The sequence below is a fragment of the Notechis scutatus genome, chromosome 1 (assembly GCF_049901735.1).
Source record: "Notechis scutatus isolate UNSWTSFEM ecotype Mainland chromosome 1, rNotScu1.2, whole genome shotgun sequence".
Taxonomy (NCBI): Eukaryota; Metazoa; Chordata; class Lepidosauria; order Squamata; family Elapidae; genus Notechis; species Notechis scutatus.
The window spans coordinates 333,129,289-333,198,381 of record NC_142009.1 but is presented as its reverse complement, the minus strand read 5'-3'; the positions used below and the strand labels follow the sequence as shown (position 1 = coordinate 333,198,381).

At 46.8% G+C, this 69,093-nt stretch overlaps 1 protein-coding gene across 4 annotated transcripts; it reads left to right on the top strand.

Annotated features, from left to right (window-relative positions):
* Positions 1-31,892: 31,892 nt before the first annotated feature.
* TLE5 (TLE family member 5, transcriptional modulator) lies at positions 31,893-53,498 on the top strand. Of its 4 annotated transcripts, none has more exons than XM_087952766.1 (7): positions 31,893-32,430; positions 36,585-36,682; positions 37,580-37,643; positions 42,740-42,784; positions 45,241-45,303; positions 46,869-46,943; positions 49,799-53,498. In XM_087952766.1, exons 1-7 carry the CDS (start codon positions 32,404-32,406, stop codon positions 50,015-50,017), a joined length of 591 nt encoding a protein of 196 aa, XP_087808892.1. In that variant the 5' UTR covers positions 31,893-32,403; the 3' UTR covers positions 50,018-53,498. The 4 variants fall into 4 exon arrangements, with proteins under 4 accessions (XP_087808892.1, XP_087808894.1, XP_087808893.1 ...); XM_087952768.1 differs by having other exon boundaries at positions 31,895-32,430; positions 36,609-36,682; positions 49,796-53,498; XM_087952767.1 differs by having other exon boundaries at positions 31,895-32,430; positions 36,606-36,682; positions 49,796-53,498.
* Positions 53,499-69,093: the final 15,595 nt, after the last annotated feature.

Sequence of the window (69,093 nt, the reverse complement as noted above, 5' to 3'; positions counted from 1 at the left end):
CCCTGCTCAAGCAATGGCTGTCCAATCTCTTCTTTAAAAAGTCATGTGTTGGAGCACCCACAACTTCTGGTGGCAAGTCGTTCCACTGGTTAATTAATTAACTGACAGGAAATTCCTCCTTAGTTCTAGGTTGCTTCTCTCCTGGATTAGTTTCCATCCTTATTGCTTCTTGCCCTGCCTTCAGGTGCTTTGGAGAATAGCTTGACCTCCTCTTCCTTGTGGCAGCTCCTTAAATATTGGAACACTGCTAACATAGCAGCTCAGGGTTCTACCCCACATACTGAAGGATAATGGATAAACTAATCTCCACGGGCTGGAATTGTGTAACACAAGGGATGATATTTGAAATGAAAATCTGATGTTGTAGTGGACAGTGAAGAAAAGAAACTGATCAGCCCAAAGTTTTCATTTGAGGCACCAATGTCCAGCCTCAAATGAGCCTACTTTTGACTTTGAAGAAGCAGGAGGCTATTGATATCTCTGAACTTAAGACTCCTGAGAAGACAATGGACAGCCAAGAAAACAGACAAATGGATCATCAAACAAGTCAACCCAAAGTTCTTGTTCAAGGCTTAGGTGACCAAGCTCAAATTATCCTACTTTTAATACGTGATGTAAATACTCAGACCTCTTGAGAGGCCTTTGGTGCTGGGAATGGTGGAAGGAAGGAGAAGAAGAGGGAGGACCGACAACAAGGAGGGTGGACTCTGTTACTGTTCTGACCTAGGCTTCCCCAACAACACGAAGCCAACTCCTCATCCCGATAAAACCCCTTTTATTTAGTTTACAGTGAATTCCTCTCCAGCAGAGTCCCAGGCAACAGTTTTTCAGGATATTTCACAATTACAGACCTTTATCAGGCTTGGAGAGTGGCCAGGCCAATATCTTTCAAACGCCACACTATAGCAGACAATGCTTGACAAGAAAGCAGGAACAGATCTTCACCCAAATGAACTAATTCCCTCCTGCAAAACCCCATTCTCCTTTCGCTCCTCTTTTATTCCCTATGGGAAGGGGCATTCACCATCCACCTGTGGCTTTCCTTCCAAGTTGACCCTTGTTCCTTAGCTTTCCCTTCTTCCGGCAGCTCTGTGCATGCGCACACTGGGAACAGGCTCCAGCTGTTCTTCTGCCTCACTGATGTCTGACTCCGAAGGCAGCTGATAACTGTCAGATGGCCTTGGCCCCATCTCTGCCTCCAACACAGAGCACTCGTCAGAGCCTTCCCCAGACTCCAGGACTGGCCCAGGTTCCTCCCCAACCTCCTCACTGTCCAAATCTGCTGCCAGCTCCACTGGCTGCTGGAGGGCCACAACAGTTACCACTGTAATGAAGGGCCAGGTTGGAGATAAATTGCCGTAGAGAAAATCTATCTATGTGGTCTCTAAGGGTTGACAGTGGCGGTTGGCATGTAATCAATCAATGCAAAAACCCAGCTCTCCTGAGAAATCCATAATGCTGAGGAAGGAAGAGAGAAAGAGGATCACCTGGATCAAGATGGATTGAGTCACTTAGAGCAAGACCTGAAGGCATGTTGGAACAGATCATCCTGAAGAAGTTCTATCTAGGTGGCCCCTAGAAGCATTGTCAACTGAATAGCGCATTACCAATCAATAATATCTCACACTGTTGAGAAGTTTGTAATGCTGGGAAACATGGAAAGAAAGACAAGAGGACGATCAGTGGCAAGGGAAATGGATTCCATTACAGCAGTGATGGGTGCCAGATCAGTTTGGGAATTGGTCACCTCTGTCGCTAAGATTCACCACCAACGTGATGCTACAGAATCAGTTAATACCATGTTTAAGCACCATGCTAAACTATCATTATGATTCATGGTGGCACAGTGGTTAGAATGCAGTACTGCAGGCTACTTCTGCTGACAGCCAGCTGACTGCAGTTTGGCAGTTCAAATCCCACCAGGCTCAAGGTTAACTCAGACTTCTGTCCTTCCGAGGTGGGTAAAATGAGGACCCAGATTGCTGGGGACAATATGCTGACACTGTAAACTGCTTAGAGAAGGCTGTAACGCACTGTAAAGTGGTATATAAGACTAAGGGCTATTGCTATTTGCGAGCCACCCTTTATAGCTGGGGCTGACTTTGCACATCAGATTTGCTATGGCATTCTTGAATGAAGAAGCTCCAGTTTGTTGGGTTCACCCAAAGCTAACCATGGCTTAGTGCAGCAGCCCCCAACCTTTTGGGAACCAGGGACCGGTTCCGTGGAGAAAGGTTTTTCCATGGACCGGAGGCAGAGGTGGTTGGTATTCAGCAGGTTCTGACCAGTTCTGGAGAACCGGTAGCGGAAATTCTGAGTAGTTCAGAGAACCGGCAAATAACACCTCTAACTGGAGATTTTACAGTCTCCTTCCCCTGCCATGCCCACCAAGCCATGCCCACAGAACTGGTAGTAAAAAAAATTGAATCCCACCACTGACTGGAGGGGGTTTGACATGTTGCCTGCCTGCCATGGATGGGGCTTGGCTTGTTTGCATGGCCCGGTTTCTGGCATGCAACCCAGGTACCAGTCCACAGACTGAGAGTTGGGGACCTCGGCTTAATGAGAAACCTCATACTTTGCTCAATGTCTTTCTAGACCAGGGGTCTTCAAACTTGACAGTTTTAAGACTTGTGGACTACAACTCCCAGAATTCCTCAATTATTCATGTTAGCTCAGGAATTCTGGGAGTTGAAGTCCACAAGTCTTAAACTTGCCAAGTTTGAAGACCCTTGTTCTAGACCATCTCCCTTCAAATAAGCTATGTAGCAGAAGAACCTCCAATGCAATCCTTATTTTTATTTTTATTTTTTTGTTTTTACCTTGCCTTTATTGTTTTTATAAATAACTGACAAACATACTTAATACTCCTTCCTCCTTTTATTTTCCCTACAGCCACAGCCCTGTCAGGTGGGTTGGGCTAAGAGAGAGTAACTATTCAAAAGTCACTCAGCTGGATTTCATGTCTAAGACAGGACTAAAATGTAAGGTGGGACTAGTACTCACAATTTCCTGATGAATGGCTCAAAGTCACCCAGCTGGTTTTCGTGCCTAAAATGGGACTAGAACTCAACATCTCCTGGTGATTAGTCCAAGATCACCCAGTCGGAGTTCCTGCCTAGGGTAGGACTAGAAGGCTGAAATTAACTTGGAGCAGTTTCTCATCCTCGGATATATTTGGCTCAGATTCGTGCAAATCACCCTGAAATGTAATAAATGCACCCAAATTGGGATTTTTGAGACTCTAGAAAAAGTACAGAGAAGAGCAACCAGGATGATTAGGGAACAGATGAAGAACGGTTACAGGAACTGGGCTTGGCTAGTCTAGTGAAGAGAAGGACCAGGGGAGACAGGATAGCAGCCTGCCGATATTTGAGGGGCTGCCACAGAGAGGAGGAAGGGGGTCAAGCTATTCTCCAAAGCACCTGAAGGCCAGACAAGGAATAATGGATGGAAACTGAACAAGGAGAGATTTAACCTGGAAATAAGGAGAAACTTTCTGACAGAACAATCAACCCATAGAACAGAAGTTGCCCTGAGACTTTCAAGAAGAGATTGGACTGCCATTTGTCAGAAATGGTGAAGGGTCTCCCGCTTGGGCGGGGGGTTGGACTAGATGACCTATAAGGTCCCTTCCAACTCTGATTATCTGTTATCTGTTATTTAAAATTGGCTGCTTGTTTAAATAAATTAAAAAGTCTGTTTCTTTATACTTTGAACGAACTCCAAATTCTCAGACTGAAAGACCGATTGACTGAAAACACTGAAAGTTGCTAAACTCCTTTTCTGCACCCTAGAGACAACCGGATGGAACCACGAACCTAATGGATACGCAGGAAGTGAGAAAGATAATCTTGCAAGCCAATTTCAGCAGAAGAGTCTTGGTGAGCTCTGTGTGCCCCCAACATGGACTTAAATGTCCTGAGGGTTGCCTACCACAACATAACAGCGTTCAAGCCATCAGTGAGCTAGAAGTCAATGCATTGGTAAAGCAATTGTACAGACGCTATTCTGCCATTCGAGGGCTTGGTTCAACTTGTGTCTGAAATGCAGGCACTACAAAGGGGGAAATTATTAATCGAAATTTAAAAAGCTTAAATTCCAGGAACTAGCAAGAGTAGTAGTGATGCTATTCTGGGAACAGGTAATTATTGACTTAACAACCACAATTGAGCCCCAAACTTCTGTTTCTAAGCAAGACAGTTAAAAGACTTTGGCCCCATTTGACAACCTTTTTGTCACAGTTGCTAAGCGAATCACTGTGGTCATTAAGTGAGTCACGGGGTCATTAAACGAATCTATCTTTCCCTGTTGAATTTGCTTGTTGGAAGCCAGCTGGGAAGTTTCTAAATGGGGGATCACACGGTAAATACATGCCAGCTGCCCAACATCTGAAAGCTGGTCAGAAGTCACCCTTTTCAGGGCTGTTATAACATCGAACAGTCACTAAACAAGTGATTGCGCATCGAAGGCTATTTGTATTTGAGGCATCGATGCCTGAACAGGAATGGATCAAGATGATTTGGCTACAATATAAAGAAAAGGGATGGGTCTTTCCAAGAAGTTGCTCCCCCTCCCTTTCCAAAGAACACCCCCCCCCCATTTTTCCAGCAATCCCACCCACCATTCTCAACCCCCCATCTCCTGGCTTTTTCCAGGTTTGCCTTTTCTTCTCAGCAGAGGGCACTGTGGCTCTTTATAAACCAGGGTTTGTTTCAAGGAATTCACCCCTTGGAGCATTTCCTTATATGCTGCTCTGGGGCAGAGCGGTTTTTGAAGAAATCCAGGCTCTGGTTGAATAAATATCCCAGAAGAAGAAGGGAACCCCTCTTGAGTCATTGGTCCTTTGGTCCTCCTCGGCGTTTCTCCAATGTGGCCTTTTTCAGAATCAGAATAGTGCTGGAAGGGACCTTGGAGGTCTTCTAGTCCAGCCCCCTGCTCAAGCACGAGACCAGTGGTGGTATTCTACCAGTTCGGCCCGGTTCAAGAGAACCGGTGATGGTAAAAAAAAAATGTTACCGTTCCGTCGAACTGGTAGTAAAAAAAAAACCAGCTATTTGTTATGATTTCTTTTTTTTCCTCCCAACGATCAGCTGTTCCGATGATCAGCTGTGCCGGGATCCCACTCATTGTCTTACTACTTCGACCAGAAGAAGCCACGCCCACTTAGTCACAGGTCCAAGCCCACCTAGCCAGGCCCACCTAGCCACGCACACAGAACCGGCAGTAAAAATACTTGCATTCCACCCCCTGCAGGAGACCCCATACCATTTCAGACAAATGACTCAGAGGTGGCATTCAGCCGGTTCTGACCAGTTCTGGAGCACCAGTAGCAGAAATGAGTAGTTCAGAGAACCGGCAAATCCCACCTCTGACTGGCCCCGCCAACCCCATCTCTTCTCCGCCTCCCATTGAGTCCCAGCTGATCCTTTGGATGCCCTGCACAGGAGAACGGAGCTGGAAAGCAGGTTAGTGGGGTGGGGAGGGAAGGGAAGGGGGATTTTGCAGTATCCTTCCCCTGCCACGCCCAGCAAGCCACGCCCACAGAACCGTTAGTAAAAAAAAAAATTTGAATCCCACCACTAAAACGACTGTTCAGTTTTAAAAACCTCCAGTGATGGAGCACCCACGTCTGAAGGCAAACCGTTCCACTGATTATTTTTTTATTTTATTTCTATCCCACTTTTTATTGTCTTTAATGAATAACTCAAGGTAGTGAACATATCCACCATACCCTCCTCCTCCTATTTCCCCCCCCCCACAACAACAAAAGCAATCCTGTGAGGTGAGAAAGAGTCACGGGCTCAAAATAACCCCGGTTGGCTTTCATGCCTAAGAATAACAAAATATCAGAGTTGGAAGGGACCTTGGAGGTCTTCTAGTCCAACCCCCTGCTCAGGCAGACAAATGGTTGTCCAGTGTTGAAGCATTCACAACTTCTGGAGCCAAGTTGTTCCACTGGTTAATTGTTCTCTCAGTCAGGAAATTTCTCCTTAGTTTTAAGTTGCTTCTCTCCTTGATTAGTTTCCATCCATTGTTTCTTGTCCTGCCTTCAGGTGCTTTGGAGAATAGCTTGACCCCCTCTTCTTTGCGGCAGCCCCTGAGATACTAGAAGACTGCTCTCATGTCTCCCCTAGTCCTTCTTTTCATCAAACTAGACATACCCAGTTCCTGTAACCGTTCTTCGTATGTTTTAACCTCCAGTCCCCTAATTCTCTTTGGTGCTGTTTTCCGCAGTCTTTCTAGAGTCTCAACTGTTTTTTTATATCGTGGCAACCAAAACTGGATGCCGTATTCCAAGGGCCATTGTAACTTCAAACGTTCAGCATATGAATGGTCGTAAGTCAAGGACTTCCTTGTACTGACGTCTGTATTTTTACCCTATTTTTGTTATGCTGTGCATTGCCTTGTCAGGCATTGCTTTTTAGGCACAGTAAATAAGAGTGGTGGGATTATTATTATTTTGAGATGACTCAGCGGCTGTAGGTGGCAAAAGTCTCCTTGGTTCCCCCCTCTCCCCAATTTCAAAGTCAGAAAATGCTCTCCACCAAAGGTTTCCTGAGCTCCAAGGCCCCTTCCCATTTTTCTATTCTATTCTATTCTATTCTATTCTATTCTATTCTATTCTATTCTTTCCTCTTTCCTCTTTCCTCTTTCCTTATTCTGTTCTGTTCTCTCCTTTCCTTATTCTGTTCTATTCTATTCTGTTCTGTTCTTTCTTTATTCTGTTCTATTCTATTCTGTTCTATTCTATTCTATTCTATTCTATTCTATTCTATTCTATTCTATTCTATTCTATTCTTTCCTCATTCCTTATTCTGTTCTGTTCTTTCCTTTCCTTATTCTCTCCTTATTCATTCCTCATTCCTTATTCTGTTCTATTCTATTCTGTTCTTTCTTTATTCTGTTCTATTCTATTCTGTTCTGTTCTTTCTTTATTCTGTTCTATTCTATTCTATTCTATTCTAATCTATTCTATTCTATTCTATTCTATTCTTTCCTCATTCCTTATTCTGTTCTGTTCTTTCCTTTCCTTATTCTCTCCTTTCCTTATTCATTCCTCATTCCTTATTCTGTTCTATTCTATTCTGTTCTTTCTTTATTCTATTCTATTCTATTCTATTCTATTCTATTCTATTCTATTCTATTCTATTCTATTCTATTCTATTCTATTCTATTCTTTCCTCATTCCTCATTCCTTATTCTGTTCTGTTCTCTCCTTTCCTTATTCCTTATTCTCTCCTTTCCTTATTCATTCCTCATTCCTTATCCTGTTCTATTCTATTCTGTTCTGTTCTTTCTTTATTCTGTTCTATCCTATTCTATTCTCTCCTTGTTCCTTATTCTATTCCATCCTATTCATATTCCATGTTCCAATTCCATATTCTATGTTCTCTTCTATTCTGTAATCCTATCCCATTCTATTAATTCACGAGAGGAATAAGAGAGTGGCAAAAGAGGGCCCATGCAGACATGCTGGTAACCATCCTTGTCCCATCAAAAGCGGAGCCAGTCCACCTTCTGGGGGGATGAACAAGCTTCAAAAAGCGCTTATCGAAATCCCTCCGGGAAGCTGCCTTCTCGATCCCGAACGTTGACGCTTGAGAAGCAAAGGAAAGGTTTTATTTTATTTTATTTTTTCCCCTTGATAAGACACGATTCTCATAAAAAACCAAAGAGGAAGCCGAGAATCTGCCTGGAGCATCACTCTGGGATTTGGTCTCTTCCCTGCCGGGAGGGAAGCAAGTCACTCAAAGAATATTTCAATTTTTCCTCCTCCCACCCCACTTCTGGTCCATGAGCCTTACAAGCGGTCCAGAGGAAAGGAGAAGCTGCTTGCAAGGATCTGGATTCTTCCACCGATCTGCATCCCAAAGAGACTGCATTGCAGTAGAGGTAGTCCTTGACTTACGACCATTTGCTTAGTGACCAAACAGCACTGGGGGGGAAAAAAAGACTTATATACCCTTTTTTTCATACGAACGGTTGTTGCTGCATTCCCCCGCGATCACAGGTTCAAAATTCAGACGCTCGGCAACTGACTCATATTTATGACGACCGCAGGGTCTCGGGGGTGTGTGTGTCACGGTTCTAACAAGCAAAGTCGGTGGGGGAATCCAGATCCACTTAACGACCATGTTACTGACTTCACAACTGTGATGATTCACGTAACAACTGTGGCAAGGAAGGTCATAAAATGGGGCAAAACTCACTTAACAACAGTCTCGCTTGGCAACATGTTGTAATGACGAGGCAGTCGAGTTGCTTGATCATGATCAACTGAATCATGATGATCCTTATTGGAGTCTAGTCTTGCATTTATACACATTTTTAGTAATCCTCCAACATTGGTTAACTTTGGTTTACTGCTTAACTTTCGTTACTGTTTAGCATAATAGTAATTAACACAATTAATTATCTCTAGTTAAAGTCTAACCTATGTTTACTTCCTCTCTCTAATCCTCCTTTAGATTAGTGACTTTGTTTGCCTGAGTTGTATTTGCTTGTAAACATTCTTTATCTGAGGTTTGCCATCCAAGATAGGAACATCCCTGCAATTACAACTCTACAGCAACAGAAATTTGGGGCTCAGATGTGGTCGTAAGTTGAGAAGTACCTGTATATGTAGTGAGAGCAATCAACCCATGGAACAGAAGTTGCCATCGGAAGTTGTGGGAGTTTCCTCACTGGAAGATTTCAAGAAGAGACTGGACTGCCCTCTGTCAGAAATGGTGTGTAGGGTCTCCAGCTTGGTCAGGGGGGGTTGGACTAGATGACCTACAAGGTCCCTTCCAACTCTGATTATCTGTTATTTGTTAAATTCCCACTTCTCGGGTCCTAGGAAGTGGCATGGAGCCAACCCGCTGTTTATTTTTCGCAACCCACAGAGGGGCCGCGTGGAAAGCAGAAAAACCGCAGCGCTAGCCAGCTCCGTAACCCATTTTGTGCCTTTTTTTCCCCCCCTTCTCCTTCCTTGGATCACACAGGGAGGGAAATAAAGTTCCTCCCGCTTACTTTTGGCGGGCTGACAAGCCGCCGTTTATTGGATTTTATTCTATTAAGGCGATGGATAGGGCCACCCATCCCAGACGGCAGGCAGCCTGCCCTCTGGACCTGTCTACAAAGATTTCAACACGCCAGCGGGCAGGAAAGAGGAGATGGCGGGAACCAGACATACGATCAGAGGGCCACTGAGGGTTTCCGTCTGGGAGCTGAGCCAGAAACTCCGTCTGGGAATTCATTCCAGGCCTCTGACGGGTTTGATCACCTTCTCCTTAGATAGATGATAGATAGATAGATGATAGATAGATGGATGATAGATAGATGATAGATAGATGGATGATAGATGGATGGATGATAGATGGATGGTAGATAGATAGATGAGATAGATAGATAGATAGATAGATAGATAGATAGATAGATAGATAGATAGATAGATGATAGATAGATGGATGATAGATAGATGGATGATAGATGGATGATAGATAGATGATAGATAGATAGATGATAGATAGATGGATGATAGATAGATGATAGATAGATGATAGATAGATAGATGATAGATAGATGGATGATAGATAGATAGATAGATAGATAGATGACTGATAGATAGATAGATAGATAGATAGATAGATAGATAGATAGATAGATGATAGAGATAGAGATAGATAGATAGATAGATAGATAGATAGATAGATAGATAGATAGATAGATAGATAGATAGATAGATAGATAGATAGATAGATAGATAGATAGATAGATAGATAGATAGATAGATAGATACGCAGCAGTGGTGGGATTCAAAAATGTTTACTACTGGTTCTGTAGGTATGGCTTGGTGGGTGTGGTGTGGCTTGGTGGGTGTGCCTTGATGGGCATGGCTTGGTAGGCGTGGCAGGGGAAGGATACTGCAAAAATCCCCACCCCACTAACCTGCTTTCCAGCTCCGTTCTCCTGTGCAGGGCAACCAAAGGAGACCCAGCCGATCAGCTGGGATTTGGGAGGCAGAGAAGAGATGGGGTTGGCGGGGCCAGTCAGAGGTGGGATTTGCCGGTTCTCCGAACTACTCAAAATTCCCTTTACCAGTTCTCTAGAACCGGTCAGAACCTGCTGAATACTCACCTCTGATACACAGGGAGTCCTCGCCTTACTGCCACGATTCAGTCCCGACTTTCGGTTGCTAACCGAGACGGGCGTTAAGTGAGTGGGGTTGGGATTTTTTTTGGACCCATTTTGACCACCTTTTTTTTTTTTCCCCTTCCTTCCCACAAGCGCATTGGCTGAACGTACGACTTTTCTTGCCTCGGTTCTTTTAAGGGAAACGTCGCGGTTGTAAAGTCAGTCACAAGGTTGTTGAGTGAATCTGGCTTCCCCCTGTTGACTTTGCTGGTCAGAAGGTTGCAAAAGGGGATCACGGGACTTCCCCCCCCCCCGGGACACTGCGACCGTCGTAAATATGAATTGATGAAATTCATGATCAGGTGATCCTGGGGGATGCTGCAACGGTCATAAGTGTGAACAACGGCCATGCACCACTTTTGTCATTGCTAACTTCAGTCCCTAAACAAAAGGTTGTAAGTTGAGGGCTACCTGTATATATTCCTTCTGCAGGTAGTCCTCGTCTTACAACTATTCGCGTTTAGAGACTGCTCCAAGTTACAGCGGCACGGAAAAAGGTGACTTATGACCGTTCTTCACATTTACGACTGTTGCAGCATTCCCATGACCACCTGATCAGAATTCAGGTACTTGACAACCAGCGTGTATTTATGTATTTAGGCCGCTGTAACTTCAAATGGTCACTAATTGAAGCGTTGTAAGATGCTGAGACTCTGGAAGGAGTACAGAGAAGAGCAAGAAAGATGATTAGGGGACCGGAGGCTAAATTATACCAAGAATGGTTGCAGGAACTGGGTAAGTCTAATTTAATGGGAGGAAAAAAGACCTAGGAGTGATGTAATAGCACTCTTCCAATGTTTGAGGGGCTGCCCCAAAGAAGAGGGAGTCAAGCTATTCTTCAAAGCACCTGAAGGCAGGATAAGAAGCAATGGAAGGAAACTAATCCAGGAGAGAAGCTAATCAAGGAGTGGAACTAAGGATTATATTTACCTGTCTGAAATGATATTATAGGGCCGTGATGGCGAACCTATGGCATGTGTGCCACAGGTGGCACTCAGAGCCATTTGTGTGGGCATGCGAGCACCAGGCACACTTACCTCACTGCGCATGCACATGCCTCCCGGCTGATTTTCAGCCTCCCAGAGGCTTGAGGGAAGCCTCTGGAGTCTTTGCAGGCCGAAAAATAGGCCCGTTTTGCCACTTCTGGTATTTCCAGAAATAGAGGAAGTGGTGAAACGGACCTATTTTTCGGCCTGCAAAGACCGCCGAGGCTTCCTCAAGCCTCTGGGAGGCGAAAAGGGCCTCCAAAGGGGCCGAAAATCAGCTGGGAGCCGCAGTGCAGGGAAGGAGCGGCAGGCATGGGGGATCTCGCGCGCATGTGCAGGGGTCGTGGAGGGGGCGCACGCATTGACTTCTGGGTGCTGGCACGCGAGTACACGAGTGCAAGCACACATACACTTTTTGGCGCAGGAGCCCCAAAAGGTTAACCACCCCTGTTATAGGGTCTCCTGCTTGAGCAGGCGGGGTTGGACTAGATGACCTTCCAGCTCTATTCTGATTGACCTACCCGAGAGGTAGAACAATTAACCAGTGGAACAACTTGCCTCCAGAAATTGTGAATGCTTCAACCCTGGAAGTTTTAAAGACAAGATTGGACAACCATTTCTCTGAAATGGTACAGAGCAGGGCTGTCAAACGCAATTTCATTGAGGACCACATCAGGGTTGTGTTTGACGTGGCCATCTTGACATCACTCGTGTGGGGGGCGCCTGTGGTGGCCCGAGCTCCGTTTTCGGCTGCTACGATGGCCTCCTGCAACCCTCTGCCAGCAAAAATGTTTTCCGCTGGCAGAGGCACCGCGGGCCGGTCTTTCACTGTTTCTAAGGCAGCCCCACAGGCCATCCCTTGAGACTTTCAAGAAGAGATTGGACTGCCATTTGTCAGAAATGGTGTAGGGTCTCCTGCTTGGGTGGGGGGTTGGACTAGATGACCTACAAGGCCCCTTCCAACTCTGATTATCTGTATCAGAGCTAGAATGGAATGGAATAGAATAACACAGTCGGAAGGGACCTTGGAGGTCTTCTAGTCAGGGGTGGGATTCAAATTTTTTAACAACCGGTTCTGTGGGCGTGGCTTAGTTGGTGGGTATGGCTTGGTGGTCATGTGACTGGCTGGGCGTGGCCAACTCAACATCACTCACATAGAGGCATGCAACTCCTCGCCTGGCCTCTCGTGACTGTGGGGATGCTGCAACAGTCACAAGTGTAAAAAATGGTCATAAGTCACTTTTTTCAATGGTCAGTCCACCCAAGCAAAGGACCAGCAAAGGAGGGGGGAAAAAACTCCAGAGACGTTCCAGAGACAGGAAGTCTAGTCCTGCCAAGAATGTAATAAGGGTTAACGGAGAGGCAGTTTCCGTAAGCAACACCAGAATGTTTCCTTCCTGCCTTCTTTACAGGATTAGGCCAGTAATTTCTTCTAACAACTGGTTCTCCAAACTGCTTAGAGTGTTAACAACCAGTTCTAGCGAACAGGTGCGAACCTGTACAATCCCACTCCTGCTTCTAGTCCAACTCCTGCCCAGGCAGGAAACCCTACCTACACTACTTCCGACAAATGGTTGTCCAACCTCTTCTTAAAAACTTCCAGTGTTGGAATTTTCAGAGACACAGATAACCAAAGCTGAATTCATGCCCACAGATGCAGAGCCTGCTTTAGTTTACTTTAGTGCCATTGCACCTCATACAACGAAATCAAACGCCATCTTCAGTGCACATTCAGTTACTCGGCTAACAGAATAACAGAGTTGGAAGGGACCTTGGAGATCTTCTAGTCCACCCCCGTCCACCCCGCTCAATCAGTGGCTGTCCAATCTCTTCTTTAAAAAGTCAGGTGTTGAAGCATTCACAACTTCTGGAGGCAAGTTGTTCCACTGGTTAATTGTTCTCTCAGTCAGGAAATTCCTCCTTAATTCTAGGTTGCTTCTCTCCTTGATTAGTTTCCATCCTTATTGCTTCTTGTCCTGCCTTCAGGGGCTTTGGAGAATAGCTTGACTCCCTCTTCTTTGGGGCAGCCCCTGAGATACTAGAAGACTGTTATCATGTCTCCCCTAGTCCTTCTTTTCATCAAACTAGACATACCCAGTTCCAGCAACCAGGTCTTCATATGTTTTAACCTCCAGGCCCCTAATCCTCTTTGTTGCTCTTCTCTGCACTCTTTCTAGAGTCTCAACATCTTTTTTACATCGTGGTGACCAAAACTGGATGCAGGATTCCAAGTGTGGCCTTACCCAGGCCTTATAAAGTGGTATTAACACTTCATGTGATTCTCGCAGCCTAGAACTGTGCTGGCTTTTTTGGCAGCTGCTGCACACGGCTGGCTCATATTTAAATGGTCGTCCACTAGGACTCCGAGATCCCTCTCAACAGAATCCGGCCTGCGGGCCTTGAGTTTGACACCCCTGGCATAGAGTTTCCTGCTTGAAAAGGGGGTTGGACTAGAAGACCTCCAAGGTCCCTTCCAACTCTGTTATTCTGTTTTCTGCGTCCCCTTCTCCTGCTCTGTCGTCGTACGTTCTTTTTTGCCGGTTGCTTTCAAGCCGATGTTAGCCATCCCAGGTTGCCCTTAGCTGCACGCAGGCCTCTCAGGAGTTGGGAACCACCACCTAAGAGATGAGTTACTGGATTTTTCTCCAGCTTTTCACCACGGTGGTGCAAAAGAAAATGAATCCCGGCGGGTTAAGACCCAGCTCAACCCCGGGCCCCTAGGAGAGAAGATAGCGGGGAGCTGCCAAGGGGAGGCCTCTCAGCTCTTTGGTGACAGGCAAGGCGGTGAGAGATGATTCTTTGCATCCATCCGAGAGGCGTTAAACGGCGATAATTACAGCTTAATCAGCTTGTAATGCTAATACTTTGGAGGAGGTGAAAGGAATGGAGAAAAATGGAATGAGGGGCAGGAAGGGGGAGGAGGGGGAAATCCCGCCAGCCGCACAAGACTTATGGGGTTTAATTAGTTGGAGTCAGAGATAAAGCCGGAAATGTAGAAAGGGTGTGTGTGTGTGTGTGTGTTGGCAGAAATGATTTATGAAGTTGCCTCCTCAGAGCTCTCGCTCCGCTCCTCTCTTGGCTTCTCTTCACCAGAATTCTTGATTTTTAGTCTTCTCTCTGTGTCTCCTTACCTTTGGGCCAGGTTTGGGTTTTCCATTGAAATGGATCCACAGAATAGAGTTGGAAGGGAGCCTGGGAGATCTTCTCATCCAATCCCCTGCTCAAGCAGGGCACCCTATACCTGTACTCCATACCTGTCCAGTCTCTTTTTTAAAAGCCTCCAGTGATGGAGCCCCCACAACTTCTAGGGGGCAAGTTGTTCCACTGGTTGAATGTCCTCCCTGTTAAGAAGTTTCTTCTCAGTTTCAGGTTGGCTCTGAACTTTGAATGGTCCCTCCACACAAGCAAAGTACCAGCAAAGGAGGGGGAAAAAAACTCCAGAGACGTTCTTCCTGAGACAGGAAGTATAGTCCTGCCAATAATGTAATAAGGGTTAACGGAGAGGCAGTTTCTGTAAGCAACACCAGAATGTTTCCTTCCTGCCTTCCTTACAGGATTAGGCCAGTAATTCCTTCTAACAACCGGTTCTCCGAACTGCTTAGAGTGTTAACAACCGGTTCTAGCAAATAGGTGCGAACTGGTAGAATCCCACCCCTGCCCCCCTCCCATTTTCCCAGGCTCAAGAATGTGGCAGTGTGGAAGCGTCTGGAGCTAATATGGCTTCCAAAGCTGATACCCACCACTGCTATGCACTCGTACACCTGCCTCCTGGGCGCATGCAGGCACACCAGGTTGGCTCTCTCCTGGATTAGTTTCTTGTCCTGCCTTCAGGGGCTTTGCTAAATAAGCTGACCCCCTCCTCTTTGTGGCAACCTCTCAAATCCTCAAATCCTGCTGTCATATCACCCCTGGACCAGAGGTGAGTATTCAGCAGATTCGGACCAGTTCTGAAGAACCGGTAGCGGAAATTTTGAGTAGTTTGGAGAACCGGCCAATCCCACCTCTGACTGGCCCCGCCCCCTTCTATTCTCCGCCTCCCATTGAGTCCCAGCTGATCGGCTGGGTCTCCTTTGGTTGCCCTGCACAGGAGAACGGAGCTGGAAAGCAGGTTAGTGGGGTGAGAAAGCAATGGGGATTTTGCAGTGTCCTTCCCCTGCCACGCCCACCAAGCCATGCTCCCCCAAGACACACCCACAGAACCAGTAGTGGAAATTTTTGAATCCCACCGCTGCCCTAAACCTTCTAGATCAGGGGTGTCAAACTTGATTTTCATTGAGGGCCGGATCATCAATGGGCTGCCGTTGCTGCTGGGTGCAGAGCAGGCTGTGTCAGCCTTCAAGATTTTCTTCCTTTGCTTGGCATCTTTCGGCTGTCATAAGTAACGGGGGGAGGAGGGGGAAAAAAGTATGGGAAGTGAGCTGGAGGTGTTGCAAACTACTACTGTATAAACTGAGGAGGAGGGGAGCACATTCTTGCTTAGGTTTCTATTTCTTGCTTAGGTTTCTATTTCTTGCTTAGCTTTCTCTTCTCTGCGCAGCTGCAAACCTTTATCAAACTATGCCAAGGTCAACGGACAGAAGCCTCATCACCACCTGAAGATGTCCACATGATGACATTCGCAACTTTTAATTGGAAGAACCATTGGAACTATTGGGGGTGGGAACGTCGCCATCACTTTGCATATGTGATTTACGCGCCCGTTTTCTCAGATTCAGAATTCTTTTGTTGCTACCACTGGACTTCCAGTAAAAGATATCTTTTCTCTAATTAAAAGAGTCTAAGTATTTCTTTCTTGGATTTTGAATGGAGCACCGGCTGACATTCTGGGTCCAGAACAGGCTGGGGAGTGGGAGAATTGTGGGGCAGCGGCTGGAGAGGCAGGCTGGCCAGGTAGAGGGATGGTGTGGGGGTTGAGGCAGCAAGGAGGGGCGGCAGGACAGCCCCAAGGCTGCAGTTGGATTGGCTACCGCTACCGGGTGCCCAGCAGGCTAGAGAGCGCGAGAATCGTGGGGCAGCGGCCAGAGAGATGGGCTGTCCACCCAGGTGGAGGGCTGGCATGGTGGGGCAGTGAGGAGGGGGCGGCTGAAGGGAAGTGGGCTGCTGACGGCGGCCACTGTGTCACCCTAATCTGTGAGGAAGAGGAGGCAGGGCGGCCGAGAGGCGAGCGATGGACCAGGTAACGCTGGCCTGCCACCTCCTGTCTACACGCTGGCCTGGGGTGAGCTAGGCTTGTGCACCAGTGGTGAAATGCTACCGGTTCGGCTCGGTTCAGTCGAACCAGTCGCAAAAAATGCTACCGGTTTGTCCCAACCGGTAGTAAAAAAAAAAAAAAAAAAGGCTCAGGCGATTCAGCTGTGAGGAAAAAGAAGAGAAAAGCGCATAATCGGCCCTCCTACACTTTTCTATAGCCTCTCAGCTGATTGGTGTGGCAGAGCCTCAGCTGGTGTTTGGAAAGCTGCCCCCGTGCGCGTGTTAGGGGCACGCACGCACACACACACACACACATGCGAAGTGCACAATCACCGATCTGGTAAGGAAACTGATGGATTCGGGATAATGTCAGCGTTCCAGAAAACCTCCACTCCCACAAATAACTCCAAGACAGACATCCTAGTAAATTGGCACATCTGGGATATCGTGAATCTGAAAGTTCCTGGCTTCCTTGCAATTAGTAAAAATTTACATGCCCCAATCACCATCCATCCCAACTTGAGACGTCCTCTCCACCAGGTGCAGAAATAACATGTCCTTGACTTAGAAGAAGAATGCTGTTATGTCTAACCACATACGCTCCAAGACATTCCCCCCTCCAGGGGTGGGATTCAAATTTTTTAACAACCGGTTCTGTGGGCGTGGCTTAGGTGGTGGGCGTGGCTTGGTAGTCATGTGACTGCGTGGACATGGCTTGGTGGTCATGTTTTTGGCTGGGCGTGGCCAACTCAGTATCACTCACATCGAGGCACGCATCTGGCCTCTCATGACTGTGGGGATGCTGCAACAGTCGTTAAGTGTGAAAAATGGTCATAAGTCACTTTTTCCAGTGCCATTGTAACTTTGAATGGTCACTCCACACAAGCAAAGTACCAGCAAAGGAGGGGAAAAAAAACTCCAGAGACGTTCCTGAGACAGGAAGTCTAGTCCTGCCGAGAATGTAATAAGAGTTAATGGAGAGGCAGTTTCTGTAAGCAACACCAGAATGTTTCCTTCCTGCCTTCCTTACAGGATTAGGCCAGTAATTCCTTCTAACAACCGGGGGGGCGGGCGGGCGAGCCCCCCCCCCCCCCCCCCCCCCCCCCCCCCCCCCCCACCGGTTCTCCGAACTGCTTAGAGTGTTAACAACCGGTTCTAGCAAATAGGTGAGAACTGGTAGAATCCCACCCCTGCCCCCTCCCATTTTCCCAGGCTCAAGAATGTGGTAGTGTGGAAGCGTCTGGAGCTAATATGGCTTCCAAAGCTGATACCCACCACTGCTATGCACTCGTACACCTGCCTCCTGGGCGCATGCAGGCACACCAGGATAGCGTGAGCCGGTCTGAAGCGAGGCGGCTGGCCCCTTACAATTTCTAGAATGCCTGCACCCAGCCCACAGGCCTTGAGTTGGACACCCCTGTCCCCCAGGTCAACGCAGGGATAGTGTCAAGATCACATGAGGTGCCAGTCGCTGCTCTGGTGAGACCGCACTTGATCTGGGAACTTTCTTGCCACGGTCATTAAGCGAATCCAATTTCTCCCACTGACTCTTGATTGTCGGAAGCCACCTGGGAAGGGTGGTCACAGGAAACCAGGGTGCTGCAACTGTCATAAATGCATGTGGGTTGCCAGACTCCTAAATTTTGATTCCATGACGTTGGGGGGGGGGGGCAGGCACTATGCGAGGAGTGGTCATAAGTGACTTTTGTCAGTGCGGTTTGTAATTTCGAACAATCATTACATGAACGGCTGTAAGCCAAGGACTAATCTTTATCAGAATAAAGGAATATTTTTCCCAGGAATTATTAATTATTGAGAGAAGTGATTAAAAATAATTCTGACCTTTATTCCATTGCTCTCTTTTAAAAAAGGGGAAATTTTAGTCGTATTATGGTTACTGAAAAGTAGTGTTGTTCAAAACTAAGGGAATATCTATTTTGGATTTTTCTCCCCCAAATCAGTATTTTGGGAAAATATTGGGGTTTGGGGCTTTCTTATTATTATTTTGGCTGTTATTGTTTATTGATTGTTGTTATACTGTATTGGCTATGCCTAGGATTTATATTGTCATTATCCACCAGGGGGCAGCAGACATTTAAACCAATATATTTCTTGTACACATGAAATAGAGTTAGTCCTTGACTTACAGCAGTTCGTTTAGTGACCGTTCCAACTTACAGCACTGAAAAAAGGATTTATGACCATTTTCCAGACTTAAGACTGTTGCAGCATCCCCATGGTCACGGGATCAAAATTCAGATGCTTGGCATCTGACTCGTACTTATGACGGTTTCAGCGTCCCCAGGGTTCCCTTTTGCGTCCTTCAAATCAGCAACGTCAACGAAGAGCCCAGGTTCACTTAACAATTGGTTTACTAATTTACCCACTGCAGTGATTCACTTAATAACTGTGGCAAGAAAGGTCGTAAAGTGGGACAAAATTCTATTTAACGAATGTCTCGCTTAGCAACATAAATGTTGGGCTCAGTTGTAAGTCGAGGACTACCTGTGCAATCTTTTTTTTTTTAAACTGCAAGGTCATTAAGCTCCACAGTCACGTTTTTCCGAAAACTGCCGAAAGTATAGGCAGTCCTCGACTTACGACCACGATTAAGAGCAAAATTTCCGTTGTCAAGTGAGACATTGGTTAAGTGAGTTTTGCCCCACAGTTGTTAAGTTAGTAACAAGGTTGTTAAGTGATTCTGGCTTCCCTGTTGACTTGGCTCGCCAGAAGGTTGCAAAAGGGGATCACAATGACTCCGGGACACTGCGACCGTCGTAAATGTGAGTCAGTTGCTGAGCGTCTGAATTTTGATCATGTGACCATGAGGGTGCTGCAACGGTCTAAAAGTGTGAAAAATGGTGTTCTGACCCAAACCTTGTTCCAAGGAAACAAACACCAAACAGAGATAAAAGCAAAGCCTTTTAATGCCTCTCTGCTAGTTCCGTTCCTTCACGGTTAAAAGGCTGTTTCAAACTAATCGTCTCCGATAAGAACGAGCCTTGCCAAGGTTGTGCAAGGCTGCCAAGAATACCAGATAAAGTTACTAAGAAATATTTCAAACACAAAGAGTCTCCAAACACCAACCAAGATATTCCGAATGTCCACAAGGCTCGAGTGCAAAAACGTCTTTGCTTCCTGCAAAGAACTCCGGTTTCTCAGCTGGCTTTTGTCTCTTAAGGGAGGGGCCATTACCTTGCAGCCTTACTCCCGAGTCACTCGTGCTGTTGCAGCTGCTCTTTCCTTTGAGCAGCCCTGCGGCCACAAGCACTGGGCACAGGCTCCTCGGGGGCCTCTTCCTCACTGCTGCCAGCCTCCACAATCTCCGAAGGCCGAACCCCACTCCCTGATGGTCCTGGCCCCATCCCTGCATCACACGCAGGCCCCTCATCTGAGTCCTCGCTCTCCGAGACCTCGGCTGTCTGCATCTGCTGCCGGCGAACCACAACAAATGGACATAAGTCATTTTTTTCAGTGCCATTGTAACTTCCAACGGTCACTAAGTGAAGGGTTCGTAAGTCGAGGACTACCTGTAAATGTGTTTTTTTCAACAAAATCATCATAATCCAGTCACATGACCATAGGACACTACAGCCAAAAATCTGCCTCGTGGCCAAGCAACCAAAGTACCATCACGTGACTGTGGGGGAGGGGGCCAACCATTGAAACTTCAAATCCGAGGCTTTAAGTATCCCCAGGGAGGTCCGTCATAACTTTGAATGGCCACTAAGTCGAGGACTACGTCTATATACCATTTACTACGTCTATATACCATCTATAGCCCTATACCATTTCGGACAAATGGTTGTCCAATCTCTTCTTAAAAACTTCCAGTGTTGGAGTATCCACAAACTTCTGGAGGCAGGTTGTTCCACCGGTTAATTGTTCTAACTGTCAGAAAATTCCTCCTTAGTTCTAAGTTGCTTCTCTCCTTGATCAGTTTCCACCCGTTGCTTCTTGTCCTGCCTTCTGATGCTTTGGAGAAAAGCTTGACCCCCTCTTCTTTGTGGCAACCCCTTAGATCAAGGGTGTTCAAACTTGGCAAGTTTAAGGCCTGTGGACTTCAACTCCCAGAATTCCTGAGCTAACATGACTGGAGGAAGAATTCTGGGAGTTGAAGTCCACAGGTCTTAAAGCTGTCAAGTTTGAAAACCCCTGGTCTAGCATAGGGTCTTCAACGTCGGCCATTTTAAGACTTGTGGACTTCAACTCCCAGAATTCCTGAGCTAACATGACTGGAGGGAGAATTCTGGAAGTTGAAGTCCACGGGTCTTAAAGCTGTCCCGCCTTAGATATTGGAAGACTGCTCTCATGTCTCCCCTAGTCCTTCTTTTCATCAAACTAGACCTACCCAGTTCCAGCAACCAGTTCTTCATACGTTTTAGCCTCCAGTCCCCTAATCCTCTTTGTTACTCTTCTCTGCACTCTTTTCTAGAGTCTCAACAACTTTTTTACATCGTGGAGACCAAAACTGGATGCAAATATTCCAAGCGTGGCCTTACCCAGGCCTTATAAAGCGGTATTAACACTTCAGGTGATTCTATCCCTGTTTATGCAGCCTAGAACTGTGTTGGCTTTTTTGGCAGCTGCTGCCACACGGCTGGCTCATATTTAAATGGTTGTCCACTAGGACTCCGAGATCCCTCTCACAGTTACTACTATTGAGCCAGGTACCACATCTACTGTACCTGGGCATTTCCTGTTTCTTGCCTCAATGTAGAACCTTACTTTTTTGTTGTTATTGCAGTGGAAGCTTTGGTTGCGGTGCGCAAATGGTGTGTGATGTCTCAGTTGTGCTTAACGCAGCTTGAAAAGGGAAGGAGGAATGGATATTTGAAGGAAAGGGGAAAATTCAGGTGAAAATCTTCTTGTACATTGAGAACACCACCAGGTCTTGTTCTCTTTTGAACCTGGCCGTGTGGATGGGGCTTGTTGCAATCCTAAAAGAGGGTTTCCTTTTGGGATTTGCCCCCCACCCACCCACCCACCCCCTCTTTTTAATTCCCAGTCTGGACAGTTCCCTGGAATTTGCCAGCGGCAAAAGTTTCCCTGCTGAGCCATTCAATTTGTAGGCCATTTTTCTTCCCAGAAATCTCCATGGGGGGAAGAAAGAGCCGGGAGGCTTCCCAACAAGCGTTATTATCTTCCCCTGTGGGCGAGAGAAAAAATGATTTCCCACTTTTATGCAAAGCAAAGCTCTTTTTTTTCTTTTTCCCCAACCTGCCTCCGTCGTGACTAGCAGTCGGTATTAAAGGAGAGAGACACAGAGAGAGAGAGAGAGAGAGAAAACTGAATAATTTACCAAGGCTCTTCATTAAATTGGCTGTATTTTTGGCAGCTTCCTCGGGTTTCTGTTTTTTTTCCCCCCCTTTAGCAAGGAAGAAGCCAGACCTCTGACCTTAAGCATCAAACCCTTTTTTCCAGGCTGGGCTTCAGTCTCTGAAATTTGAGGGAGAAAAGGAAGGGGATTCCGTGTTCGAGTTCAACCCGCCCCCCCTTGTCCTCATTACCCCAGAAAAGTCATTCTGGCTGCTGGAGAAGGAACCAGGCAGGCAGGGGGGCGGGAGTGTCAGGGTTTTCCCAGAATGGATGAGGCAGGGGATAAAGCAAGAATTGATTGCAGGTATCCAATCTCGGCTGCACCTCTCCATCCTGGTGATCACAACCTGGCACACAGGGACCTAAAGTACACAAATTTGTTGTCGTTGGATGTGCTCAGATTTTTTTTGTAGCCCAGATGCTTTGTATGGAAATGCATTGGATCTTTTGGGTGGGTGCATGCATTCATGATCAGATGCATGGATGGATTGGAGGGAGGGAGGGAAGGAAGGAAGGAAGAATGGATACATGGATGCATTGGAGGAAGGGAGAGAGGGAGGGAGGAAGGAAGGGTGAATGGATAAATGGAAGGAAAGGAAGGAAGGAGAAGTATGGGGAGGGAAGGAAGGAAATAGAGAAGGGGAGGGGGGAGGGAGGGTAGATACATGGATGCATTGGAGGAAGGAGGGAGGGAGGGAAGGAAGGGTGAATGGATAAATTGATGCATGGAAGAAAGGGAGGGACGGAAGGAAGGAAGAATGGATACATGGATGCATTAGAGGAAGGGAAGGATGGAGGGAGGGAGGGAGGAAGGGTGAATGGATAAATGGATGCATTGGAGGAAGGAAAGAAGGGTGAATGGATAAATGGAAGGAAAGGAAGGAAGGAGAAGTAGGGAGGAAGGAAGGAAATAGAGAAGGGGAGGGTAGATACATGGATGCGTTGGAGGAAGGAGGGAGGGAGGGAAGAGGAAGGAAGGAAGGGTGAATGGATAAATTGATGCATGGAAGGAAGGAGGGACGAAGGAAGGAAGAATGGATACATGGATGCATTAGAGGAAGGGAAGGATGGAGGGAGGGAGGGAAGGATAAATGGATGCATTGAGGAAGGAAAGAAGGGTGAATGGATAAATGGAAGGAAAGGAAGGAAGGAAGGAGGAAGGAAGAATAGAAGGGGAGGAGGGGATACATGGATGCTGAGGAAGGAGGAGGAGGAAGAAGGTGAATGGATAAATGGAAGGAAAGGAAGGAAGGAGAAGTAGGGAGGAAGGAAGGAAATAGGAAGGGGGAGGGGGAAGGAGGGTAGATACATGGATGCATTGGAGGAAGGAGGAGGGAGGGAAGGAGGAAGGAAGGGTGAATGGATAAATTGATGCATGGAAGAAGGAGGGAGGAAGGAAGAGAATGGATACATGGATGCATTAGAGGAAGGAAGGATGGAGGGAGGGAGGGAGGAAGGGTGAATGGATAAATGGATGCATTGAGGAAGGAAAGAAGGTGAATGGATAAATGGAAGGAAAGGAAGGAAGGAGAAGTAGGGGAGGAAGGAAGGAAATAGAGAAGGGGAGGGTAGATACATGGATGCGTTGGAGGAAGGAGGAGAGGAAGGAAGGGTGAATGGATAAATTGATGCATGGAAGGAAGGGAGGGACGGAAGGAAGGAAGAATGGATACATGGATGCATTAGAGGAAGGGAAGGATGGAGGGAGGGAGGGTGAATGGATAAATGGATGCATTGGAGGAAGGAAAGAAGGGTAAATGGATAAATGGAAGGAAAGGAAGGAAGGAGAAGTAGGGGAGGAAGGAAGGAAATAGAGAAGGGGGAGGGGAGGGTAGATACATGGATGCATTGGAGGAAAGAGGGAGGGAGGGAAGGAGGAAGGAAGGGTGAATGGATAAATTGATGCATGGAAGGAAGGGAGGGGGAAGGAAGGAAGAATGGATACATGGATGCATTAGAGGAAGGAAGGATGGAGGGAGGGAGGGAATGGATAAATGGATGCATTGGAGGAAGGAAAGAATAAATGGATAAATGGAAGGAAAGGAAGGAAGGAGAAGTAGGGGAGGAAGGAAGGAAATAGAGAAGGGGAGGGGAGGGTAGATACATGGATGCATTGGAGGAAGGAGGGAGGGAGGGAAGGAGGAAGGAAGGGTGAATGAAGATAACATTGATGCATTGGAAGGGATGGATAAATGGATGCATTGAGGAAGGAAAGAAGGTAAAGACGGAAGGAAGGAAGAATGGATGGATGCATTGGAGGAAAGAGGGAGTGGATGCATGGAAGGAAGGGAGGAGGAAAGGGGAATGGATGGATGCATTAGAGGAGGGAGGGAGGGAGGAAGGGTGAATGGATAAATGGATGCATTGGAGGAAGGAAAGAAGGGTGAATGGATAAATGGATAAATGGAAGGAAAGGAAGGAAGGAGAAGTAGGGAGGAAGGAAGGAAATAGAGAAGGGGAGGGAAGATACATGGATGCATTGGAGGAAGGAGGGAGGGAGGGAAGGAGGAAGGAAGAAGGGTGAATGGATAAATTGATGCATGGAAGGAAGGGAGGACGGAAGGAAGGAAGGAAGAATGGATACATGGATGCATTGGAAGGATGGAGGGAGGGAGGGAGGGAGGAAGGGTGAATGGATAAATGGATGCATTGGAGGAAGGAAAGAAGGGTGAATGGATAAATGGATAAATGGAAGGAAAGGAAGGAAGGAGAGGTAGGGGAGGAAGGAAGGAAATAGAGAAGGGGGGGGAGGGTAGATACATGGATGCATTGGAGGAAGGAGGGAGGGAGGGAAGGAAGGAAGGGTGAATGGATAAATTGATGCATGGGAGGGAGGGAGGGAGGGAGGGAGGGAGGGACGGAGGAAGGAAGGAAGGAAGGAAGGAAGGAAGGAAGGAGGGAGGAAGGAAGGAAGGGTAGATAGATGAATGCATGGATTCCTGGGTACATGCATGCATGCACGGATGCAGGGAAGGAAAGAAGGGTTGGTTGGTGGGTGGGTGGATGGATGGTTGGATGAGTGGGTGGTGGGTGAATTGAGTGGGCAAATTATTTATTAATAGCAATAGCACTTAAGACTTATATTTAGAATGCTTTCCATCCCTCTCTAAGCGGTTTACAGAGTCAGCAAATTGCCCCCAACAATCTGGGTCCTCATTTTACCCACCTCGGAAGGACGGAAGGCTGAGTTAACCTTGAGCCGGTCAGAATCGAACTGCTGGCAGTCGGCAGACTTTGCCTGCAATACTGCATTCTCACCACTGCGCCAGCACGGCTCTGCTGTTATTAATATGAATTAGTTATGAATATTGATTAGTGCACCAATTACAGCGGCACCAGCATTGTACGCTGGATAAAAAAAAAAAAATAGAACGACAGATTAGATGGGTGTTTCTCTCACTTGAGCAACCCTAAGACGTGTGGACTTCCGACGCACGCTGGCCTGGGAATTCTGGGAGCTGAAGTCCACACGTCTTTAAAGAGTTGCCAAGATTGATGAAGGAAGGACTCGCTGCCCAGTTGCTGGGTGGGTGTGGCCATGGTGGGCGTGGCCTACCGGTACTTCCGGTTTGGCTGTTTTTCGCCTTCCCCAGGGTCCAGAGGCTTCCCTCGGGCCTATGGGAAGGCAAAAACAGCCTCCTCCAGCCTCTTCTTGAAAGTCTCAAGTGATGAAGCTCCCACAACTTCCGAGGGCAACTTCTGTCCATGAGTGGATTGTTCTCACTGTCAGAAAGTTTCTCCTTATTTCCAGGTTGAATCTCTCCTTGTTCAGTTTCCATCCATTGTTCCTTGTCTGGCCTTCAGGTGCCTTGGAGAATAGCTTGACCCCTTCCTCCTCTCTGTGGCAGCCCCTTTCAAACATTGGAAGACTGCTATCCTGTCTCCCCTGATCCTTCTCTTCACTAGACTAGCCAGGCCCAGTTCCTGCAACCGTTTGTTGGATGTTTTAGTCTCCAGTCCCCTCATCCCCTGGTTGCTCTTCTCTGCACTTTTTCTAGAGTCTCAACATCATTTTTATAGTGTGGTGACCAAAACTGGATGCAGGACTCTAGGTGTGGCCTTACTAAGGCTTTATAGAGTGGTGTTAGTACCTCACTCGATCTTGATTGTATCCCTCTGTTAATGCAACTTAGGATTGCATTGGCTTTTTTGGAGGCCTTCTGGAAGCCAGAAACAGGCCTGTTTCCAGACCTCCGAAAGGCCCATTTTTCACCCCCCTCCCCCAGAGCCTCTTCGCAGACCCTATATTTACCTGCATCGAAAAATGGGCCACGCAGAGATTCTGGGATGGGAGGGGCCAGCTGGTCGGTTCAAATACCAGTTGGGCGAACCAGATGCTAATTTAACATCCGGTTCACCCAAACCAGTCTGAACCGGTAGAATCCCAGCCCTGGTTGAGGGCAATAGAAGAAGAAGGGGACGGCAGAGAATGAGGTGGCTGGGCGGGAGTCACTGAAGCAGTCGGCGTGAGCTTAAATGGACTCCGGAGGATGGTGGAGGACCGGAAGGCCTGGAGGAACGTTGTCCATGGGGTCGCGATGGGTCGGACACGACTTCCCAATGAACAACCACCACCCCTCCACAATCCTGGATCTAATCAGCCAAAACAAATAGCATGCCAAAGGAAACCTCCATGTCCCGAAGCAGTATACCAGAGACCCAACTGTTCCGCTTCCCCTCTTGGCAATCTGCAAAGCTGTCAAAAGGAAGCCAAACCGATCAAAGATTTGAACTCTCTGTCAGAGGCCCAAACCGGTTTAACAAGATTAGCCAGATAGATATCTCTTGTCTTTTGGCCAATTACCTCATTCCTAAAAGTCTAGCCCCCTTCCCCAATCTCTTGAGCTGGGGGAATGTGATTCTTGGCTGCAACGTAAAAGAATTAAGACAACAAAGTTGTTTATTTTTTTTTATTTTTATTTTTTTGCTGAGGTGTTAAAACCATGCATTCATTTTAGGCCTTTGTTTGTAACCAGCAGCCTGCTTTAAGTCAGCACTGGGCACCTTCCAAAGACAACCCCCACCCCCCGCCTTTTATTTTGTCTCACAGGGGAGTAGCCGGCCTGTCGCACCTCGTAGACACCCATGTACACCGTTTGTGTGTTTGTGTAAGTAGGAGGATTAAGCAAACTAAATCAGCCGGGCTGAATTCATCCAATACATGGAATCTGGGTTAATGTTAGGTAATAAGAGCTGAGCAAACTTGTGATGTCGGGGCAGGAAGCCACAAAGCCACACCTTTGTGAGCCAGCCGGACGCGCAGACCACAACCAGATCTACACAACACGGAGCGGACTGCAACCTCATTTCTACCAAGTTCTAGATTTCAATCTCGTTTCGCTTTCCTGCAAAGGGGGTGGGGGGAAAAATATATATATATATTTTTTCAGACGGTTCCAGTGGTGGCTCGGCCAATTTCCTGCCAAGAGGTTTTCGTCCCGTTCTCAGCACTTCCCGTTGTTAGGTGACTTCCCTCCCCACATCCCACCCCCTTACACTTCTCCGCTCTGCTGCACTCTCTTCCTGCCCCCCACAGCCATCTTCCCTTGGGAATGTGGGACAGGAAGCTGCTGGAATAGACGGCCGTGATGTCTCTCAACTTTGGAAATTTCAAAGGTGCTTTTTTAATTTTTTCTTCCAGGAGGCAACTGGACTTTTTTCTTTTGAAGAAGTTTTGCTTCTCATCCAAGGAGCTTCTTCAGCTCTGACTGGATGGTGGGGAAGGGAAGGATTTATACTGCTGGTCATTTGCAGCCTATTAGAGGGTCGTTGAGGCCACTTCCAGGTTTATCTGTGTCCTCAGGGTCACCTGTGTGGTGCTCTTCCTTCCTGTAACCTGCATTTTCTCCCCCTCTGGAAATCCATTCCTACTCCCACCCCATTCAAAGGGGGTCCATCTCAGTTGGATTCTGGTTCTGGATTCCTTGCAGACCTTGCTGGTCATTTGCATCCTTTTAGAGGCAGGGGCGTCAAACTCAAGGCCCGGGGGCCGGATCCAGCCCCTGGGGGTGCTTAGATCCAACCCAGTGCCCCCCTCCAAGCTCTGTTTTAGCTGGCAGAGGGCTAGCGAAACAAACTAAAAACAAAACAAAAGGAGAAATGTTTTCCCCTTTTGCATTTCAGCCTGCAAGAAAGGAGAAAGGGAAAGAGGAAAGAAGAAAAAAAAAGGGAAGATGGGAAGAGAGCAAGGAAGGAAAAAGGAAAGAGGGGAAGAAGGGAAGGAAGGAAATTAAGAGTGAGGGAGGGTCTTGGGGAACTCCTGCCTTAGCCCTTGACCACCACAGGTGCCCCCATCCTGGCTACACCACCCTGACCGTGCCCACCCCCGAAATCAAACACAACCCTGATGCGGCCCCCAATGAAATCGAGTTTGACACCAGTTTTTAGAGCAAGGATCTTCGAACTTGGCAAGTTTTAAGACTTTTGGACTTCAACCCCCAGAATTCTTGAGCTAACATGACTGGAGGAGGAATTCTGGGAGTTGAAGTCCACACATCCTAAGAGTTCCAAAGTTTGAAAAACATTGCCTTTTACAAGGCCCTCCCAGCTCCTTTCGTCAACTAAAAAAATATTCCTTTGATCTTTTTAGTTGCCAGCAGAAAAGGGAGTGGGGGGAAAGCAGTGCATTCCTTAAATGCTTCAGATAATTGCTAGAGAGCTGAAGCTGTTGGCGCGCAAGATTATTACTGGAGAGCAGGATTGATGACTCTTGTCTATGGATGTGTCCCATTGGAAAATATACATCCAGGGGGTGGGGGAAGACCAGGGTCAAGGGGGAAATGAATGACGTGTCTTAGAGTCGGCTGCACCCAGGTAACGCCGACATGGTCACTCCTAGTAAATCAATTTTTTTGTAACTCGAGAGATGCGGCTAGAGACTCATGATTCGAATGGGGGTGGATTTGTCGGAGCCCCCACACCTTTTATTAGCAGTAATCTTAAGAGGGTCTCCCTATCTTGTTTTAAGTGTGTCCTGGTGTGTAGAGGTGAACTGGGAAATACCGAATGAGCTTTGCACAGGTAGTCCTCAACTTACAACAGTTCATTTACTGACCGTTCAGTCATAAGGGCACTGAAAAAAGCGACTCATGGCCATTTTTCACACTGACAACCGTTGCAGCATTCCCACAGTCAGGTGTTCCATAGACGCTTGACAACTGACTCACACTTATGACGGTTGCAGCATCAGAGGGAGGGTTCACGTGATTTCCCCCCCTTTTGCGACCTTCAAACAACCGCAGTGATTCACTTAACAACCATGGCAAGAAAGGTCGTAAAACGGGGCAAACAAGTGTCTCACTTAGCAACAGAACTGTAGGCCTCAACTGTGGCTGTCAGTCGAGGATTGTACTTTTGACGGTTGGATCTTTCCTAGGGATTAAGAACAGGATGGCATAGGGATAGGGATAAGGATAGGATATCAGAGTAGGAAGGAGAAGGGAGAGGAGGGGAAAGGAAAGGTCAACCGAATTGGAAGGATAGGATGGGGAGGGGAGGGGAAGGGAAGGGAGGAGAAAGGACAGGATAACAAGAACTGGAAGGGAAGGATAGGATAGGAAATAGAACAGGGAACGGAAAAGAACAGAGCAGAGAAGCTTTATTGGCCAAGTGTGATTGGACACCCAAGGAATTTGTCTTCAGTGCACAAGCTTTCAGCGTACATATAAGCAACAAGCGATAAATCGTGACAATAATAATAATCCTAAATCATAAGATACCACGCTTAGCGATAGTCGTAGGATACTAAATAAAACAATATAAACCGTAAAGTACAAGCAACTATGCTACAGTCATAAGAAAATAAGGAGACAGATACCAGGAAAGATGAGGATGGCCCTACAGTGTTGTGGGAATTACATAAGTTGTGTGGCAAAGTGATGGCAGATAGTTAAAAGATAACACAGTTTCATAGTAATGTAAACACAGTCTCAATCCGGGTCGTAAGTCGAGGACTACCTGCCTATATTTCTAGCTTTCAACTTTGCTCTCGAACAACACCGGGCAGCTCCCAACTATCATAAAACTCACACAATAAAATCAGCCAAACGATTAAAAGCAGGTGGCAAATGTTTCCCTCTCTTTTCGCCCTAGGCAGGGGTGAAGAGTGTGTGTTACAGGTAGTCCTCGACCTACGACCTCGATTGACACCCAACGTTTGTTGCCAAGGGAGACGGTTGTTAAGTGAATCGCTACAGCTGTTCATTGGTGAAGTGAATCCGGCTTCCCCGTCGCTTGTCAGGCTTTCGGAAAAGCCGATCGCCACCTCCCTGCCCTTCAAAAACTCGAATTGCCCCCACCCGATCGCCTCTCCCCCCCTCCCAATAGACAAACCAAGGGCTAAAACAGGGGTGTCCAACCTTGACAACTTTAAGACTTGTGGACTTCAACTCCCAGAATTCCTCAGCCAGCAAAGCTGGCTGAGGAATTCTGGGAGTTGAAGTCCACAAGTCTTAAAGTTGTCAAGGTTGGACACCCTGGGCTAAAAGCTGCTGTCACCAGCCGCACCCAGGAGTTGGATTGAAAAAGGGGCGTCAGGGGCGCGTGGAAAGTCACCCCCAAAACCATCGCTTTGCCCTCCCCCTCCCACTGAGCGGTATCTCTCCAGGGTGGGGAGGGCAGAGTAGGGTGGGGGGGCTATCCCAACCCCCACCACGCATCGGTGCAAGAAATGGAGGGGGGAACTATCTGAAACCGACCCCGTTCACGCGTCGATCCAAATTGGAAGGGGGGGTATCCAGGACTGACCCCGTCCACGTATCGGTGCAAAAAGTGAGGGAGGGGGATCCGTGTTCGACCCAGTCCACGCATCGGTGCAAGGAGTGGGGAGGGGATATGTTGTCACGCATCGTACAAGGAGTGGGGGAGGATCCATGTTCGTCACGCATCGGTGCAAGGAGTGGGGGAGGGGATATCCAGGACCGACCCGTCCACACATCGGTGCAAAAGTGAGTGAGGGGATCCATGTCCCTGTCCATGCATCGGTGCAAGGAGTGGGGAGGATCTGTGTTCGTCCACGCATTGGTGCAAGGAGTGGGGGAGGGCATATCCAGGACTGACCCCATCCACGCATCAGTGCAGAGTGGGGAGGGGATCTGTGTTCGTCCATGCATTGGTGCAAGGAGTGGGGAGGATATCCAGGATCGACCCCGTCCACGCATCAGTGCAAGGAGTGGGGAGGGATCTGTGTCGTCCATGCATTGGTGCAAGGAGTGGGGGAGGGCATATCCAGGACTGACCCCGTCCACGCATCAGTGCAAGGAGTGGGGAGGGGATCTGTGTTCGTCCACGCATTGGTGCAAGGAGTGGGGGAGGGGATATCCAGGACCGACCCTGTCCACGCATTGGTGCAAGGAGTGGGGAGGGATCTGTGTTCATCCACGCATTGGTGCAAGGAGTGGGGGAGGGGATATCCAGGATCGACCCGTCCACGCATCGATGCAAGGAGTGGGGAGGGATCTGTGTTCATCCACGCATTGGTGCAAGGAGTGGGGGGGGATATCAGGATCGACCCCGTCCACGCATCGATGCAAGGAGTGGGGAGGGGATCTGTGTTCATCCACGCATTGGTGCAAGGAGTGGGGAGGGGATATCCAGGATCGACCCGTCCATGCATTGGTGCAAAAAGTGAGGGAAGAGATATGTGTTCGACCCCATCCACGCATTGGTGTAAGGGGTGGGGGAGGGGATATCCAGGACCGACCCGTCCACACATCAGTGCAAGGAGTGGGGGAGGGGATATCAGGACCGACCCGTCCACACATCAGTGCAAGGAGTGGGGGAGGGGATACCTAGGACCGACCCCCTCCACGTACTGATGCAAAGACTGGGGTGGGTGGGTTGTAGAAGGGGAGGAATCTATCTGGAACCGACCCCGTGCATGCATGGGTGCTCAAGAGTGGGGGAGTGGGGGGAAGGTGGAATATGAGGAAGCGACCCCCCCCCCGTCCAGGCACCGTTGCAAAAGAGGGGGCTTTCCTCCCGCGGGCGGGCGGGCGGGCGGGCGGGTGGGGGCGAGGCCAGGCCACGCGGCTTCTCCTTCCCTCTCTCTCTCTCTCTCCCCTCCCCTTTTGCATCCGCCTGCCGGAACGCGCACAGCCCCGGGGAGGGGAAAGGGAGGAGGAGGAGGCGGGGCCTGTGGGGGGGCGGGGGGAAGGAGCGGCGTGCCAAGCGCGGGCGGGGCGGGGCGAGTGGCGTGTTTGTGGGGGTGGGCCGGGCGGGGGGGCGAGGCCGGCTCGGAAATGCAGCGGCGGAGCAGCAGGTGGTGCTGCCGCTCAGCCGCAGGAGCGAGCGCGGGGGTCCGCTGCAGCCGCCATTAGACAATAGGAGCGGCAGAAGCGGCACAAGCAGCGGCAGCAGCTGCCGAGGAGGCGGAGGAAGAAGGCGCGGGGCGAGGCCCGGGAGAACTGCGCCGCTTGGCCCTCTCCCGTCCTTCCGGCCTCGGCCAGGCCCGCACAGCCGCCCTCGGGTGGTCACCGAGACGCCTCCGGGGCCTCCCCGCTTTTGCAGTCGGCCCGTCGGGGTTGTGCCGGCAGCAGCTCCGTCTCGCGGAGGGGAGGGAGGGGGGCGCATCCCGGCCCGGTTAAGAACCCACAAAAGGCCGCCTCGACGACCGGCCGCCGCCGCCGCCTGGTGCGCTTCCTTCTCGGCCGCCTTCGCCCCGCTCGGTGGCGGCTTGCAGCGGGGTGCAGCAGCCGGCTGGCTGCCTCCGGCTCGGCTGCCCCCGATTGGCATGATGTTTCCGCAAAGCCGGCACTCGGTAAGGAGGAGGAGGATGGAGGATGGGGTGGGGGGGGACGGGGGGGCTTTGCTGGCTTACTCGGGGCCCGGGGAGGAGGAGCGTCGTGGGAATGCGGGATGGGGGCGGGGGCGGTTGGGTGCAGGGAGAAGGAGGGGAGGGGGAGTCAAACGCCGCGGGGGCGTTGAGGATCGGGGACCCTCGGGAGGGGAGGGCAGAGATCTCGCCCGGAAGGAGGGCAAAAAAACACACGAGTCAAGGAGGGAGGGAGGGGAGAGAAAAGGGGAAGGGGCAGGGAAGCATGGGCGTTGAGGTGCCCGGAAGCAAGGGCAACGAGGTGCCAAGAAACGTGGGCCGGGAGCATGGGCATCGGGGTGCCTAGGAGCATGGGTATTGGGGTTCTCAGAAACAGGGGCATTGGGGTGCCCAGAAACATGGGCATCAGGGTGCCCAGAAACATGGCCATTGGAGTGCCCAGAAAGCAGGGCATTGGGGTGCCAGAAACATGGGCATCGTGGTGCCAAGAAGCATGGGCATCGGGTGCCCAGGAGCATGGGCATTGGGGTGCCCAGAAACAGGGGCATTGGGGTGCCCAGGAGCAGGGACACAGGTGCCCAGAAACACGGGCACCAGGGTTCTCAGAAACAGGGACATTGGGGTGCCCAGAAGCATGGGCATCAGGGTGCCAGAAACATGGGCTTTGGGGTGCCAGAAACATGGGCATTGGGGTGCTCAGGAGCAGGGACACGGGTGCCCAGAAACATGGGCATTGGGGTGCCCAGAAACATGGGCATTGGGGTGCCCAGAAGCAGGGACACTGGGGTGCCCAGAAACACGGGCATCGGGGTTCCCAGAAACATGGGCATTGGAGTGCCCAGGAGCAGGGGCATCGGGGTAACCAGAGGTCAGGAGAGGTTGGGGATCCCCTTCCAATATTAAGAGGGGGGTATTGGAGATTGCAAGACGTGATTTCCACCACCACCACCCCACTCTGGATTTGCAAATGAGTTTTGGGTATAAAGGAGAGAGAAGGGTGGGGGGAGAGGGGAAAGGAGGATTGGGGGAACCAGGTGTGGGTGGTGCAGCCAGAAGGAGGTGGTTTTGAGGGGAAGGGGTTCCTCTGCAGGAGGTATTCCCACCCCCAAGCAAAAATAATTCTTAAAGGGGAAGCCACAGAATTGGGGCATAGAAGGGCATGGACTTGGGGCTGGTGGGAGAGAGAAGAACCTTTGGGTTGAGCCTGGGGGGGAGGATGTGGACCCCAGTGATGCCCCCCCCCAAAAAACACCCGCAGGGCACAGGCCTGGCATCAACTGGATGGAAGGGGGCCAAGAAAAGTTCATGGAGCCCCAATGGTGGCAGGGTGACTGGAGAAGATGAGAGTGGGTTAAGTAACTAGTCCTCATTGAGGAGGGGAGTTAAGCCTTTCCTGCTGGGGTGGATGGGTGAGAGAGGCTTGGGAAGGCCCACAGAAAGTCCCATTAAGGGCCACGGATGGGGTCAGATGGGTTTGAGAGTAGGAAAAGTGGGATTGGGTTGGAAGAGATGATGGGATTGGCAAAATATGGGGACTGGAAGGGGTTGTTTAAATAAATAAACTCAGGCACACACACACACACCTTTGCACTCTGATATCTGTGGGGTTGAAACGGATGAAAGGAAACAGGATCTTACAATGAAAACCGCTACTAGAAACAAGGCCGCCTGTCCTTTGCTTGGTGGGAAAAATGAGGTTGGGTGCACACACACACACACACACACACACACACACACACACACACACACAAAAAGCTGATTTTTATAGGACGTCAAAGAATAGAATGAAATGAAAACAAGAAGAAGGTCACTGGGTTTCCGATGACAGGAAAGCGGGTTTAATGTTGCTTTTCAAAAGGAGAAGGCCCAGGCTGAAAACAAGGGGAAGGGCGAAAACTTAAGCAAACTCCCTGCTTCGTACCACCCACTCCAAAAAAAACAAAAAAATCGCTTTCAAGAGCCCAGGTCAAAGGACTTGGAGGGGACAAAAAGATTGTGTGTCCTCAGGTTGTGCTGTTGTGGTAAAAGCTGTTCGTGGGTGATATAGCAAAAGTCCCCAGATCCTAAGAAAATAAAATCCGGCTGGTTTTCTATAGAAAAATCAAGGAAGGAAAGAAGATCTGGCTTTGATGCTGAAGAGATTTCCAAAGGACTGGATTTGTTAAAGGTTATTGAAGAAGGCCCCCAAAATAAAAGTTTTCTGGCACCAAAGAAAAAATTAATGCATTATAGAAAATAAAATTAATATATGCATAACATTCTTAGATGTTGTTTGGATTGGCGATGCCCACATCCAATTAAGCCAGGATGGGCTTTTCCCTATCAATAACCTGAACATAACCTTTACGACTTGTACTCTTTGTGTTACAACTTATGGTAGGTAATGTTTGGACTCCACTGAGGGTGACTAATTTAACACACTTATGTTAAAACAAGCCAGGGATTAGCAGGAGGCCTGCAACAGTGCATGGGGGTGGGTGGAAAAAAAATGCAGGGAGTCCTTGATTTACAACCGTTCATTTAGTGACCTAAGTGACAACAGCACTGGAAAAAGGGACTTATGACCCCTTTTTCACACTTAATGACTGTTGCAGCATCCCCATAGTCACGTTGACCAAAAAATTCAGGTGCTTGGCAACTGACTCCTATTTATGATAGTCGCAGTGTGTCCCAGGGGTTAAATGATCCCCTTTTGCAACCTCCTGACAAAATGCGGGCAATGAAAGTCGTAAAATGGGGCAAAACTCAATCAACAAAATCTCAACATAAAACGTTGGGTTCAATTATGGTCATAAGTCGAGGACTACCTATAATCCTGGTGTTCGCCATCCAAAATGGGAGACGCCTTCTCAAAAAAAAACCTACTAATAGTTGCAGCTGCTAAAGGCAGGCAGAATGGCTGGATTGCTGAAATTGGCTGTTTCCTGTAAAACATCTGTTTGCAGCTGTCCAGATAGGAAACTGATGTATCCAGCTGGATTATATCAAAACAAGTCAAATTACACTGTCGTCCTCAACTTATGACCACACTTGAGCCCAAAAGGTCTGTTGGTAAGCGTGGCCATTGTTCAGTGAGTTTTGCCCCATTTTATGACCACTTTGGCCACCGTTGTTAAGTGAATCACTGCAGAATCAAGTCCTTAAATGAAGCTGGCTTTCCCCCTTTGACTTCGCTTGTTGGAAGCCGGCTGGGAAGTCCACCAATGGTGATCACGTGACCAACGGACACTGCAACCGTCATCAATGCCGAATCAGTTGCCAAGCTCCCCAAATGGTCATCGGTGTGAAAAGTGTCATTGTAACTTTGGTCACTAAACAAATGATTATGAGTTGACTTCTGACAAGCAGGGTCTTTGTTGTTTTCCAGCCTGAGCCTTTGGCGTAGGTGAGACGTCTCTCCCACTAATTCCCCATCCAGCGTAGGTTGGACTGAGAAAGGGATTGGACTAAAAAGCCCACCAGCTCCTAACCTCTTGGTTTTCTAGTTCAAAATCTTCACTACTAGTCCAAACCGATTCTCAAAATGTGGCTGTGTAAAATGTGTTGAGGATTGACTGAGGGCAGGACAAGAAGCAACGGGTGGAAATCAATCCAGGAGTGAAGCAACCTAGAACTAACTAAGAAATTTCCTGACAGGGAGAACAATTAACCAGTGGAACAACTTGCCTCCAGAAGTTGTGAATGCTCCAGCACTGAAAAGTTTTTAAAAGATGTTGGATAACCATTTGTCTGAAGTGGTGTAGGGTTTCCTGCCTAGGCACAGGGGTTGGGCTAGAAGACCTCCAAGGTCCTTTCCAACTCTGCTATTCTATTCTATTCTATTCATTGATTATGTTTTGGATTATGTCGAATTATACCTTGAGTAGTCTCATTAAGCTGAAATCAGGCGAAGCACATTGTAACTTAAGATGGGGTGTAAACATGGCCACAGTACCTCCTAAACCACCATTTATGCCATTTGCTTGACAGTGCAGTGGACGGTTTCTTTGGTGAGTCTTGAGGACTAGTGTCTTGAGCAGGCAGTTAATAATTATACCAAATCAAACACTATTAAAGCAGGCTCCTAGGGTCATTTTTAATTGGCTAAAAGGATAGTTCTCCCCCCCCCCCTCATCCCCCCAAAAACAATTCTGTTTCAGGCCTCTTCTCATCTGCCTCAGCAGTTGAAGTTCACCACTTCCGATTCCTGCGACCGGATTAAAGATGAGTTCCAGTTGCTGCAGGCACAGTATCACAGGTAAATCGCCCAGTTTTCTCCAGCTTTCAGCCCACGGTTGTGTGAACGGTGGTTTTTAGGCCAGGATGTGGGAGTTGGTGAAATCGAAAAGAAGGTTGGATCCCATGGGACCAACACTCAGATGTGATTGATCACTGAGGCCTGTATTTGCACCATTTTTGCTTATGAGGATCTCGGCAGTCTTGGTGCAATGGTGTTAAAATCTCCCCTGGGCATCCTATAGAATAGTGTTTCTCGCCCTCAGCAACTTCAGGACTTCAATTCCCAGAATTCCCCAGCCTGCAAGCTTATGGGTCGATGCCTTAATTCAGGAGTGGGAATTCTGGGAGTTGAAGTCCACAAGTTGCCAAATGTGGCAGACTCCATTTGAAGTCAGACATGCTTGCCAGTCTGTTGCAGATCATCTATAGATTTTCTCAAGAGATCCCAGTCTGATCTCCGGATCTGCCTCCCCCTCTCTTTTGAGATCCCTTTTCGGCGTATTTTGCAAAGGACTGCAGAACCCACCATTATTTTGCCATAATCTGAAACACTGACCATCTTCATTCTTTGATCCTTAAAAATTTAAAAATCTGGATGCAGTTGGAAATGGAGGCATATTTTATAAACTGCATTCTGCTTTTAAAAAAAAATATTTTTTTAAAAAAAGCTAGAGGATGGTGTGAGATCTCAAGCTCAGAAACAGGCCCACGTTTTGATCACCTGACTGGGAGATACTACAATGGTCGTAAGGGCGAGGACCGGTGGTCGGTCGCTTTTTTTTTTTTCCAGTGCTCTTTTAACTCTGAATGGCCACTGAATGGAAGTCAGGCAACGTTTCCAAACGGCAGAGAAGCCCCCCCCCCCCCCACTTCATTCCCCCATGCCCACCACCCCAATTTCCCTCTTTCTTAACAGCCTGAAGTTGGAATGCGACAAGCTGGCCAGCGAAAAGTCGGAGATGCAGCGCCATTACGTGATGGTAAGTTTCGCACTCGCTGTCGGCGGGGCCCTGCCCAAGAAGAGCAGCGAGTCCTGTGAGGCAAAGTTGCAAATGGTCGTCGTCCTGTGTGTCCCCCCCCACTGCGCACCCCCAATACATAAAAGGAGCAATGCTTTGCAAACCAAAACAGAGTGCAGGATTGTCTGTTCAAATGCAAGTGATAGGAAGCTAAAGGCCTCTACAAGCTAAATTCTACCCACCCACCCAGGAATCAAATCCTGTGAACTAAAAACACCCCCCCGCAAAAAAATTACTGCCTTAAAAGTAGTTCTCAGTTGGATGTTGAAGAGATTCTCAATCATCCAGTTGTCCCAAAGGTGCTTTTTGGTTTTTTCAGGAGGCAACTGGACTTTCTTCTTTTTTCTTTTGAAGACGTTTCACTTCTCATCCAAGGAGCTTCTTCAGCTCTGACTGGATGGTGGGGAACGGAAGGATTGATACTGTTGGTCATTTGCATCCTAAGGTTTATCTGGGTCCTCAGGGTCACCTGGGTAGTGCTCCTGGATCCTGTAGTCTGCATTTTTTCCCCCTCTGGAAATCCATTCCTACACCATTCAAAGGGTGTCCATCTCAGTTGGATTCTGGTTCTGGATTCTTCCCCTCTGTCCAAAAATCCATTTTAATTTTATTTCTTTATTAAATTTATATGCTGCCCATCTCATCATTGAGCAATTCTGGGGGTTTCTTCCTTCCTTCCTTCCTTCCTTCCTTCCTTCCTTCCTTCCTTCCTTCCTTCCTTCCTTCCTTCCTTCCTTTTCTTCTTTCTTTCTTTCTTTCTTTCTTTCTTTCTTTCTTTCTTTCTTTCTTTCTTTCTTTCTTTCTTTCTTTCCTTCCTTCCTTCCTTCCTTCCTTCCTTCTTCCTTCCTTCCTTCCTTCCTTCCTTCCTTCTTTCTTTCTTTCTTTCTTTCTTTCTTTCTTTCTTTCTTTCTTTCTTTCTTTCTTTCTTTCTTTCTCTTTCTTTTTGTCTTTCTCTTTTCTTTCCTTCCTTCCTTCTTTCTTTCTTTCTTTCTTTCTTTCTTTCTTTCTTTCTTTCTTTCTTTCTTTCTTTCTTTCTTTCTTTCTTTCTTTCTTTCTTTCTTTCTTTCTTTCTTTCTCCTTTCCCATTTCGTCTTTCTTTTTCCCCCTTTCTTTCTCTTGAGGACTAGAAGTTTAAGGAGGCCCTGGCAAGGTCCCCAAGAAACGAGAACAAGGATTCTGTAGCCTTCTGGAAGGAATTTCTTTGATGTCCTTTATTCAGGCTCTTCTCGTGTGTATGGGGGTTTTTTTGTTTTGTTTTTGTTTGGTTTTTTGCAAAACCGAGGCTTTTACTGTTTTGCATAAGTCACCCAGGCAGCTGCATTAGGCCCTGGCTTATTTTTTTATTTATTTATTTAGCTTTTATCAGGACATAGCTAGCTAGCTCTCCTTGACGTGCCGGTTGGAGGTGGCCAGCTGTGCCTGTTGCTGCTGCCAAGATTCAAGGTGATGGATGTTGTTAGCCTTGAGCGAAACCAGTTCCCAGGCCCTCCAGAAAAAGGCTGCCACACCTTCTCTGGAGCAGAGAGATAAGACATAAAAATGCTTTCTGTTTCCTAGGAAATTCAATTAAAAAGAAAAGGGCAAAAAAAAAAAAAAAAAAGAAAAAGCACATACTAACCTTTCATGAGAGTCAAGAAAAGCCACAAGCCACCTCCTGTGCCCACTTCTTCCATTTAGAAGCCAGAACCCCACAGTGAGCCAAACCCTCTGCCTTGTCAAGTTTCTGGTCCTTAATGAGGAGCATTTAGATTCCCCTCCCCCCCCCCACCCCCCCAGGCCTGCAAAGAGCAGTTAAGGCGAGCCAGAAGGATTGAATTTGTTGTTTTTTTTTTTGGTTTTTTTTAATTGGTTCATCCCTTCCTCAAGTTAATTCCAGAGGCCCCCAAATGGCATGGTGGCTACTTTAAAGAAATGTGTGTGGTTGCAAGGGGAGGGGAAACATTTTGGCTCTCTCTGATGTTAAGTGGATTAAAATGTGCAGGATTGCGGTTTAATTTTAATCTAAGCCAGCGTTTCGGGCCTCCTTTCCCAAATTTTAAAAGTCATGGAGGACGCCCCAAACAGAGCTTTTGTTGGCATAGGTTATATTTACAGTATTAAAAATTAAAATGGACCCATTCGTAGAAAACTTATCTATTGAATCCGCTAAAAAAGACAATACGAAACTCATTTGACTTAAGGATCAATAAAATATTTTTTCGCAGGGAAAAAAAAACCCCTGTTGTGTTTTTTTTTAAAGAAGACTGGTGACATTTTATATTTTTGCAATATTTTCAATATCCAGCAAATCATTTTGATTTTGTGTGAGTTTTGGGAAGTGTTCCTTGAACCATCTACAGAGTTCAGAGATGGCATTTAGGGGAAAACAATGCACGGTTGATCCTCTACCTAGGACCACAAGTGAGCCCAAAATTTCCCATCGCTAGCTAAGCAAGACAGTCATTAAGTGAGTTTTGACCCATTTTATGACCTTTCTTACCACAGTTGTTAAGTACCACAGTTGTTAAGTAACACGGTTGTTAAATGAATCTGGCTTCCCCATTGGCTGATCCCAGGACTCTGGAACTGTCATAAATACAGGCCACTTTCCAGGCGTCCAAATTTTGATCACACGATCGAGGGGTTGCTAGCTTTAAGTGTGAAAAATCTCATAAATTACTTTTTTCATGATGCCATAATTTTAAATGGTCACTAAGCAAATAGTTGTAAGTTGAGAACTTACGTGTACCAAGGATACATTGAGGTTTTCTGACTACAAAACCTGAACTTTCTGGCCATAAAATTTTGGAATTAGCAATATTTCTCCATGTGATCTACGACCATGAAAGTAATCCTTGAGTGATGACTGCAATGGAGGCTGCCCACTGCAGTTCTAACTTGTGGCAGTAAAACAAAATTGATCGTGTTATTTTATGATTCCACAACCTTTTCTGTGGTGTTATTAAGCGAAGCAAGGCAATCATTAAATGAACGTCACAGGCATAAAATGAACTAATGATTCACTCTGGTTTTGGTTTTGCCAAAAACCGAAAGAAAATGCCAAACATTTGGCAAAAATGTCACAAAACTTAGTTATGTGAGCCCAAGAGGATGCAAATGGCCATAAAATTCAGCCTGGTTGCCGGGCGTCTGAATAGTCACTAGGTGAGTGGACATAAGTCAAGGACTACTGGTATATATTTTGATCATCTGTTGCTGGTGATTTTTCCCCCCTGCTTAAATGTGTAGGTTGCGCAAGGAACAATTTAATGAAAAGCAAGGAAAAAGTAAATAAATGAATGCAAGAGCAGTTTTGTGTGTGGGAAAAATTTTTTTAATGCCTTAAATTCCTTTTTGGTTTGCTTTGGAAGGCAGAGGCGGCTCATGATCAAACCAAATTTATCCTGGTTGTGTCCAAAATCATGGCTTGGTCTTAATTTGGTTAGCAGCCTTCCGGCATGATCTGCAGAATTAAATCTTAATTCCGTTTCCCTAAAATTGCCTTGGCTTAAGCAAAAGCTGGCTTGTGGGCGGGGCCAAATTTAAAGGGGGCGGAGCCAGAACCTGGGGCAAGTGCGACCAAAATCAATATGCCCATAGTCTATACGGATAATCCTTGACTTACGACCACAATCGAGTCCAACATTTCTGTTGGTAAATGAGACAGTTGTTAAGTGAATTTTGCCTCGTTTGAATGACCATCCTTGCCACAGTTATTAAGTGAACCAATGCAGTTGTTCACCAATGCAACGGTCCTAGATACATGCCAGTTGCTAAGTGTACCAATTTTTTATCGCGTGAAAACAGGGATGCTAGCCCTAAGTGTGAAAAACAGCCATAAGTCTCTTTTTTCAGTGCTGTTGTAACTTTAAATAGTCACTAACTGAACTGTTGTAAATCGAGGACTTCCGCTATGCAAACTTTTTCTTGGTTCAGCCATTTCCTTTCCTCTTAAATCTTGTTTATCCTTTTCCCACTTCCGTATCTTCTCTTGCCCCAACGCTCTTTTACGGTAAAGCTATTTCAATAATAATAATTTGCTGGCCGCAGAGGGGAGCTTTGATTTAAATCCCGTGCCAGGAAGGAAATTTTAATTGTGGGTGTGGCAAAATTGCAGGCGCATGGAAAGGGCAGAGGAATTGCATGGGGTGCCGTTGCTCTTCTAAAATTCAAAAGGGTTTTTTGTTTTGCTTTGTTTCCTGTTGCTGAGATTCATGGAATCGTTGAGTAGGGAGGGGTCTCCAAGGGTCATCTAGGCTGTCTCTTTGCAATGGAGAGAGTGATAGAATTGTGGACTGGGAAGGGGCTTCCAAGGGTCACCTAGTCCAGCCCTTTGCAATGGGCAGGAAAACCAGTTAGTGTGATAGAATTGTGGAGTGGGAAGGGACCCCCAACGGTCATCTAGTCCAGCCCTTTGCAGTGGGCAGAAAAACCAGTTAGTGTGATAGAATTGTGGACTGGGGAGGGACCCCCAAAGGTAATCAGTCCTTTGCAATGGGTAGGAAAGCCAGATAGAATTGTGGACCGGGAAGGGACCCCCTAAAGGTCACCTATTCCATCCCTTTGCAATGGGCAGGAAAACTAGTTGGTGTCAGAATTGTGGTGTGGAAAGGGATCCCTAAAGGTGGTCTATTCCACTCCTTTGCGATTGGCAGGAAAATCGGAAAGCGCCAAGAATTGTGAAGGGGCTTCCAAGGGTCATCTAGCCCAGCCCTTTGCAATGAGCAGGAAAGCCAATTAGTGTCAGAATTGGGAACTGGGAAGGGACCACCAAGGGTCATCTAGTCGAGCTCTTTGCAATCACAGAATCTTAAAATCCCCCCCACCCCCGAGACGGAGAATACACAACTTTGTCTGTTTCTAATCTTGTCACACACGGCCCGTTGCTTGCCTGAAGAGAAGCTGTGACCAGCCACGATCATAATATGGAGTACTTCTCTCTTAGTAAAATCAGGGGTTGGGTTCAAATCCTGTACAGGCAACTCCAGAAATTAGGAGACAGGAAACGGGCCTAGATTTAATCTAACAAGGATATATTTTAATTTTTTCTCTCTCTCTCTCTTTTTCTTTCCTTCCAGTATTACGAGATGTCCTATGGCCTCAACATCGAAATGCATAAGCAGGTGAGATTTTAAGATGATTATTCTCTCTGTCAGGAACTTTTAAGGCAGCTTACACAGGCAGCCCTTGACCTAAGAACACAATTGAGCCTAAGAACACTGTTGCCAAGTGAAACATTCGTTAAGCGAGTTTGCCCCATTTCGCGACTTTTCTTGCCACCGTTGTTAAGTGAATCACTGCAGTCGTTAAACTAGTCCAGTGATGGCGAACCTTTTTGTTGTGGTATGCCGAAGGCACGCGCGCAGGCACCCACATTGCAATGGGCTCCGCTGCCCCCCTTGCACATGCGTGCGCAACACCCCTGCCCTGCCCCTTTACCTGCGCAGGTGTGCACCTCCCAGCTGATTTTCGGCCCATTTGAGGCCTTCTGGAAATACCGGAAGTGCCGAAACGGGCCTGTTTTTCAGCCTCCCAAGGCTGCAGAGGCTTCCCTCAAGCCTCCGGGAGGGCGAAAACGGCCTCAAACGGGCCGAAAATCAATTGGGAGGCGTGCGCATGTGCAGTGCAGGTAAGTTTGGCTGGGTCTTGCGTGCCACCTGTAGCACGCATGCCATAGGTTCGCCATCACGGAACTAGTCAAACTGTGGCTGAGTGAATCTAACTCCGCCATTGACTTTGCTGGTCATAAATATGTCGTAAATATAAGTCAGTTGCCAAATGTCTGGGTTTTAATCACGTGACCGTGGAGATGTGGTCGTAAGTGTGAAAAATGGTCATAAGTCGCTTTTTCCCAGTGCCATTGTAACTCTAAACAAGTCACTAAACGAACTGTCGTAAGTCGAGGACTACCTGTATACGGCCGCTGAATGAGGAGTGGGTTTTTCTTACTTTTATCTCCTCCCTTGGAGAGCATTTTAGGTCATCGGCTACGTGCTGTTTTAGATTATATCCAGGGCCGCTACCCCACCCCTTCAAACAAGCAGAGCTCTTACAAACAACCAGGCGTGTCTGCCAGACACCAGCTAAATATAATTGAAATTTCATTTAAATGACATTTGAATTAAATTGCAGCTAATCCGATCTGCGTGTCATCCTCTACCTGCTCTGACTTCCTTCTGCAACGATCTGCAGATCACACCTGGTCTTTTCAAGACGCCGTGAGGAGGCAAACAAATTTAATTAAAAGAGGGGTTTATGAGCTCCACCCAGCTCGTTTCTTTATTCTTGTCTTAATATTTTTTTAAAAAATTAAAATGCAATTTGAGGCTACTGGCCAGCCTGGGAATGAATGACTGTGGCTCCTTTAAGACCTGTGGACTTCCACTCCCAGAATTCCTGAGTCAGCCATGCTGGTTCAGGAATTCTGGGAGTGGAAGTCCACATCATACTGGCTCAGAAATTCTGGGAGTTAATGTTCATCAGGTGTAAAAGGGCCATAGTTGCCCATAACTGGTGTAGCCCAGTAAACTTCTGCCAGATCTTCTAACACCGGTTGTTAAACCACGAAGCTGACTGCATTTTTTTCTTTTCTTTTTATTTTTGAGAAATTACCGTGAGGTTGAATTGTGTGAAAATACTGTACAATTACAATTCCCATATCCCTTTCTTAGGAGAACCAGAATCACCCAAAGACTTTTTCCCCTTTTCAGTGGGGACTTTGGGAAATTTCTCTTGGCCACTGTCTGCATCAGTGTTTTTTCAAAATGGCGACTTTAAGATGGGTGGACTTCAACTCCCAGAATTCCCTAGCCAGGAGGCTTTAAAATGGGTGAACCTCAACTCCCAGAATTCCCAAGCCAGCAGGCTTTAAGATGATGGTCTTCAAACTCCCAGAATTCCCCAGTGAGTGTGCTTTAAGATGGTAGACTTCACCTCCCAGAGTCCCCCAGACGGTATGCTTTAAAATGGGTGGACTTCAATTCCCAGAATGCCCTGGCCAAAATGGCTGGCTGGATAATTCTAGGAGTTAGTCCATCCATCTTTAAATCACCAGTTTGAGAATGGCTACATAATTCCCATCTTTACTTTGGGCATTGTTTTTGCTCTTTTTTTTTTTTTAACCTCAAATTGTTTTCATTTTGTTAAAGCTGGCACGGTCCCCACAGCACACAGACTTGCGTGCATTCGCACAATCCAACCTCCACGAATCGGTGTTGAGAGTTCAAAAGTGTTTGTGTGAAGCCAGAAACCCGATGAATTCCCTGGGATGCGTCTTTGAACCGATGTACTAAGGCGGAAACGTTGCCCATCGTTCAGGAAGGCCCACTGAAAGGGAGCGTGTGTCACCTTCGCACCACGCAAAAGACACAACCGATGCGCCTTTTGTCATTTTGCAGCCTGTCCCGACAAACACTGTTAACGATGTCCCTTGCAAAATGCTGCAGTGGTGTCATTGGCTTTGGAGTTTGGGTTGTCACTGCCACATAAATGCACTAGCACATTTTTGTCGCCTTGTTCCAAGCAGCTGATTGAAGTACGCTTCCCCGGGTTAACCTTGTGTCTAAATCTTCCATTTCAGGCTGAAATTGTCAAGCGGTTGAATGGCATTTGTGCCCAGGTTTTGCCATATCTGTCGCAAGAGGTAAATTCCCCTTTCTTTGCTCTGGAACTTTTCTTTTTATTCGTTCGACTTTTATTTATTTATATCCCACTTTTTATTGTTTTTACAAATAACTCAAGGCAGCGAAAATATCCGACATCCCTTCCTCCTCCTGTTTTCCCCGCAATAAGAACTATGACCCGCTCCAGATTACCCTGGCTTTCATGTCTAAAGTGGGACTAGAACTCACAGTCTCCTAATTATCAGCTCCAAGCCACCCAGCAGGCTCTCATGCCTAGAACTCACCGTCTCCTGGTGATCGGCCCAGAGTCACCAAGTTGGCTTTCATGCCTAAGGCAGGACTAGAATTCACTGTCTCCTACAGAATGGCCCAAAGTCACCCAGCAGTTTTAATGCTAAGGCAGAACTAGAACTCACAGTCTCCCAGTGATTGGCCTAAAATCACCCAGCAACTTTCATGCCTAAGGCAGGACTAGAATTCACTGTCTCCTACAGAATAGCCCAAAGTCACCCAGCAGTTTTAATGCTAAGGCAGAACTAGAACTCACAGTCTCCCAGTGATTGGCCTAAAATCACCCAGCAACTTTCATGCCTAAGGTAGGATTAGAATTCACCTCCTGGTGATTGGCCTAAAGTCACCAAGTAGCTTTCATGCCTAAGGTGGGACTAGAACTCACTATCTCCTTGCTGGATGGTACAAAATAGCCCAGCCGGCTTTCATGCCTAAGGTGGGACTAGAACTCACTATTTCCATGATAGTGATTCATGACACTGCCATAAGCAGCGACTCCACTGGTGTGACCATTTCTAGCGAATTTTCGCACTCAAGAGAGAGCTGCCTCTGATAATTTATGATACCCTAGACAGTCCAAAATCACCCAGCTGGCTTTCATGCCTAGGGCGAAACTAGAACTCATACTCTCCTGGTGATTGGCTCAGCATCACCCAGCCAGCTTTCATGCTTGGCTTTGAAAATTTGGCTTGGAAAAGTCGGGTATCTCAGCTTGCCTTAATTCGGGGCTTTCACTATCTGAATCTTCACCCCTTCAAATCTCCCCCTTCCCTGCTCCAGGTAAGGCATGTAGGGATGCCTTGGGAAGTTCTCGGGTTATAACGGCAGGCATTTGGGGAGGGGCCCCTCTTGAGTTACGGCGTTTCCTGGTGGAGGTAAACAAGGGAGAATTAGCAGAATCATAACGATACAAAGCAAAGATAGCAGCCCCAAAGCATCTGGCACGCATGAACATCATCGGCATTGACGAAACCAGTCACAATTGCAAAAAGGCAGCTTTGCTTGGAACAGCTGACATCGTGCGACGGTACCTTCAACCCCATCCAACATTCCCCATCTGCCTATCCCAGGTCTTTGGGAAGGACTCCAGAGGTGGGCCAAAAGTGCCAAATCCAGTCCGAACATCTGGATAACATGTTAAGAATGGAAAACGCCATTTTCCGGCACAAATTGGCTCATCAAACCACACTGTCTTTTTTTCCCCCTTCTGCCTTTGATCCTCCTGCTGATCGGTTCACATCATCTTCTAATGGTTTTCTCTTTCTCTTCCTCCCCCCCTCCCCCCCCCCCTCAGCACCAACAGCAGGTCCTGGGAGCCATCGAGCGTGCCAAACAAGTGACAGCTCCTGAACTGAATTCCATCATCCGGGTCTGTGATGCTCTTTTTGTTAGAACGGATGGGAGGGGTGGGGTCTTGGGGATATATAACCATTAGAAGCGCTCCCTGCTTTCATATATCTTCTTGTTTGACGGGCACGTGGCTTTGTTAATTTAGAGCGGGCGCATGCGTGTGCAGCCAAACATGGCAACTTTTAAGGCTTGTGGACTTCAACTCCCAGAATTCCTCAGCCAACATAACCCCTGACCTCTAGGTCATGATTTCGTAAAGTTGAGGCTGAGGGATTCTGGGAGTTGAAGTCCACGAGTCTTAAAAGGACCAAGGTTGAGACATAGGCTGGGAGGGCACCAGTGACTGGTCTCCTCCCGCCCCACTGAAAACCTTCCAGCTGTGTGATGGGAGGGGGAGGAAATTTCCAGGATCTCTGGTTTTCCTGTAAATCTAGGTTTGGGACAAACCCACATCCTTCCTTCCCCTTGGATAACTAACCCAGTATGTTAAGTTTCTTGCCTGACGGGCCAAGGCATTGTGTGGAGTCTTGGCAAAAAAAGCCTGGGAAAGCAGGATGGGTGTGGGGAGGGAATAACCCAGTTTAAGAACGCATCGTGGATATTCTGATGCTGGCTTAACCTTTCAGAATGAATTGAAAGGGAGTTTGAAGTCCACAAGTCTTAAAGTTGCCAAGTTTGGGGACCCCTGACCTCTAGGGGGAGTTAAGTGAGATGTGGGCGAAGCGAATGTTGCCTGGTTTTGGTGACCTTTCTTGCCACTATCGTTAAGCGAATCCCTGTGGCTGTTAAGTTTATTAACACGGTTGTTAAGTGAATCGGATTTTTCCCATTGACTTCGCTTGTCAGAAAGTCGCAAAAGTGAATCCTGGGATACTGCGACCGTCATCAACACCCCCCCACCAGTTGCCGGGCCTCTGAATTTTGATCACGTGATCGTGGGGAAATACAGTCATTTTTATTTATTTATTTATTTTGTCAAGCGATTATAAGATAACAGGTGTAAGTATAAATATAGTTATGAATACACAAAATGGATACATATAAGAGAAAAAAAACAATAGGATAGGGAACGGTAGGCACATTGGTAAGTCTTTCTCCCCCCAATGCCCTTGTCACTTTGAATGGTCACTAAGTGAATTGTTGTAAGTCGAGGACTAGCGGTAAGTGCTTTTAAGATGTGTGGACTTGAATTCCCAGAATCAAGGGTGCTGCAACGGTCATAAGTATGAAAAATGGTCGTAAAGTCACCTTTTTATGAGCCGCGGTGGTGCAGCAGTTAGAGGGCAGTAGTGCAGGGCCACTTCTGCTGGCTGCCAGCTGACTACAATTTGGCAGATCAAATCTCACCAGGCTCCAGGTTGACTCAACCTTCCGTCCTTCCAAGGTCGGTAAAATGAGGACCCAGATTGTTGGGGGCCATAGGCTGACTCTGTAAACCGCTTAGAGAGGACTGTAAAAGCACTGTGAAGCGGTATATAAGTCTTAAGTGTTTTTTTGTTTTTAATTAGGATTTTTTTATTTTATTTTACAACAAATCCATCTTTCAGTTACAGTGTGTCGACTGGGTAGATATATCTTGTGCAAATATTTATATTTAATATAAATTTCTTACTGTGGTTCCATTCATGTTAAAAATTGCTCAACCTTATATACCTTATCATTATAACAATATTCATTTAACTTCTTACTTTATTTTCCAACCATTTATAAAATAAATCCCATATCATATAATATTTCACTTCTTGTTCTTTAATTGCTAATGTTATAAGTCTTAAGGGTTAACTGGAAAAGGGGGGGAGGAAGGAAGGAAGGAAGAAGAAAAAAGAAGAACTGTAGTGACACAGTGGTGAGAATGCAGTATTGCAGAGTGACTCTGCCCACTTAGTTCAATCCTGATCGGCTCAGGGTTGACTCAGCCTTCCGTCCTTCCGAAGTGGGTAAAATGAGGACCTAGATTGTTGGGAGCCATAGGCTGACTTCTGTAAACCAGGGGTCCCCAACCGCCGGTCCGCGGACCGGTACCGGGCCGCGGAACAAGCCTTACCGGGCCGCTGGTTGCTGGGCGCCGCCATCTTTTTTGGTAAAAAAGCAATTTTTCGTCAAAAGATGGCGGCGCCAGTGCTTGGTGAGCTTTTCCGGTAGAAAGCCATTTCTACCCGAAAAGCTCACCAGAAGCGCTAAGCGCCGCCATTTTTTGACGAAAATCACTTCCGTGACGTCACCGGAAGTGATTTTTCGTCAAAAAAGATGGCGGCGCCAGCTGACGCCGGAACCGGGCCGCGGCGCCCAGCTGACGCCGGAACCGGGCCGCGGCGTCGAAAAGGTTGGGGATCCCTGCTGTAAACCATGTAGGACTGTAAAGCACTGCGAAGCGGTATATAAATATAAGTGCTTTGGGGAAGGAAGGAAGGAGAGGAGGGAGGAAGGAAGGAAGGAAGGAAGGAAGGAAGGAAGAGAGGAGAGGGAGAGGAAGGAAGGAAGGAAGGAAGGAAGGAAGGAAGGAAGGAAGGAAGGAAGGAAGGACAGACCTACCGTGATGGCACATTGGTGAGAATGCAGTATTGCAGAGTGACTCTGCCCACTAAGTTCGATCCTGACCTGCTCAGGTTTGACTTCCGTCCTTCCAAGGCCGGTAAAATGAGGACCCAGATTGTTGGGAACCGTAGGCTGACTCTGGGGCTGTAAAGCCCTGCGATATAAGCCTCAGCGCTATTGCTATTTTCAGTGCCATTGTAACAGTCACTAAAGGAACTGTCGTAAGTCGAAGACCACTTGTAGCAATTGCGATCGGAAGAAGGCGAAGGTGGGGGATGAAAGTGTCTCATTCTTTTATTTGTCGTCTCCTTTTTCTCTCCCGGGTCTCCGCTACAGCAGCAACTCCAAGCCCACCAGCTCTCTCAGCTGCAGGCGCTGGCCTTGCCCCTCACCCCGCTCTCTGTGGGGCTGCAGGCCCCCTCCCTGCCCGCCGTGAGCGCCAGCACCGGCCTGCTCTCCCTCTCGGCGCTGGGCTCCCAGGCCCACCTCTGCAAGGAAGACAAGAACGGGCACGACGGAGACGCCCACCAAGAAGACGACGGGGAAAAATCTGACTAGGTGGATCTCGTCCGGTCCGGGGGGGGTGCGGGTGGGCAGCGTGGGGCGATCCTGGGGGGGGGGTGCAGAAGATACCGCGTTCAATCCAATTCTGGGGGTGGCGGGCAAACTACGGTTCTTCAAAAGGGTGGGGTGAGACAAAATTGCAGCAATAACATTTTAGCCCCCCCCTCCTTTTCCTGCCCCTCCTCCATTCCAGCCCCATAAACAGGCATGAATTGGGGGCCTTTGCGTCCTTTTTTTGAGGGGGTGGACCTCCCCTCCCCTTTCTTATCTCCCCTCCTCCCTTTAAATTCATCCCGAAAGGTTAAGCCAGCATCAAGAATATCCACGATGCGTTCTTAAACTGGGTTATTCCCTCCCCACACCCATGCTGCTTCCCCAGGCCTTTTTTTTGCGAGGATTCCACGCAATGGCTTGTCTCGTCAGGCCAGAAAGTTAACAAACTGGGTTAGTTATCCAAGGGGAAGGAAGGATGTGGGTTTGTTGCCCGATCCTAGATTTACAGAGAAACCAGAGATTCTGGAAATTTCCTCCCCCCTCCCATCACACAGCTGGAACTTTTCAGCCACAGGTGGGGGCGGGGGGGGGAACACCAGTCACTGGTGCCCTCCTAGCCTGTATGTCTCAACCTTGGCCCCTTTAAGACTTGTGGACTTCAACTCCCAGAATCCCTCAGCCTCACTTTAATAAATCATGACCTAGGTCAGGGGTCCCAAACCTGGCCCCTTTAAGATGGGTGGACTTCAACTCCCAGAATCCCTCAGCCTCATGACCTAGGTCAGGGGTCCCTCAGACTTGGCAACTTTTAAGACTTGTGGACTTCAACTCCCAGAAATCCTCAGCCAGTTGCCAAGTTTGGAGACCTCTGACCTAGGTGGATAGTGTGGAGGGCGTTAAGATTGTTTAGTACAGGTTGTCCTTGACTGATGACCCAATTTCCCTTTGCTAACAAGGTGTTCTGAAGTGACTCGCGCCTGATTGGATGAGCTTTTTTTGCCTCATGGCTGCTGAGCCAATCACTGCTGGCAAGGGAATGCTGGGAGTTGAAGTCCACGGTTCTTAAAATGGCCACCGTTGAAAAACCGAGCTTCCCAGCCAAGAAAACCATCATTCCCTGTCTGATTTGAGATCCCTGGTTTGTGCCCTCTCCCAGTGGGCAAGGCCAGACTCCATTGGGAGAGGGCAACTCCGATAGGGTGATAACAGAATAGGTCGGCAAAGTTTCTGAAACCCACCAGCCCTCTTAAAAATGCCCCCATATGGAGAGAAATGGCTGACATGCAAAGAATGAAGGTCCCCACATGTTGCATCCAGCCCCCATCTCCCACCCACCCCTTTGCGTCCCACTATCCTTACCATTTGGATGCAGGTAGTCCTCGACTTGTGGCCGTTCAATTAGTGACCATTGGAAGTTACCAACGGCATCGAAAAAAGTGACTTATGACCATTTTTCACACTTACGGTGTTTGCAACATTTCCCCCCCATGGTCACATGATCAAAATTCAGGCGTTTGGCAATTGGTTCAGACTTACGACCGTCAGTGTGTCCCAAGGTCTTTGAGATCCCCTTTTAAGGCAAGCCAGTGGGGAAGCCAGATTCACTTAACAACCAGGTTACTAACTTATCCGCTGCGGTGATTCACTTAACAACTGCGGCTAGAAAGATCGTAACGCGGGGCAAACCTCGCGGAACAAATGTCTCGCTTAACAACAGAAGTGTCGGACTCCGTTTTGGCCGTAAGCCGAGGACTACCTGTATTCTAACGGAGTCATAGAGGTCTCGGCTTGCCCTCCCAACAGCACAAATTCCCCCTTGTGGGTTAAACCCCCCTGACCCTCCCCACCTTCCAGAAATAATCCTAGATCCAGCAAACTCGCCCTTGCTTGCAAGTCCTCACCAGCTGTGTTCATTACAACACATTACAGCTAGTCCTAGACTTAACAACCATTCATCTAGTGACCATTCAAAGTGGCAACGGCCTCCCACTCATACGGCTATTCCCGTGATCAGAATCCGGGCACTGAGGCAACTGGCGTGTATTTATGACACTTGCAACGTCCCCGGGATCCCCATTTGCGACCTTCCCAGCTGGCTTCCGAGAAGCGAAACTGGCGAGGAAAGCTGGATTTCCCTTTAATACAACCCCACGGATTCACTTAACCCCGCAGCGATTTGCTTAACGGCCACAGGCAAACGGGTAATAACATCAGGGGGCGACTCCCTTAACCGCTGTCTTGCTTAAGCTGTGGAAATTCTGGGTCTCTCCGTTGCAGCCCTAATTCAAGGACGCTCAAAACAACAGGATGGGGAGAAACCTCTTAAAAAGACTGTCCCGCACGGCAGGGTTGTCTTGTTTGATTTTGGGTGGTCAACGTAAGCAGCCACCGGTCCCCACCGATGATTTCCTTGAAAAGCAAGCCAAGTTTGACTCCTGGGGGTGGGGCGGGGGGTTTGCAAAGGTTCTGGCTGGGGCCGACCCTGTCAGACTATCTCCGCAAGGCATTGGCTAATTTGCAAACCGCCAGATCCCACTGGACGCCACGTGTCGGTAGCTTAATTTGCTTTCTCCCTCCTTGGCGGCACTTAGCTCACATCTGCCGATGGGGGCTTCTTCTCTGCGAAATCCATCTCGCCACTGATCCCCCCTCACCCCGAACCCTCGCAAGCAGTATCTTCTGGGCTTTGCAAAGGCCCCCACCCCACATCCCTCGACACCCCTCCTTCCTGCCCTGCCCAATCGACTCCTCTCTCGCTGGCCCTCCTCTGCTCCCACCAGCACTGTTTTAGCTAAGCAAGCACCTTTGTCATTATGCATGTCTCTTTGTTTTTAAGGTAGCACAGAAGCAAAAATTTTATATATATATACATATATATATAAATATATATAAATATATAAATATATTAGTTGGGTATCTCTGGCTCTGGGTGAACCTCTTCAATGGCGTGTTGTTGTTTTTTTTAACCTGCCTTGCTGTTTCCCTGGTCTCCTTTTTTTCGGGTTTAAAAAAAAAACAAAAAACTGGGATTTGGGAACCTCTCGAAAGATGGCTCGACTCCCTTTTTCTCAGCTGGATTATTCAGCCGGATGGTTTGAAATTCAGGGGGTTGAGGATGTGGGGGTGGAAAAGGATGCGAAGGGGTGGATATGTCCCTTCCCATTTCTTTAAAAAAAAAAAAAAAACCAGAACCACCCCAAGGATCCTGCAGTTCTTTCTATCTTTCCGTAATGCTACTTCCCGCCTTTTTATTTTTTTTCTTCCTCCGATTTCCCCAAATAAAATTTTACGACAAAGATAATTTTTCGTGTTTGTATATATTCCTTTTAGAGACAGAGAAGAGAGAGAGAGAAAAATCTTGTTGGCTCCGTGTGTTTATTAATCACTTGACCCTATATTAAGAGGAACTGAGACAAAATTCTGTATTGAAAATGTAATAGCTGTGCCTTTTCAAATAAAGAAATCAGATTGTTGGTTAAAACTGCGACCGCTTCGTTATTGCCTTTGTAGATTTCCTTAAATTTCGTTCGGTTTTGTTTCTTTTGGCCAGCACGCAAACCCTTTGCGGCTGAAAATGAGGGTTGAAATATATCGGTTAAAAATCTCCAGTGGAAAAGGTTGAATATGCTACTGTCAGTGTTCCAGAAAAACTCTACCCCAACAGATAACTCCAAATCAGACACATTCTCAGAGTTGCCTTTTATTAGTATAGAAAACTGGGAAATCCCGAATCTGAAAGTTCCAGGTTTCCCTCCAATAAATAAAATATTATAAAACCAACCCCTGCACCCGTCCATCACATGCCCCAATCACCATTCGTCCCAACTTGAGATGTCCCCTCTACTACTACTCAGTCAGGTGCAGGAACAACATGACCTTGACTTTATAAAAAAGAATGCTATTATGTCTACCATATGCGCTCCATGCAATTCCTCCCTCCCTTCTTCCCAGGCTCAAGAATGGCAGTTATGGAAGCTTCTGGTGCTAATATGGCTTCCGAAGATGACAGATACGGTGTTTGGAATTCTCTGTTAATACCATTAGAAGGCACTGTGGCTTTATCAAGTGTTATGTTTGAGTGCCTCTGTTGACAGGGGGTGGTACTGCAGTTATATCAGTGGTCAGGTGACATAAAAGAGCCAATGGGGATTGATCTTTGCTTTATAGACCCAGGTGTCAACTCGTAAAGCATTCCTGGCTTGTTCTCGAGTTGCCATAAGAAGGAGGGGGGAGAACTGATGGAGCAGCTCGGTCGGTCGCTAAGACCAGAAACACATACCATGCATACCTTTCTCCAGATGGTATTGATTGAGAAAGTGCTCTGTTGGATAATGTGATTTATGACAGACCCTGGAAGTGTTCTGACCCAACCTGGTTCCAAGAGAGCAAACACGAGACAAAGGCAGCAGCCCCCACCTTTTAAGGTTTCATCCACGAATACTGTTTCTTCACAGATAAAAGGCTGCTTCCAACTAATTTAGCTCCGACAAGAAAGAGCCTTGCCAAGTTGTTTTTCAAGGCTGCCAAAAACCCACAGATAAGAAATAGTTTACAAGAGTTTTGAAATACTAACTATAATGTCCATGAGGCTGAGTTTTAGAGCGTCTTTGCCTTCTGCAAAGAACGCTTCTTCAAACCTGGCTTTTATCCTCTTGAGGGAGGGACCATTACCTTGCAGCCTTATTCCCAAGTCGCCCATGCTGCTGTAACTGCTCGCTCCTACGAGCAATCCTGCGCACACGCGCACTTGGCACAGGCTCCTCGGGAACCTCCTCATCGCTGCTGCCAGCCCCCACAATCTCTGAAGGCAGCAGTTCACTCCCTAATGGTCCTGGCTCCTCATCTGAGTCCTCGCTCTCCTCCATCGTCTGCACCTGCTGCCGGCTAACCACAATAGGAAGGGGGAAACAGGGTCATAGGTGGGCAATAAATTACATAGGGCAGAGCTGACTGCACTTCAGAAAGTGCCAACGTGTTGCTCCTAATAATTGGATTTCTTTTGAAACTTAGCTTGAGGCTCATGAATTAATTAGGGCATCTGTGGGAACCCTGATACCAGGTTTGTTTCCCATATCAAACTTTTTGCTTGGGATAACAATGTGTATCTACATAATAAGAAGCATGCAGTGGGGTACCCTGAGATTCTGTCTTAGGCCCAGTACTCTTGAATGACTTCACAGACGATTTAGATGAGGGGATAGAAGGAGAACTTATCAAATTTGCAGATTTTGATGAGTTCTCATCAAAATCTGGGATGACCAACACCCCAGAAGATAGGCTCAAGATCCAAAAAGATCTCGGCAGACTTGAACACTGGACTTTTATCCAACAAATGGAATTTAATGGTTAGAAAAACAGACTTAAGGCCCTGGGAAGGCATTTGTAACTTGTGGAGTACCTGTATTCCTGTTTTAAAGATTACACTGCAGTTTTCATCTGCTGTCAACTCAAAGAGAATCTTGTTTCCAGCAAGCCTGCATACGAGAGGGTCAAGAGGGACTTTGGGAATAATAATCAATTCAAGAGCTGTTAGTTGCCAACTCCATAAGACGGAGACTAAAGGCGAAATCTCATTATTCATTCGTTGTGTCCCAGGGTTGCAGTTGTTTTTAATATTTTCTGCTCCCCCCGCAGCCCAATTTTGTCAGGAATATTCAAATGCTTGCCGGAGTAGACCAACAAAGCAGCCATGAAATCAGTGAATGAATTAGTGATACTGCTTAAGCGGCAAACCTAGAAATCGGGGGATGGCGAGTTTGAATTTCACTCTAGGCATGAAATCTGGCTGGATGACTTTGATCCAATCGCCAGGAGATGGTAAGTTCTAGTCCCACCTTAGGCATGAAAACCAATTAATGACGTTGGCACAATTGCTAGGAGACTGGGAGTTCTAGTCCTATCTTAGATATGGAAGCTGGTCGGGATGTCTTTGAACCAATCACCAGGAGTCTGGGAATTCTAGTCCCATCATAGGCATGAAAACCAGTTGGGTGACATTGGGCCAATCGCTAGGAGATTGGCAGTTCTAGTCCTATTTTAGGTATGGAAGCTGGTCGGATGTCTTTGGGCCAATTACCAGGAGATTGGAAGTTCTAGTCCCACCATAGGCATGAAAATCAGGTGACTTTGGACCAATGGCCAGGACACAGTGACTTCTAGTCCCACCATAGGCATGAAAAAGTCGGGTGACTTTGGGCCAATTGCCACAGGGCTGGGTGTTCTAGTCCCACTTTACGCATGAAAGCTGGCCGGATGTCTTTGGGCCGATCACCAGGTGACTGGGAATTCTAGTCCCACCGTAAGCACGAAAACCAGATGGGATTTTGGGCCAAACTCCAGGAGACTGGGAGTTCTAATCCTGCCTTAGCCGTGAAAGCTGCCTGGGTGATTTTGGGCCAGTCCCTCTCTCTCCTACCACAATCCACCTCGCAAGATTGTTGTTGTGGGGAAAGTAGGAGGAGGAGGAAGGAATATTATAGCACATTTACCTCCTCGAGCAACTTCTAAATCGGATAAAAATCTAACAAAAGTGAATAGGGGCAAAAAAAACAAAAAAAACCTTCAACGATCCAGTCGCTTGTCTGCAAGAGTGACCCCAATTCTGAGGTAAACTGTAGCCAAGCGTAGGCCTCTCTGGGCCTAGGAAGGCAAGTCAGTCAGGCCAAAGGCTCAGCTATCCCTCTGGGGCCAAGGATGCAGGTCTGGAAACAATCCAGCAGCCTGCAAAAATCTCTTCCCTTCTTCTCTTCCTGCTGGATTTTTGATGGCTTGGGGGCATTTCTGGAAGTAAGACGATGTGTGGGTGGGGGGGGGACACGTTTGGGCTTGAAATAAACACGTCGGCTTGGTTTCCTTCCTCTCTCCAAACGTGGCTAATGCAAATGCTGGCTGGGAAAAAAAGGGGGGGAGGGGGAGGCAGCAAGGCAGGGATCATCAATAATTGAAAGCCCACTCAAGAGGCCTTCGCAGCAGCAGCAGCAGCAGCAACGCCCGAGGAGGGGGAGCACGGCAAGATAAATTGCCAATTGCCTTTGCCAGCTCGGGAGCAGGACTCCTGACGGGCACGGAGCCAGCCTCTACGCAGCAAGAGCAGAGCTTGCCGACAGTTTTTTTGCAAATCTATCCTCGGCGCAAGCAGGCAGGCTGGCGGCATCGCTGAAGGCCAAGCCACTGCCAAAGGAAGCTGCAGGCCGCCAGCAGGCCGGCAAGATTCACGGCCCGGCCTTTTTTTATGGCTGGCGTCGTGGTTGGCAGGTTGAAGGATCAGATCTGGGTTGAGTCTTCCGGCCCACCAGGAAGGATTTACTTGGTCCCCTGTCTTCGTGGAAAGGAGCCTCTGCTAGGAGAGTCAAATCCAAGGGTTGGAAAAGACAGGAGAACAGAAAAATATAATAGAGATAGAAACAGAATATATGGAATAAGGTGAGAAGAGAAGAGAATAGAACAGAATAGAACAGAGTAGAATATAGAACAGAAATAGAATAGGATATAGAATGGAATATAGACTGCAATGCAATGGAATAGAATAAAATAGAATAGAATACAGAATAGAATAGAGTAGAATAGTATAGTATAGAATAGAATAGAAATAGAGTAGAATTGAACATAGAATGGAATGGAATGGAATGGAATGGAATGGAATAGAATAGAATAGAATAGAATAGAATAGAATAGAATACAGAGTAGAGTAGAGTAGAGTAGAGTAGAGTAGAGTAGAGTAGAATAGAATAGAATAGAATAGAATAGAATAGAATAGAATAGAATAGAATACAGAGTAGAGTAGAGTAGAGTAGAGTAGAATAGAATAGAATAGAATAGAATAGAATAGAATAGAATAGAATAGAATAGAATAGAATAGAATAGAATAGAGAGTAGAGTAGAGTAGAGTAGAGTAGAATAGAATAGAATAGAATAGAATAGAATAGAATAGAGAGTAGAGTAGAGTAGAGTAGAGTAGAGTAGAGTAGAGTAGAGTAGAGTAGAGTAGGAATAGGAATAGAAATAGAAATAGAAATAGAATATAGAATATAGAATATAGAATAGAATACAGAATAGTATAGAATAAACTACAGAATAGAATAGAATAGATTAGAATAGAATATAGAATAGAATAGATTAGAATAAAATAGAATAGAATATAGAATAGAATAGAGTAGAATAGAATAGAATATAGAATAGAGTAGAACAGAACACAATACAATACAATACAATACAATACAATACAATACAATACAATACAATACAATACAATAACAGAGTTGGAAGGGACCTTGGAGGTCTTATAGTCCAACCCCCTGCTTGAGCAAAAGGCTCTACACCATTTCAGACAAATCTCTTCTTGAAAACCTCCAGGAATAGAGGCTTTTCCCACAACTTCTGAAAGCCAGCTGTGCCGTTCCACTGGTTGGTTGTTCTCTCTGACAGGAAATTTCTTCTTATTTCTAGGTTGGAGTCTCTTTGATAAATTTCCACCTGTTACTGGTAGTCCTCCACTTACAACAATTCATTTACTGACCAATTATGGCACCCACAGCTGTTTTTCACACTTACAACCATGGCAGGATCCCCATGGTCACGTGATCAAAATTCAGAGGCTTTGCCAACTGACTCATATTTCTGACAGTTGCAATGTCCGGGGTCATGTGGCCACCTTTTATGACCCTCTGACAAAGCAAAGGAACAGGGGAAGCCAGATTCACTTCACATCCGTTTGACTAACTTAACAACCGCAGTGATTCATTTGACAAGAGTAGCAAGAAAAGGTTGTAAAATGGGGCAAAAGTAACTTAACTGTCTTGCTTAGCAATGGAATGTTTGGTTGTAAGTCAAGAACTACCGTCTTCTCCCGAAAATAAGACCTTGACTTATATATTTTTGGCCACCAAAAAAAGGGCACTAGGTCTTATTTTCGGGGGACGTCATCCACTGACTAACCTCACTTGCATGCGTCGCCCCCGGCCTCTTTTTCACTGTCAGAGGCCTTCAGGAATTTCTTCTGCAGCCGGCAAGCCTTTCCTAAAGGCCTCTGCAGCTGATAACAGAGTTCAGGATCGATCCAGAGCTTTCTTATCAGCTACAGAGGCCTTCAGGAAAGCCTTGCCAACCTTGCTGGCTGCAGAAGAGATGGGCTGGTGAGGCAGGTGTCAAGGTGTGCCAGGCCTGGCTACAACTGTCCAAAGTTTAGTAGGGCAGCTCCACCCTCCCATCCCCACCCTAGCTTAATTTTTTACCTGTCCACTCTGGAGTGGGCGGGATCTTAATTAGGGCTTATTTTGTGGGTAAGGCTTATATTAGGCGCACATGTCAAAATCAAGCTAGGACTTACTTTCAGGGTAGGTGGTATTTTCAGGGAAACAGGGTACCTGTATTTCTTGTCCTGGCTTCAGGTGCTTTGGAGCAGGGGTCCCCAACCACCGGGCCCTGGACCGGTACCGGTCCGTGGATCATTTTGTACCGGGCCGCAAAGAATGAAAGTAGGGCCTACTTTGCTTGGGCACCACCATCTTGTTTTGACGGCGCTTGAGAAAGTGCTTCCGGGTGAGCTTGTCAGTCGTCGGTTGGAAGCGGCGTTTGGGTGCTGAAGGAATCCTCGCGCCTTAGTTTTGTCGAAGGGGGGCGGCTTGAACGAAGAGCCGTCCCGATGGCGGTGGAGTCTCGCGTTACTCAGGAGGAGATTAAGAAAGAGCCCATCGACCGCGAGAAGGTACAAAGGAGGAGTTGAAGGTGGCGGGGAGAAGCGGGGGACGGCTGGCTGGCCGGTCGCTCGGATCACCTTGCCTTGGTCGTGCGTGCTGATGCCGGTACCGGTCCGTGGATCATTTTGTACCGGGCCGCAAAGAATGAATAATCGTGAAACTGGTCCCTGGTACAAAAAAGGTTGGGGACCACTGCTTTGGAGAATAAGTTGACCCTCTCATTTCTACGTGGCAGCTCCTCAAATATCAGAAATTGCTATAATGTCCTCACTAGTCCTTTTTTTCATTAAACTAGACATGCACAATTCCTGCAACCATTCGCTGTATGCTTTACAGCTTCAAATTCATGTAGTCTTAGTAGACGATCGCTTAAACATGATCCAGCTGTGTGTGGCAGCAGCCAAAAAAGGCGAATACAATCCTTGGTTGTATAAACAGAGGCACAGAATCAAAATCACGTGAAGTATTATTAGTACTGCTTCAAAAATCCTTAGTAAGACTACCGATGAGCTTCACATTTCATCTCTATATCTCTATCAGGATGAAAGTCCAGAGGTGAGTATTCAGCAGGTTTTGACCGGTTCTGGAGAACCGGTAGTGGAACTTTTGAGCAGTTCGGAGAACCGGCAAATCCCACCTCTGACTGGCCTCGCCCCCATCTCTTCTCTGCCTCCTGACTCCCAGCTGATCAGCTGGGTCTCCTTTGGTTGCCCTGCACAGGAGAATGGAGCTGGAAAGCAGGTTAGTGGGGTGGGGATTTTGCAGTAACCTTCTCCTGCCATGCCCACCAAGCCATGCCCACAGAACAGGTAGTAAAATTTTTTGAATCCCACCACTGTGAAAGTCCATATATAAACGAAGTCTATTATCAGAGAATTAAGCAGGGTATGAAAGTGAATGAAGTCACAAATCCCTCTGCTTCTTAAAACTGCTCCCATCAGTGAGGGGGAGCCTCCCTACTGCTCCCCAATTTAAGCTCAGGCTTGGATGAGGTTGTTGGCTGCCAACTAGGCGCCCAGGGGCCCATGTTCCAGCCAGCAAAAAAATTACCAGAAGATATTCTCTGGGAAGTCAGGGAAAGAATTGCAATCCACATGGGAAACTGAGTTGAGAGGGCAGGCTTGATACCCTCACACTTCAGCAGCCCCAGAAGGAAGCTGGAGATGGTTAATGGTGTGGAAATCTGGCAGCTGCTGGGCGCTAAAAACATCTAAGAAATTACAAAGTCCTGAGCAGGAAATTACCAAAGGATTCTCTCAAGGGGAGGAGAAGAAGTATTGTTGATATTATTATTATTATAAACTTTTATTCATTAAACATACTGAATGTTTAAAAATGTATCACAAATACATACAAAAGGCGCTAATGGTTGATACAGGTTGCGCCAGCATTATTATTATTATTATTATTATTATTATTCACAAAAAATGACAGTGTACACAGCAAACGAGATGACTATTGTTAGGAATATGAGTCACCTAATAAACCAGGATAAACATTTTAATACTGTCTCTTTAAGGGAATGCAAGAGCATGCAATTGGGTGTGGTTTCTCAAACGGCCATAAGATGGAGCCAGAAACCTGGGTTGTTTTAGTCTGAGTCTCAGAAGAGAGCATGAGTGGATCTCTGTTTCCTTCTGTTGGAAATATTGCCATGCCTCCATTTTTCCTAATTGACTGATATTACTGGATTTAATGTAAGTCTGTTACTGAACTGTTTTTTGACACTGGACTTTGATATTTGGATTATCCCTGGATTGAAAACTGCCTGGTTTTACCTGTGAATGACTTTGGACTGCTTATTTTGGACTTTGCTTAAACCTTTCTGGAAGTAAAAACCTACATTTACTGTACAGTGTATCTGTGTACTGTGTGTGTATTATTCAAACACTTCTCTCAAATACGTCTCCCTGTAGGCATTCATTCTCCTAACGGGGAATTACCTCAACAACTATTCTGGGTTTTGTATCACAAATCACTAGTTCAAACACTTCCCAAGCGTTTAGGACTGCATGATGTATCGGTGGATTATGCGAGCAGATCCCAGTAAGGTGGCCTTCTGCAGCTGACCAATGGTGATTTTTTCAGCGCCAACTGTTTTTAAGTGCTTGCCTAGGTCTTTAGGCTCACCCCATTCCTAAGAGGTCCTTAAAGGGGGCGTGCATAAGCGCACCAGCGTGGTTACCGTCCCTGTCTTACGGTCCCCATTTATCTGCATTTACTTCCTGCGTTCTTGTATATGTTCATACTTATACTTGTTATCTTGTACATGAAATACAAACAAATAGAATAGAGCTGTAAGGGACCTTGGAGGTCTTCTAGTCCAGCCTCCTGCTCAAGCAGGAGACCCTATACCATTCCAGACAAATGGTTATCCAATCTCTTCTTTAAAACCTCCAATGATAAAGGCGTCACACTCCAATTAGTGTACAGGAGAAATTTTGTTTAAAGAGAAAAGATAAATAGATAGCTGGAAACAGAACAGACAAAGAATAATAAGCATAATGATCTGAACTGAGATGAGATAAAATAAAACTAAGAAAGTTAAAAGAGGTGAGAAGCTATATAGAAAATGGAAAATGTAATAAGATATGGAATGGTATATAAAATGAACATGAATTTGAATTTGTGTCTGTATGAAGAGATGTAACCCGGGATCAAGCAGCTTTCAGAAAAGATGTTTTATGTTTTTATGTTTTATGTTTTGTTTGTTTGTGTATTGTCTTTGAAAATTAATAAAATTTGTTTTTTAAAAAAAAAAAAAAACCTCCAATGATGAAGCACCCACAACTTCTGGAGAGAAATCGTCCCACTGGTTAATTCTTCTCACCTGAAATTTTTCCTTAGTTCTAGGTTGCTTTTCTCCTTGATTAGTTTCCACCCATTGTTTTTTTGTCTTTCCTTCTGGTGCTTTGGAGAATAATTTGACACTCCCCTTTTCTTTGTGGCAGCCCCTCAAAATACTGGAATACTGCTATCATGTCCCTGCTAGTCCTTCTTTTCTCTAGACTAGCCGAACCCAAATCCTGCAACCGTTCTTCATATGTTTTAGTCTCCAACCCTTTAATTATCTTTTTTTTTTTTTGCACTTTCTCTAAAGTTTCACTATCTTTTGGGGTAATGTGGTGACCAAAACTGGATGCAGGATCCCAGGTGTGGCCTTACTAAGGTTTTATAAAGCAGTACGAAGCTTTATTTAATTTTACGTTCTTCCAAGTATAGCTGCCTTTCGCAACTGACTGATGGGAATTTTGTCGACGCCCGACGGCATTCAAGTGATGCTCCAGGTGTTTTGGGGTTGTCCCCAAGGCGCTTATCACTATTGGTGAGATTTCTGACACGTAAGCAACTTTTCTTCTAGTAGTCCTGCAGCTGCTGACCTCGATTGTCCACTTTTTTTTCCCATGCTGTTGTAACTTTGAATGGTTATAAGTTGATTTTACTACTATTTTTCAGCAAAAATGCACCCTAGCAAACAATGGGATTGCTTAATGATCAGAGGTTCACTTAATGATACACAAAAAGAAGGGTTATACAAGTGGGTTGCTCATGTAATGACCTGCTTTGCAACTTTGCAACTTACAATCAATGCAACTTACAGCCGTAATGGGCAAGGCTCCATTACAGTCGTAACTTGAGGATTACCTGTATTACAACAGAAAAGTTCCCTTCCTATGACAGTAAATCCAGGAATCTGAGTGCTGACAGCTTGGGAACTGGAGCTGCTGGAAGTGATCTGGGGGAACAGATTTCCAGCAACTAGAGAAACTTTTTAAAAAGGGAGGGGAAAATATAATATTTACAACGTAGGCTTAGCATCAGCGGTGGGATTCAAATTTTTTTTTACTACCAGTTCTGTGAGTGTGACTTGGTGGGCATAGCAGGGGAAGGATATACTGCAAAATCCCCATTCCCTCCCCAACCCACTAACCTGCTTTCCAGATCCGTTCTCCTGTGCAGGGCAATCAAAGGAGACCCAGCCGATCAGCCGGGACTCAGGCAGAGAATAGATTGGGACAGGAAGGGGCAGTCAGAGGTGGGGTTTGCCGGTTCTCCGAACTGCTCAAAATTGCCACTACTGGTTCTCCAGAACTGGTCAGAACCTGCTGAATGCCACCTCTGCTCAGCATGCTTGATGGCCTTAGAAAATTAATTTATCAGATGGACAGGGATAAGCAGATTTGGAGAGGGGGATTAAATCGAAATGTCCAGAGCGATGCAAGTTTGGCTAGGATGCCAGGCACCAGCCTTCTCAGAGATGGAGATAACATTGCAATGTTTTACCAGCAGACTTCTTGGAGTCTTTCAAATGGAGGGGGTTTAAAAATAGAAAAAGATATATGTGCCACAGAATTATTAGGACGAAGCAAAAAATCTCCCCAAGCTTCTATCTTTTTCTGTCCCCTTTTGTTGCAAATTCTTAAATTTTGCCGAGCTGCTAACTTAATCCACGGAAAGAGAGATATGCAGTCGGTACTCCCAGTGCTCTTCCGTGCGTTTATAATAGTCTTAGATAGAATAGAATAGAATAGAATAGAATAGAATAGAATAGAATAGAATAGAATAGAATAGAATAGAATAGAATAGAATAGAATAGAATAGAAAATAGAAAATAGAAAATAGAAAATAGAAAATAGAATAGAATAGAATAGAATATAATAGAATAGAAATAGGAATAGAGTAGAGTAGAGTAGAGTAGAGTAGAGTAGAGTAGAGTAGAGTAGAATAGAATAGAATAGAATAGAATAGAATAGAATAGAATAGAATAGAATAGAATAGAATAGTGGAATGAAGAAATAGAATGCAGTGGAGTGGAGTACAGTAGAATAGAAATAGAAATAATAGAAATAGAAATAGAAATAATAGAAATAGAAACAGAAACAGAAATGAATTGAATGGAATGGAATGGAATAGAATTCTTTATTGGCCAAGTGTGATTGGACACACAAGGAATTTGTCTTGGTGCAAATGCTCTCAATGTACATAAAAAGAAAAGATACATTCATCAAGAATCATAAGGTACAACACTTAATGATAGTCACAGGGTACAATAAGCAATCAAATCATACTAGGAAACAATTAATATAAACTGTAAAGATACAAGCAACGAAGTTACAGTTATAACTTTGGGAGGGGTTTGGGTTTTTAGGTTTTGGGATTTCAATCTTGTCTTTCTCTTCCTACTGTTCACCATTTGTATCACTTGTATACTTTTATAGAATCTCATCTGCCATCATCAGGCTTCTATATAGTGTTTGTCTGTGAGTCAGACTTTCACAGCCGTTTCTGTTTTAAATTTGGTGCTAGCCTATATATATTGCATTTTGCATTTTAATCTTCTTTGAATAAACTAAATTTTTCCAGAAAAAATTAGATAATCAGGGAGAAAGGGGGCTTGGGCAATGTATAGATGATCGAAAGCTGTAACGGATGGATAAGCTGTAATGGAAGGATTCAGATGTTTTGATGACAAAAAAGATGTTGAGACTTTGGAAAAAGTGCAAAGAAGAGCATCTAAGATTTGCTACTGACTTTCTCCTGCAATCCTGCACTTTCCCTGTGTGTTAAACAGCTGACGCGCTGCAATCTGCTGTGCCGCGCGAAGCAGCTGAGTTTGAAAACCAGGAAATAAAGGTCAGAATAGAGCCAGGGCAGGCAAGGGGGCCCAACAGCTGATCATCGGAGAAAACTGGTTCACTCACAGATGATACTCGGAGCTACCAATCTGGCCAAACCGGTAGAATCCAACCTCTGAGTGAACTGCCAATGATCTTTTCTGCTCTCCTCACCACTCTGTGCACCATCTTCCTGCCTGAGGCACTAATGCTTCCAAACCAGACTGTCATGCAATACAACATGATCGTCCCTCTATAGCAGAGGTGTCAAACTCAAGGCCCAGGGGCTGGATCTGGCTCACAGGGTGCTTAGATTTGACCCACGGTGGCGCCCTGGAGACAGCAAAGGACCAACCCGCAGGACCTTTGCCAGAGCTACATTTTCACTGGCAAAGGGTTGCAGGCAGCCATCGCATCCTAAAATGGAGCTTGCGATGAGTGCCCACAGCCCTCCAGAGCTCCGTTTTTGCTGGCAGTGGGTTCAGGAGGCCGTTGCAGCCAGAAATGGAGCTTGGGAGCCCGTTTTCACTGGCAGAGGGTTGCAGGAGAGATGCACATTTACCATTGTACATAAATGGTGAGGAGGTGGAGAGGGTTGGTAGTTTTAAATTTCTGGGCACTTATATCTCGGAGGACCTCTCATGGACTATGAATGCTGACATGCTTGTAAAGAAGGCACAGAAGAGGCTGTACTTCCTGAGAATGCTCAGGAAGATAAATTTATCTCAGCATCTCCTTTTGTCCTACTACCGCAGCACCATTGAGAGTGTCCTGACATACAGCATTCTTGCATGGTACGGGAGCAGCTCTGTAGCGGACAAAAAAGCTCTACAGAGAATCATTAAAAGTGCCCAGAATATCATTGGGCTTCAGCTACCAGCCCTGGACGACATTTTCACATCTCACTGTTTGAGGAAGATGCACAACATTCTCAGAGACTCTTCCCATCCTGCTCACAATCTTTATGAACTGTTGCCTTCTGGCAGAAGATACAGAAACAATTAAAACTTGCACCACACGTTTTCTGAATAGTTTTTATCCCAGAGCTATCATTGCACTTCACAATGAACTTAAGGACCACCATCAGTGAGCTGTTGGACAGTCTTACTTGGTTGGTTGTGGGGATGCTTGTGTGTTTTTTAGGAGGTGGGGGAATTTTGGCAGGTGGGGAGGTGTTTGGGGATTGTCATGTGTGTGCGCATGTTGAGTCTGGTCTCTGGGTGTTATGAGAATTTTGTTGTGTATATATGTACAATGACAATAATAAAGAATTCAATTCAGGAGGCCATCACAGCCGAAAATGGAGCTTGCAAGCGGTGCGCACAGCCCTCCTGAGCTGCGTTTTGTCTGGCAGAGGGTTGCAGGAGGCTATCACAGCCGAAAACGGAGCTTGCGAGCGGTGCGCACAGCCCTCCTGAGCTTCGTTGTGTCTGGCAGAGGGTTGCAGGAGGCTATCACAGCCGAAAACGGAGCTTGTGAGCAGCGCACACAGCCCTCCTGAGCTCCATTGTGTCTGGCAGAGGGTTGCAGGAGGCTATCACAGCTGAAAACGGAGCTTGCGAGCAATGCACACAGCCCTCCCGAGCTCCGTTTTCTCTGGCAGAGGGTTTGCTGGAGGCCATCACAGCCAGAAATAGAGTTTGGGAGCCCGTTTTCGCATGTAGAGCATTCAGGCCTCCACAGGCACCTCCCAACCCGAGTGACATTGAGCTGGCCAAGCCCATTCCTGGCCATTCCCACTCTGACCCCTTGAGGTCAAACACAACGCTGATGCAGCCCTCCATGAAATTGAGTTTGACACCCCTGCTCTATAGAAAGTGGTGAGGACAGGGGGAGGAAGATGTATTTTTCCCGTGCGATGCAGAAAATGAAGGCACTGCTGTGCCCATTTCATCAGCGTCTCGCTGTTGAGCGACCAAGCCAGCCTACTCATTAGCTGCAGAAATTTGATGCCGCTAACCATCTCTACAGTTGATAAACCACAGTTGGTTTGAGTTGGACATCTCAACGCTGGACGGAGCTGTCCTTGTGGGGAAACCACAAACCAAGATTTATCAACCACAGCAGATGCTTCCCACCGCCTGCCGAGCCCAAACCAAGGAAACTGGGTTGTTTATTTAGCCTGATGTGGGTACCCCTGTCAACCCAAGGCATTGTACCTCCAAATTAAGGGGAGTTGCAAATAAAACAAGCCACTATGTGGGGCTTAAAAACAGCAGTGGGTCAGTTTTCCTGGCTGGATTTGTACAACACCTGAAAACTAAACACACTGGTTGTTGTTGCATAAAGACTTTTGAGTTATTTGTAGACATAATCAAGGTGGGATACAAATAAATAAATAAATACAGGTAGTCTTTGACTTATGATGGTTCATTTAGTGGCCGTTTGAAGTTACAATAGTAGTGAAAAAAGTGGCTTATGATCAGTTTTCCACACCCACAACCGCTGCAGCATCCATGTGATCATTCAGACGCTTGACTGGTTCATATTTATGACGATTGCTGTGTCCCAAGGTCATTTGATCCCATTTTGTGACCTGACAAATAAAGTCAATGGGTTCACTTAATGACCGTGTTGCTAACTTAACAATTGCAGTGATCCAGTTAACAAGTGTGGCAAGAAAGGTCGTAAAATGGGCCCAAACTCACTTAATAACTGTCTCACTTAGCCAGGGGTGGGATTCAAATTTTTTAACAACCGGTTCTGTGGGGGTGGCTTAGTTGGTAGGCGTGGCTTGGTGGTCATGTTATTGGCTGGGCGTGGCCAATTCAACATCACTCACATTGAGGCACGCATCTCCTCGCCTGGCTTCTCATGACTGTGGAGATGCTGCAACAGTCGTAAGTGTGAAAAATGGTCATAAGTCACTTTTTTCAGTGCCATTGTAACTTTGAATGGTCACTCCACACAAGCAAAGTACCAGCAAAGGAGAGGGGAAAAACTCCAGAGACGTTCCTGAGACAGGAAGTCTAGTCTTGCCGAGAATGTTAATAAGGGTTAACTGAGAGGCAGTTTCTGTAAACAACACCAGAATGTTTCCTTCCTGTCTTCCTTACAGGATTAGGCCAGTAATTTCTTCTAACTACCAGTTCTCCGAACTGCTTAGAATGTTAACAACCGGTTCTAGCGAATAGGTGGGAACTGGTAGAATCCTACCCCTGCACTTAGCAACAGAAATGTTGGGCTCAATATGTCATAAATTGAGGACTAGCATTAAATAAGCCACGCACTAGCCAGCCTCCATTTAACCCAGATTCTTGTGCAACCTCAACCTCATTCACCTCCCTGTCAAAAGTTCCTTACAACCAGAAGATAGCATGCTTTGATATTCCTAGCGTCTGTGGTAACGAATACAAGGTTCTAGTCCCTATTAAGAGTGAAAACGGAGACAAATCTCTACAGTTAGTCCTCAAATTACCTCCATTCGTTTGTTGACCATTCGAAATTCCAGCTGCACTGAAAAAAAATGGGTGGTCCCCACACTTATGACCATTGTAATAGCCTCTCACACCTGCAAAATCAAAATCCAGGTGCTTGGCAACTGACATGCATTTTAACAGATTAACAGAGTTGGAAGGGACCTTGTAGGTCATCTAGTCCAACCCCACTCCGCACAAGCGGGAGACCTATATATTTGTGTCGGTGGCAACATTCCAGGGTCCCATGATTGCCGTTTGCGACCTCCCCAATCAGCTTCCAGCAAGCAACGTCAATGAGAGAAAGATTTGTTTAATGACCACACGATTCGCTTAACAACCGCAGTCAC

Bases quoted from the DNA above. Each gene is read 5' to 3' on its own strand.
- TLE5 (XM_087952765.1), top strand. From the start codon at position 32,404: ATGATGTTTCCGCAAAGCCGGCACTCG. The intron at 36,683-37,579 runs GTAAATCGCCCA...CTTTCTTAACAG, and splicing joins CTGCAGGCACAGTATCACAG to CCTGAAGTTGGAATGCGACA. The intron at 37,644-42,739 runs GTAAGTTTCGCA...CTTTCCTTCCAG, and splicing joins TGCAGCGCCATTACGTGATG to TATTACGAGATGTCCTATGG.